The 65,441-nt window shown below is 44.3% G+C and overlaps 4 protein-coding genes across 18 annotated transcripts in view; all 4 read left to right on the forward strand.

Annotated features, from left to right (window-relative positions):
- Positions 1-25,422, forward strand: part of LOC110497102 (alsin) — a 27,514-nt gene extending 2,092 nt beyond the window's left edge. Inside the window, exons 4-36 of one of the 10 annotated variants that reach the window (XM_090208145.1) lie at positions 1-353; positions 599-950; positions 3,274-3,445; positions 3,672-3,768; positions 3,867-3,944; positions 4,910-5,107; positions 5,245-5,416; positions 5,751-5,940; positions 6,086-6,151; positions 7,090-7,252; positions 7,385-7,528; positions 7,794-7,922; positions 8,106-8,129; positions 9,168-9,238; positions 9,525-9,591; positions 9,786-9,976; positions 10,109-10,174; positions 10,274-10,372; positions 10,551-10,715; positions 10,889-11,000; positions 11,123-11,200; positions 11,355-11,488; positions 11,781-11,945; positions 12,057-12,180; positions 12,448-12,605; positions 12,713-12,829; positions 13,211-13,387; positions 13,638-13,683; positions 13,776-13,837; positions 13,951-14,100; positions 15,714-15,810; positions 23,153-23,235; positions 23,785-25,422. The exon at positions 1-353 is cut by the window's left edge and continues 642 nt beyond it. In XM_090208145.1, the coding sequence (XP_090064271.1) occupies positions 1-353; positions 599-950; positions 3,274-3,445; positions 3,672-3,768; positions 3,867-3,944; positions 4,910-5,107; positions 5,245-5,416; positions 5,751-5,940; positions 6,086-6,151; positions 7,090-7,252; positions 7,385-7,528; positions 7,794-7,922; positions 8,106-8,129; positions 9,168-9,238; positions 9,525-9,591; positions 9,786-9,976; positions 10,109-10,174; positions 10,274-10,372; positions 10,551-10,715; positions 10,889-11,000; positions 11,123-11,200; positions 11,355-11,488; positions 11,781-11,945; positions 12,057-12,180; positions 12,448-12,605; positions 12,713-12,829; positions 13,211-13,387; positions 13,638-13,683; positions 13,776-13,837; positions 13,951-14,100; positions 15,714-15,810; positions 23,153-23,233 (4,298 nt within the window). In that variant the 3' untranslated portion in view covers positions 23,234-23,235; positions 23,785-25,422. Of the gene's footprint in view, positions 354-598; positions 951-3,273; positions 3,446-3,671; positions 3,769-3,866; positions 3,945-4,909; positions 5,108-5,244; positions 5,417-5,750; positions 5,941-6,085; positions 6,152-7,089; positions 7,253-7,384; positions 7,529-7,793; positions 7,923-8,105; positions 8,130-9,167; positions 9,239-9,524; positions 9,592-9,785; positions 9,977-10,108; positions 10,175-10,273; positions 10,373-10,550; positions 10,716-10,888; positions 11,001-11,122; positions 11,201-11,354; positions 11,489-11,780; positions 11,946-12,056; positions 12,181-12,447; positions 12,606-12,712; positions 12,830-13,210; positions 13,388-13,637; positions 13,684-13,775; positions 13,838-13,950; positions 14,101-15,713; positions 15,811-16,008; positions 18,078-23,152 lie in introns of those variants that run through there. The other 9 variants (XM_090208146.1, XM_090208147.1, XM_090208149.1 and 6 more) reach the window with 9 other exon arrangements.
- Positions 25,423-29,051: 3,629 nt separating this feature from the next.
- Positions 29,052-40,114, forward strand: LOC110495875 (uncharacterized). Of its 5 annotated transcripts, XR_016488381.1 has the most exons (16): positions 29,052-29,960; positions 30,607-30,686; positions 30,812-30,933; positions 31,127-31,204; positions 31,337-31,420; positions 31,573-31,704; positions 34,829-34,910; positions 34,994-35,079; positions 35,210-35,281; positions 35,499-35,767; positions 37,192-37,233; positions 37,630-37,847; positions 38,084-38,164; positions 38,341-38,434; positions 38,848-39,076; positions 39,179-40,114. XR_016488381.1 is itself a non-coding variant. In XM_090208153.1 (8 exons), the coding sequence occupies exons 2-8, from the start codon at positions 30,629-30,631 to the stop codon at positions 33,724-33,726; spliced, it is 1,764 nt and encodes a 587-aa protein (XP_090064279.1). In that variant the 5' UTR covers positions 29,052-29,960; positions 30,607-30,628; the 3' UTR covers positions 33,727-33,873. The 5 variants fall into 5 exon arrangements, 2 of the variants coding, with proteins under 2 accessions (XP_090064279.1, XP_090064280.1); XR_016488379.1 differs by having other exon boundaries at positions 38,848-40,114; XR_016488380.1 differs by having other exon boundaries at positions 29,800-29,960; positions 30,610-30,686; positions 38,848-40,114.
- Positions 35,180-38,438, forward strand: LOC149975472 (MAGUK p55 subfamily member 4-like). Its single transcript, XM_090206645.1, has 6 exons — positions 35,180-35,318; positions 35,499-35,771; positions 37,192-37,233; positions 37,630-37,851; positions 38,084-38,164; positions 38,341-38,438. Exons 1-6 carry the CDS (start codon positions 35,180-35,182, stop codon positions 38,436-38,438), a joined length of 855 nt encoding a protein of 284 aa, XP_090062771.1.
- Positions 40,115-40,164: 50 nt separating the features above from the next.
- On the forward strand, positions 40,165-54,532 carry LOC110495876 (transmembrane protein 237B). Of its 2 annotated transcripts, none has more exons than XM_021571379.3 (14): positions 40,165-40,383; positions 40,586-40,627; positions 41,945-41,976; positions 42,097-42,110; positions 42,219-42,290; positions 42,538-42,675; positions 51,405-51,504; positions 52,018-52,175; positions 52,442-52,565; positions 52,657-52,848; positions 53,146-53,219; positions 53,373-53,460; positions 53,648-53,769; positions 54,288-54,532. In XM_021571379.3, the coding sequence occupies exons 1-14, from the start codon at positions 40,363-40,365 to the stop codon at positions 54,350-54,352; spliced, it is 1,242 nt and encodes a 413-aa protein (XP_021427054.2). In that variant the 5' UTR covers positions 40,165-40,362; the 3' UTR covers positions 54,353-54,532. The 2 variants fall into 2 exon arrangements, with proteins under 2 accessions (XP_021427054.2, XP_021427055.2); XM_021571380.3 differs by having other exon boundaries at positions 42,541-42,675.
- Positions 54,533-65,441: the final 10,909 nt, after the last annotated feature.

Below are 65,441 nucleotides of genomic sequence, written 5' to 3' on the forward strand. Positions count from 1 at the left end.
TGGGGCCTGGAAGGTCCCCTCCACTAGGGCTTCTGAGCTCCCCTTCAGAGCCCCTCCTCTCCTCTCATGCCTCTGACTCAGCGCCAGGTCCCCATCCCTCCATAACAGAACATACAGACTATGAGAGGGGGAGGACAGTGGCACAGAATGGGGAAGTCTTGACCACCACAGATGCTGACATCTCTGCTTCTGGGACAGACTCTGATCGAGCTGTTGGAGGTGTGGGGGGTGCAAGGTCTCAGAACTCCCCCTACCCTGATGATCAGGCAGTGAAAGAATATCTCAAGAAACTGTCTGACACCTCTTTGGCTGAGGAGACTGCCAAGATGACCATAGCAGGAGCAAGTTTTCAGGTTAGTAATGATGAGTTGATGCTTTAAGCCTAAAGTTACCCATATGTGCGTACTTGGTGGGTGACAAATTGACTTTCTTGTAGTTTGAGGTCTTTGAAAAGTGACAATGAGCTGTCACGCTGTGTTTCCTGGGTTGTGTTCATTAAGGCACGCAAAATACGCTTTTCTTACAGGTCATAGGAACTCTTCCTGTTTCTGTCAGTTTTCTTTTGTGTGTTGCCTAATGCACCTTGTGTTTGTTTCAGCCCCCAGCAGATAGCCTTGACCTCCTGACCTCTGACCTCATCCCCGGGGGCATGCCAGTGACCACCAGCTCTGCCCTCAACAACCTGGTCTCATCCTGTGCCTCCGCCGTGGGCGAGAGAGTGGTCTCCACCTACGAGGCTCTGTCCCTGAAGAAGATGATTAACTACTACTACCCTGGGGTTGGGGGTGTAGCAGGAGTACCCGGTGGGTTTCCAGGGGGACCCGCGGAGGTGCGGGTGCGTCTGGAGGAGTCCATGCAGGGGAAGAAGAGCTGCAGCACGGGGGATATCCGTGAGGAAGAAGCCGAGGGCCTGAGTCGACGTCTCTCTCTGCCTGGACTCCTCTCTCAGGGTAGATACGCTGTTCGTCTCTTATCCTCCTTCTCTGCTCATCGCCTCTTATCCTTATCTTCCTCCTATACTCTGATGTGTAAGTATGCGTGTGTCCCCCCACTCATCCAGTCTGCGAACTATGTGTGTGTGTGTGTACGGTGGTTTTTGTTCTGAGATTAAAGCACTCCGCCATAGAGGAATGTGAGGCCATATTAATGTGAGGACTTAACCAGAAGGGTTACAGTAAGGAATGAGAGAGAGGAGGGGAGGGTGTGAGAATAAGATGGAGAAGGGAGCGAGAGGGAAGGAGAGAGAGAGCTGGGTAAGTCGGTGTGAAAAAATATATATCTGTGTGTGGGGGGGGCAAGATTGCCTAATAATCTCTTGAGAAACACAGTCAGTGGTAGGGCCTGCAGTAACGGAGGAATCCTCTATTGTCACTTTGGTAGGGTGAAAGCTGAAAAGTAGGATTTGTCCCTAGCTCTCTGAGGTTGTCTTAAGTGAATTTTGGATATGCAAGAAACTAATATGACACATGGGTATAATACACGCTTGAACATGTACTGTGAAACAGTACAAATTAAACACCCACCAAATGATTATTATTAGCTCTCTGCTGCAGCCAAGAAGGGGATAGACAGCTCACCGCTCTCTCTCTGGGCTGGCAGACCGCTCTCTCTCTCTCTGGGCTGGCAGACCGCTCTCTCTCTCTCTGGGCTGGCAGACCGCTCTCTCTCTCTCTGGGCTGGCAGACCGCTCTCTCTCTCTCTGGGCTGGCAGACCGCTCTCTCTCTCTCTGGGCTGGCAGACCGCTCTCTCTCTCTCTGGGCTGGCAGACCGCTCTCTCTCTCTCTGGGCTGGCAGACCGCTCTCTCTCTCTCTGGGCTGGCAGACTGCTCTCTCTCTCTGGGCTGGCAGACTGCTCTCTCTCTCTGGGCTGGCAGACCGCTCTCTCTCTCTCTCTGGGCTGGCAGACCGCTCTCTCTCTCTCTGGGCTGGCAGACCGCTCTCTCTCTCTCTCTGGGCTGGCAGACCGCTCTCTCTCTCTCTGGGCTGGCAGACCGCTCTCTCTCTCTCTCTGGGCTGGCAGACCGCTCTCTCTCTCTCTCTGGGCTGGCAGACCGCTCTCTCTCTCTCTCTGGGCTGGCAGACCGCTCTCTCTCTCTCTCTGGGCTGGCAGACCGCTCTCTCTCTCTCTCTGGGCTGGCAGACCGCTCTCTCTCTCTCTCTGGGCTGGCAGACCGCTCTCTCTCTCTCTGGGCTGGCAGACCGCTCTCTCTGGGCTGGCAGACCGCTCTCTCTGGGCTGGCAGACCGCTCTCTCTGGGCTGGCAGACCGCTCTCTCTGGGCTGGCAGACCGCTCTCTCTGGGCTGGCAGACCGCTCTCTCTGGGCTGGCAGACCGCTCTCTCTGGGCTGGCAGACCGCTCTCTCTGGGCTGGCAGACCGCTCTCTCTGGGCTGGCAGACCGCTCTCTCTGGGCTGGCAGACCGCTCTCTCTGGGCTGGCAGACCGCTCTCTCTGGGCTGGCAGACCGCTCTCTCTGGGCTGGCAGACCGCTCTCTCTGGGCTGGCAGACCGCTCTCTCTGGGCTGGCAGACCGCTCTCTCTGGGCTGGCAGACCGCTCTCTCTCTCTCTCTCTGGGCTGGCAGACCGCTCTCTCTCTCTCTCTCTCTCTCTCTGGGCTGGCAGACCGCTCTCTCTCTCTCTCTCTCTCTCTCTGGGCTGGCAGACCGCTCTCTCTCTCTCTCTCTCTGGGCTGGCAGACCGCTCTCTCTCTCTCTCTGGGCTGGCAGACCGCTCTCTCTGGGCTGGCAGACCGCTCTCTCTCTCTCTCTCTGGGCTGGCAGACCTCTCTCTCTCTCTCTCTCTCTCTCTCTCTGGGCTGGCAGACCGCTCTCTCTCTCTCTCTGGGCTGGCAGACCGCTCTCTCTCTCTCTCTGGGCTGGCAGACCGCTCTCTCTCTCTCTGGGCTGGCAGACCTCTCGCTCTCTCGCTCTCTCATCATCATCATTAACAGTCCCTCCCATACTCTTACTGTGGTGCAGGACCTGTCTCCAGCGGGGCTCAATGCCTCGTCGTCTGGAGGATGCTGTGAGGGCTGCGTTTCTGGGTTATTGCAGGGGCTTAGAAATGTTTTGTATTTCCAGAGTAGACGAAGATCACTCCATGACTAAACCAGTCATCCTGAGCATTTCTTTAGTTGTTTACACTCACCTGTGGAACAGAGAGGACTTCATCTGTAACATTAACAGCAGTTGACCGTCGTAACTGAACATGGTTTGAGAGGAAGCGTAGAAAATGTACCATTTTAAGAAACATATTGGTCTGTCTCCGTCTAGTGTCCCCCAGGTTGCTGCGGAGGGCCAGCCGGCCCAGGGTGCGAGCGGTGCCCCTCACCCCTGTGGGAGGGCTCCCAGAGGCGGGGGAGCTGCTCCCCTCCCTGCAGACCGAGGTGTGGAGCTGGGGGCGGGGCGAGGAGGGCCAGCTAGGCCACGGGGACAACCTCCCCAGGTCAGTGTCCACTTCATCAATCGCTGGGGGATGAGAACCATGATGATTGACAGTTGTGTAGGCCATTAAAGCATCATAGTATGAACGCTAAATCTGACCTAGAATCTGTTTGGCTTTTGAGATAAATAAGATTACATGGACAGGTCGGACCTGATCCTAGATCAGCACTCCTACTCTGAAATGCTTTGGCCCTGGTTGTTGACTGAGAGGTGTTTCTGACCTGCAGGCTGCAGCCACTGTGCATCAAGTGCCTGAGCAGTAAGGAGGTGGTGCTTGTGGCTGCTGGGGCACATCACTCCCTGGCCCTGACTGCACAGTCCCAGGTCAGAAACTACATTATCACTCCTCATGGGAGTCTTGAGGGATTCCTCCCAACTGTGTGAACATTTTGTGTGTTTGTGTGCGTGTGTGTGTGTTCAAGGTCTTCTCCTGGGGTAGTAACAGCTCTGGCCAGCTGGGACACATGGCATCTCCTACTACTATCCCTCGCCTTGCCAAGGTAAGTGTGTTTCTATAATTGAGGAAAATGGTGCCCATACAGTAATCTTTACCACACACTAAGCCAGTGTTCCTCCTTTATTCATTCACCAGCGATGCCCCACCGCTGGGCAATGCATGTGAAGGGTGTTCTTTGGCTCCCTGCTACCTTGGCCACGGCTGCTGAAAACAGTCTTAGGAGAAACACTGCTAACCTTATATACCCACATGACTAAACTCTGCAACAGCGATTTAAAGCACTCTCCGTCGTAGAACAATAACGCCACATTTCCACTGGGGATTTAACCCAGTGTTTTACCCCCAAAGGCTGAGACTTTTCTGTTTCCTTCAACGCTCGCCTGCTCCTGCGTCTCACTGGGCCATGGCTCCAGCGGCCCTGCTCTGACTTGGAGCCAAGCCCTGGGTTATTTTCTGATTTTTATTTAACTAACTGTGAACTTGAACACCTCACGAAGCAACGGTCTTGAATGATGCGGAGGTTGTTGTTTCTGATGGAAACACAATAAGACTACCTCAACATAAAACACAGGAGACACCCTGGTGTGGGGCTAAGTCTCAATGGAAAAGCACCCTCCGCTGCTTAGTGATCGCATATCATAGGACAAATATATAACTATTGAATTTGTGCAGGACTGTTTGTATAAGCGTGAGTAGCCTTGGCGTGTATCTCCTTTATTTGTAGCATAAGGCAGCTTGATGTACAAATACACCCCCTTCACAGGACACTAGTCTATCGCAGAGCCTTCCCTCCAATCTATCTCCTTAATGCTGATTGCCAAACAGAGACGCGTCAGGTCCCATTTTTACAGTCTTTGGTATGACTTGGCCGGGGATCGAGCTCCCAACCTTCCATTCTCGGGGTTGACTCTAACCACAAGGCCACCGAGTTGTAGAAGCCTAGCGCAACACAAGACTGTATGTACAGTGATCTGATCTGCTCTGTTTGTCCCTGGTGTGACCCTGTAGCTGTCTGAGGGGATCCGTGTCTGGGACGTGGGTGCGGGGGCGCAGCACACCCTCCTCCTGGCCGATGGGGACTGTTATCAGCCCATCCTTTACTATAGCGGACAGCAGGTCAGAGAGGGGGCGCAGGACGCAACCCAGGACCAGACGGAGGGGTACAGCTACACCCAGCAACCAGTGCTGCTCCCCTTCTGCATGAACGTGAGTAGTGGATAACACACACACAGTACTGAACCCCTGCTGTGTTCCACTTTTATTGTAGTAAGCATCTGCTTTGTGATTTCAACTGCCATTTGGCCTGACGGTGGTGTGTGTGGGTTTGTGTATCCGTGTTTTAGTTGGGCTACGTGAGCGGTGTGTTTGCGGGGGGCCAGAGCTGCGTGGCGCTAGCCGACCGCAACGTCATGGGTTTCATCGCCAGCCTCCACGAGCTGGCTGCTGCTGAGAGGAAGTTCTACTGCAAGCTGAGCTCTGTGAAGAACCACATCCTGCGCCCCTTGTTGGACCTGGGTGAGAACTACTGCTGCCGCTACAGCTCCGCTGGACAGAGGCCATGGGTCAGAGGTTAGGGAGAGAGGGAAGGATTCGTTTTTTTTAATTTTATTATAATGGTAACCATGTCCAATCAAAAGCAACAAAAAAAAGTGAACAGTCCGTGTTCAAAAAGATCTGGCATAAAGCTTACATAATGTTGTTGTTCGTACAGACCTGTAACTTTTGGTTAACTGTGTGCTGAAATAAAGTTAGTAAGTATTAGGTTGATTTCTCTTGGATGTGTGTGTTCTTTCACATGGTGTTTGTTAACAGGAGTGTGTGTGTGGTGTGTTCTCCGTCTACCTCTCAGAGTCGTTGAGTACAGCTCTAGGCCCGGCGTCCACAGTGCTGCTACGGAGCCTGGCGAGGTGTTATAGCCGCCTGTGTCACCTGACTGGCCAGCACTCTGCCTCCCTCACCGCCAACCTTCGCCGCCGCCGGGAGTTTAAAAGCCTGGTTATGCTGGAGCATGCCAGCATCTTCCTGGACACGTACAATGAGTATGTACTGTTGTGTACACAAACGCACAATGTCTGACACTCCCACTGGTTTTTAACAGGTTGTTTACATGCAGTTCTGTGTGGATAATGACCTCTCCTTCTCTCCTCTTTCCATTCCTTCTCCCTCCTCATCGCTCCCTGCCAGGTACTGCTGCTCTGTGGGTAACTTCCTGGTGATGGGGGGCTTCCAGGCTCTGGCCAAGCCCTCGCTGTGAGTGTGTACACACACTAGGACATCTAGCAGCCCTAGCTTATTATCCTTACCATTTGCGTGCCCATTATACTATATGTTCATTATCTTTACCATTGACCTAGGCCTGTGTGCTCATTATCCTTGACATTGACCTAGGCCTGTGTGCTCATTATCCTTGACATTGACCTAGGCCTGTGTGCTCATTATCCTTGACATTGACCTAGGCCTGTGTGCTCATTATCCTTGACATTGACCTAGGCCTGTGTGCTCATTGACCTAGGCCTGTGTGCTCATTGACCTAGGCCCGTGTGCTCATTGACCTAGGCCCGTGTGCTCATTGACCTAGGCCCGTGTGCTCATTATCCTGGACATTGACCTGTGTGCTCATTATCCTTGACATTGACCTAGGCCTGTGTCAGAGGACAGCTGTTTGATGCCTCGTAATTCTGCACACGAGACTCAGGAAGCTCATGCAGCTTTAATTGGAAAGGGAAAAGTCAAAGGATTAATTCTTATGGATTATTTTTAATTATGAAACGGGTGGTAAGAGTCCTTAATGTTGATTGGCTGACAGTACCACGGGTATGACAAAACATTTTTTTTTTTTATATATACTATTCTAATTACGTGGGTAACCAGTTTATAATAGCGATAGGGCACCTTGGGGGTTTGTGGTATATGGCCAATATATCAGGCTAAGGGCTGTATCCAGGGACTCCATGTTGCGTCGTGGTATATTGGCCATATACCACAAACCCCCGAGGTGCCTTATTGCTTAATTATAAACCAATGTGTTTCTTCATCAAGGCTTCAACCAAGAGTGACTAAATTACCCTTCTCATGCTTTTAACTGGAACAGTGAATTAAAACAGGAAATCTCTTATTTCCTTTTCCATCTCTCCTCTCTTCCCCGTCCTCCCTCCATCCCCTCCACCATCTTCTGTTCCTCTGCTCAGAGAATTCTTTGGGAAGTGTCCAGAGCTGTTGCAGCGGCTGGCAGAGTCCAGCGAGGAGAACATTCCTCTGAGTGACCTGTTGGTGACGCTCTTCTACCTGCCCATGAGACACCTTCACGAGTATGGCAGGCTGCTGCTCAAACTGGGAACCTGCTTCGAGGTGGTACGTAGAGGAACTAGGACCGGGGCGTGCACACACACACACACACACGCACACGCTCACACACCTTCATACATACTCTCACTTTCTTGTGTCTCTCTCTCTCTCGGTCTCTCTTTCTCTCGGTCTCTCCAGAGCTCAGTGGACTACCAGAAGCTGCAGGACGGCTGCTCTAAGTTTGAGGCCCTGGCTCTTCATCTGAAGAGGAGGAGGAAAGAGGCAGAGTACACATACCACTTCTGGAAGAGCTTCCCTGGCAAGATGACGGTCAGTGGCCTGGTCAGTTGGTTTGACCACAGTAGTCCGTGCCAGATTCACACTATTGAGCCAATGCCAACCATACTGTGCTCGCTCAGATATTTTCTTTTCACATTGTCCTTTCAATGGTTCCAGCAACTATGGTGGATTTATAGTCAGGCCACCACAGTACAGCTTGGTTTGGGTTTGGCTCCATAGTGTGAAATGGGTATAAGAGCTTTTATTCAGCCCAAAATCTCCAGTTTACCAACCTCTTATCCCATTTAACCTGGCGATCCTGTTCCAGGATTCCCTGCGTAAGCCCCGCCGGAGGCTGATCTGTGAGAGCAGTAACAAGGCCCTGACGCTACAGAACTCTGGAAGGTTCTCTGTCAACTGGTTCATCCTCTTCAACGATGCACTCGTCCACGCTCAGGTAAACACAGCTCCTCACAGCTCTTACAGCTGGTTCTTACAAAGGTGCCAATGTCCTTTTAGTTTGTTCGTTCTTTCTTTCACTTAAAAAAAATGGGTTAACACCCTCAGAGCATTTGATATGAATATATCTGGTGTGTTGACTGACTCCTATCAAGTTGTGTGTTTGTCTTTGTCCTATCAGGGAGTGGTTCCCTATAAAAGCCTTGTAAGTATGCAGCAGCCAGTGTACTGACCCCTAGTCATATGCAGCGCCCCCATGTGGCCAGGGCTTGGCTTAGGATGTAGGTTTGATGTAGCAGCTCTTTAGGCACCTTCTGCCTGTCCTAAACCACAAACACTGGCTTCCCAGCTTGAAGCAACACCCACACAGACAGACAGACAGACACAGTTTTTCTGATCTTCTTCATGCACATATGGTGTACTAACACCTGGCTGGAATAAGCCTTGATTTCTTGAAGCTCGCAGTAAAGCGTAAAAAATGGTGGTTATTTACCTTCTCTGCCTTCTCCCTCAGGCTTTAACTAATACAACTGCTCCTGAACATCAGGAGCCCCAGAGCGGGATCTGTACCCCACTCTACAGTGTGCAGCTTCTCCTCAGCCGAGCCCAGTGCCCCCTTGCCCTCTGATGCTAGCCTCAGGATACTGTGTTTTTAAAGCTGAACTGATACTTTTTAATAACTAAGGCTCTGTAGTATATTGCCTACTTCTATGACCTCGTCATAGCAACATAGACATCAATATAAACACAAATCTAAAAAGTTAAGACTGACGTTATTGGGTCTTCCCAACGTGTGCGTCTTGGTTATTTAACTAAGATGCCATTTGGGCCATTTTTAAAACCTTTTTTTTTGTTTGTTTTTGCTATCTGGAGCCTTAGTTATCATTACTCTGAAACCATGTGACACAACACGTGAGGATCAGCCGTCTCAGGTTCACTTCTCTCAAACAGTTTCTGTTCCTTTTTGATTTATGTTTAATTCCCAGGAGAGCATTTTCTTGTGTTTTGATGACGTAGTGAGCGTTTTTAATCCCCGTCGGTTCCACCGTATGTGTGCTGTCTGTCGGCCTGCCTCGTGCCCTGTCGCCCTCGCCTTTCCGTGTGCCATGCATATTGGCATCTCCTAGGTCATGTGACTGTGTTAGCTCCAGTGCCCTGACTACTTCCCTGACTGTTGAACCAGTGTACTGTAGCTGAGTGTATCGGCATACTGAGGTCTCGCTCTCCCCTCCCTCTCCTGCAGTTCTCCACCCACCACGTCTTCCCATTGGCCACACTGTGGGTCGAGCCCATCCCGGAGGAGAACACTGGCCTGTGAGTCTGTCAATCACCCTATCTGTCCAATCAGTGTTTAACTGGTGTGTTGTTGACCCCTTAGCTCAGCGTTTCCCAAACTCGGTCCTGGGGACCCCAAAGGGTGCACAATTTATTTTATTTTTTTCCCAAGCACTACACAGCTGATTCAACTAATCATCAAGCTTTGATCATTTGAATCAGCTGTGTAGTGCTAGGGCAAAAACCAAAACGTGCACCCCTTGGGGTCCCCAGGACCGAGTTAGGGAAACGCTGCCTCAGCTGAGCTGTGCTATGTTCCATCCAGGCATGGACTGAAGTTGATCTCACCTGAGGAGACCTTCACCCTGTTGGCCTGTTCTTCCATGGAGAAGGTAGGCCACTAGCCAATAGCCAGGCTTCACTACTCACCTGCTCAGGTTACAAGTATGTAGTGGTTGTCTTTGTAGAGCTAAAGCTGCCTAGTTGGGTTCTGTTTGTGGAGCGTGTGGTGACAGATGGTGTAACAACCCATTCAGTTAAATAAAATTCACTTCAATATGACTATTAACCGACCTGTGTTCTCCAGGCCAAGTGGCTTCGCTCAATCAACCAGGCGGTGGACCAGGCCATGACTGGGGCGGGGCAGTCAGGCTCAGGGGCAGGGCAGAGGGCGGAGCCTCCCATCTCCCGGACCGCTTCCTACACCTTCTACAAGGACAGCCGTCTGAAGGAGGCCACCTACGAGGGTCGCTGGCTGGCCGGCAAGCCCAATGGGAGGTGGGTCTAGCTGGGGAAGGAGGGAATCAAGACCTTGTACTTCTGGTTCCACTTCTGTACAGTCACAATGAATTGAAAATTGAGGGGTTGTAGGAAAGCGCTGACTTGTTGTGTATGTGTCCTTGTTTCCAGGGGTATGGTGAAGTGGCTTGATGGGAGAATTTACACGGGGACGTTCAAGAACGGACTGGAGGATGGGTCAGTCAGTGTAAATCGATCAATAAATCAATGTATCAATCACCCTAGTCAGAAATAAAGGCATTTCTCATTGTTCTGCTATTTGTTTATGGGTCGTAGTTTTGGAGATTACGTTATGCCCAGCAAGACGTTGAACCTGAACAACCACTATCAAGGCCACTGGAAAGAAGGGAAGATGCACGGCATCGGAACGTACAAGTGAGTCTGTTTGCCTTTGTGACGAGTTCCAACGTTATTTAACAAAGACCCTTAAGATTAAAAATCACTTAAAAAAAAAAAAAAAAAGCTTGACCTGGAGTTTGCAGGCATGTCTATGTGTACATCGGCTGTAGGGTTTCCGCTGTGTATCCTACCAATGTGACTGTCATCTATGCAGGTATGCTACAGGTGAGTTGTACGAGGGCTCGTTCCAGGACAACATGCGCCACGGTCACGGGATGCTGCGCAGCGGCACGCTGAACTCCTCCTCCCCCAGCGTCTTCATCGGCCAATGGGTGCACGACAAGAAGACGGGCTACGGCGTCTTTGATGACATCATCAGGTAGTGGACCGCTCCAGCCCTCCCTTTTCATCCTACCGCGCTAAACTGTACCGAACTGGCCTGGTTACGCATCCAGCTAGCTCAGTACGGTTGGGGTTGGATTGATAGTGTGAAAGGGGTATTAGTGTATCTGAAGTACTGATGTTACGTGGTGACCTGTGTTGTTCCGTCAGAGGAGAGAAGTACATGGGCATGTGGCAGGATGACCAGCGGCAGGGCACGGGCGTCATAGTAACCCAGTTTGGCCTGTACTACGAGGGAGCCTTCAACAACAACAAGATGCAGGTGAGTTCTGGTCAGTGCGGTTCTTCCTCCTGATGCTAGCTGAACGTTAGCACCAAGGTGTTAGAGGAGAGGAAGAAGATCACCTCTCCATTTTGCTTCTTTTTTTTTTCTCGCTGTCTCAGGGCACAGGGGTCCTGCTGTCTGAGGACAACACCACATATGAAGGAGAGTTCTCGGAGGACTGGACTCTCAACGGAAAGGTCAGTGAAAGAGGAGCGGCACACAAACAAGCCTGAACACTCTGTCTGTCTCTCACACACACACACAGCTTGCACTCATACATATTTTCGCTTAGCCACATACATTTAAGCAGACACGTGTATAATACAGCACATTGCTGTCCCTATCTCTCAGGGTGTGCTGACTATGCCTAATGGGGACTACTTTGAGGGCTCCTTCACCGGGGAGTGGGGCTCCGGCCTGAAGGTCACCGGATCCTTCTTCAAACCCAACCTCTACGACTCAGACGGGGACAAGGGTCGCGCTGTGTACGTCTCTGTGCCATTGGTTTTAGTATGGTGGAGGATTAGCATATTCAAAGATTTTTGGTTTTGATCTTTAGTGTTTTAAAAAAAAGATGTATGTGTGTATATATATGTGTGTATATATATGTGTGTGTATGTATGTGTGTGTGTACAAATAAATTGCAAGGCTGTCTGTCTGCAGGACATCTTTTTGCATCTATGCCTTGAAAAAAGGTTTGATCGTTTTGAAATGAACCCGGTCAAGTGAATGTGTACATAGAAAATGTGTATTAATTCCTTGTATGTGTGTCTCCAGTAAGCTGGGGCGCCTGGCAGTGCCTCCGGAGGAGAAGTGGAGGGTAGTGTTTGAGGAGTGTTGGATGAGGCTGGGCTGTGAGGCCCCTGGCCAGGGAGAGAACCAGCGAGCCTGGGAGAACATCGCTGTAGCCTTGACCACCAGCAGGAGACAGCACAGAGACAGGTTGAGAGAACAGAGACCACACACAGTACTTCCATCTCACATTCACTCGCTATTTCACTCTCACTCACACACAGTGCAGTAGTCTAAGTGATATTGGTGTGTGTGTTGCAGCCCGGAGATGAACCTGAGTCGGACTCAAAACAGAATGCTGGAGAGTCTGGAGTTCATCCCTCAGCATCATGTTGGTCCTGTTACCATGGAGAAGTATGACAGTATCCGGCGTTACCTCATCAAGGTGAGCCAACGACCCCAGGTGACTTACTAACCCGCCTAATCCCCCTCAGCTGATGGACCAACGTGTCTGACAAGCAATATCTTTCAGTATGGGTGAAGTTGTTTTTCTAATAATCATGAAGAGATGTCTGAACCGTCGTCCTGAGGTGTCCTTGTTCATACTGATTTACTCTTTAGTTCTAACCTCTGACTTAACACCACAAAACATGAATATCCTGAAACTCACACATGAACCTTCTGTCCTCCATTCTGTGCCCCTCCCCCCCAGGCGTGTGACATGCCCCTGCACCCCCTGGGCAGGCTGATGGAGACCCTGGTGGCTGTCTACAGGATGACCTACGTGGGGGTGGGGGCCAACCGCCGCCTTCTGCTGCAGGCTGTCAACGAGATCATGTCCTACCTGGCCCGCATCTTCCAGCTCGTCAGGTGTGTGTTGCCTTAAACAGTTGGATACTATTTTTCCATTCAGTTTGGCCCTAGGCTAGCCTGTTTAAGCCATGTGATGTACTGAATGTGTGGTGATTGTCTTTCAGGTTCCTGTTTCCAGATCTGCCTGAGGAGGGTGGAGCGATCCCTGAACCATCCTCTGACCCCCAGGACAAGAAGGACTCCAACTGCGCAGACACCCAGCTAGAATCCCCCAAACCTGGGTACGACAATAGCATATCCACCCTCCCTGGTTGGAGCCTGTGGAGAGTCTTCAGTGGTGTGGCTACGCAGCAGTCATATACTGAAGCCATAGTCTTAGAGATGACTTCTAGATAAATATGTAGGCTATGTATTTGGGTGTTTATTTGATTGAGAACACATCTATATCATGGATCTGTTTTGCAGTGGAGGGTCCAATGGGTGCTACCTATGGAGGATTATGTACAAAACTATAGAAGATTACGTTACAGTATGTCTTATGTAAAAAGAGCACATGTCACTTGTTCTTTAAATACTGTTTCCTTCTAGAAGAAAAATTACGTATTTAAGCCCCTGAATGTGTGTTGAATGATGTCCTGTGTGTGTGTGTGGGGTTTCCCCAGGCGTGTGGTGAGTAGCTCCGCTCTGCTCCTGCCGGTGTTGCTGCCTCGTCTCTACCCCCCTCTCTTCACCCTGTACGCCCTGGAGAAGGAGAAGGAGGACGACGTGTACTGGGAGTGTGTCCTCCGCCTCAACAAACAGCCAGACGTGGCCCTGCTCGCCTTCCTCGGCGTGCAACAGTGAGTCTCTCTCGGACTGACCAATGAGGTTGGGAATGAATAGTAGCCTCTACTGATCTCGCCATCTTACATTCTGTTGAATCCGTGTAGCGAAACAGAATGTAAGCTTGCGAGGTCAGGATAGTTGTACGAGGCTAAATGAAAAGGACACAAGTTTTTATTTTTTTTATCAATCATGTAACCTGACTGTCCTGACCTGGAAAAAAACTGTAATTATAGCATGTTAAAATGCATCTCTTTTTGCTTTCAGTAAGTTTTGGCCGGTTTCGGTTCCAGTGCTGGGGGAGAAGACCGAGGTATGACACTAAGTACATTCTGAATCACACTGCCCTCCTGTGGGTGAATTACAACATTACATCAAGTACATATTAGATTGTCGTCTTTCTAGGTTGTGTCCAGCACAAAAGACGCCTGCTTTGCCTCTGCAACGGAGACCTTACAGCAGATCAGGTACGCTTTATCCAGAGCAGTACTATATCGTCATGAATAAATGGGTCTCATGCACTCTTATGATATTGCAGTTCAATGTGGTTGATGTATATTAAGACTGTTTCTTTTGTCAGCACAACGTTCACCCCATCCGACAAGCTGCAGGTGATCCAGCTGACATTCGAGGAGATCACAAAGGAAGTGATGTCATCTCTGGAGGATAACTTCCTGTGGTCCATGGACGACCTGTTTCCTGTGTTCCTCTACGTGGTGCTGCGCGCCCGGTGAGTCGATGAGAACACACGTCTCTGTTCCTGAGAGATGCACAGAAATCTGATTTTCATCAAATTACAATCAGAACTACAAATATATTTACAGTACCAGTCAAAAGTTAGGACACAACTACTCATTCCAGGGTTTTTCTTTATTTTTACTATTTTCTACATCGTTGAATAATAGTGAAGACATCAAAACTATGAAATAACACACATGGAATCATGTAGTAACCAAAAAATTGTTAAACAAATCAAAATATATTTGAGATTCTTCAAAGTAGCCACCCTTTGCCTTTGACAGCTTTGTACACGCTTGGCATTCTCTCAACCAGCTTCATGAGGTAATCACCTGGAATGCATTTCAGTTAACAGGTGTACCTTGTTAAAAGTTAATTTGTGGAATATCTTTTCTTAATGCGTTTGAGCCAATCCGTTGTGGCAAGGTAGTGTTGGTATACACAAGATAGCCCTATTTGGTACAATAACAAGTCCATATTATGGCAAGAACAATTCAAATAAGCAAAAAAGACAGTCCATTATTTTAGACATGAAGGTCAGTCAATCCCAAAAATTTAAAGCACTATGATCGTTTCTTCAACTGCAGTTGCAAAAACCATCAAGCGCTATGATGAAACTTGCTCATGAGGACCGCCACAGGAAAGGAAGGCCCAGAGTTACCTCTGCCTCAGAGGACAAGTTCATTAGAGTTACCAGCCTCAGAAATTTCAGCCCAAATAAATATTTCAGAGTTCAAGTAACACACATATCAACTGTTCAGAGGAGACTGTGTGAATCAGGCCTTCATGGTCGAATTGCTGAAGAAGAAACCACTAAAGGAAACCAATAAGAAGAGACTTGCTTGTGCCAAGAAACACAAGCAATGGACATTGTGGTGGAAACCTGTCCTTTGGTCTGAGTCCAAATTTGAGACTTTTGGTTCCAACCGTCGTGTCTTTGCGAGATGTTGAGTAGGTGAAGGGATGATCTCCGCATGTGTGGTTCCCACCATGAAGCATGGAGGAGGAGGTGTGTGGGTGCTTTGGTCTGTATAATTTTAGAATTCAAGGCACACTTAACCAGCATGACTACCACAGCATTCTGCAGCGATACACCATCCCATCTGGTTGGGGCTTAGTGGGATTATCATTTGTTTTTCAACAGGACAAACACCCAACACACATCCAGACTGTGTAAGGGGTATTTGACCAAGAAGGATAGTGATGGAATGCTGCTTCAGATGACCTGGCCTCCACAATCACCCAACCTCAACCCAAATGGGATGAATTGGAGGGCAGAGTGAAGGAAAAGCAGCCAACAAGTGCTCCGCTTCAAGACTGTTGGATAAACGTTCCAGGTGAAGCTGGTTGAGAGAATGCCATGTGTGCAAAGCTGTCAAGGCAAAGGGTGGCTACTTTGAAGAATCTCATATAAAATCTGTTTTGATTTGTTTAACACTTTGTTGGTTACTACATGAGTCATGTGTTATTTCATAGTTTTGATGTCTCCACTATTATTCTACAATGTAGAAAATAGTAAAAAAATAAAGAAAAACCCTTGAATGAGTAGGTGTTCAAACTTTTGACTGGTTGCGTTGTGTTAACCAAGGCTATGTTTCTCTTAAGGATCAGGAACCTGGGGTCAGAGGTGAGTCTGATAGAGGACCTGATGGACCCCTGTGTACAGCACGGAGAACACGGCATCATGTTCACCACACTCAAGGTATATATATACACACACACACACACACACAGCATACATTCTATGGCAGATACCATCCAAATGCATGCACTCAAACTCAACTTATTCAGATACTCATAACATATTAATGTGATTGATGCAGACTTTAACACACTGCTTCATAGATTCATTTATTCCCTATCTGTATAATATATTCATTTTTATTTCCCTGTCCGTCAGGCGTGTTACTATCAGATCCAGCATGAGAAGACCACATAAGAACCACAGAGAATCTCTGTACTGTATACTGCAGCAGCTCTATGTAGTGGCAGTCAGCCAATTAGAGGGCAGGGTTGGGAGAGGTTTGGAGTGATGCTGTCTCAGGGTCGTCACAGGAGGGTCACGATGACTGACAGACAGGCTGCTGAGTGTCCATCTGTTCCCCCGTAGCAGGACCACCTCCCCCTTACATACACACATACACTGACGCATGCGCTTACACACACATACGTAAACACCCACACACTACACAGCTCCCCGCTCTAACCACTACCTTTTGGTGACCATGTCATCAGGCTCATACACCTACTTGATTGATCAGGTTGACCTCTGTAAACCCAAGGTGTTGTAAAACTGTATTGGCAGTTTGGCCAGTTCATCTGTCCATAGGCTTTGTGACTCCTTAGCCCCTGAATGAAGGAACCTGCTCCTCGAGCCGTCTAGAATAGGGGCTTACTGTGATGTGCGCCGAGCCAGTGGCGATTTAGCTTGATCGTGGACTGTTGTGAATATGACTGGCTATTTCCTATTCGCGCTACACTAGTGGCAGAGATGATAACCGCCTCGTTTGTCACCCAGCTCTGGTAGTGAAATGGAAGTCTATGAAGAGAAACTGCAACGTTTAAAATCCAAGTGAGACTCACCCTGAACTTGGAGCCTGTCTAATAACAAGACACCATCCTGTATGTACAGTATAAGGTGGCAACTTCCATTGGACCTCAGCCCTCAAAAGCACATGTTATTTAATGGACCAACGCAATATGTCACATTGATGCCACTTAAAACACGGAAAAGGATTTAACCTCCGTGATATCTGAGGCTGTGTACGGATCGCTAGCCTGCGCTAGCCTGCGCTGTTTTGTAGTTGAAATGTCAAATGCACACTCGGTACAGTTTTGGTGTTATTGTTGTGTTCATTGTTCGGGGGGGGAACAGCTCTGTATTCAGGTGATTTTTGAAGATGTGAGGTTGGGTGACGCTCTAATTTTTCTCACGTGATGCAGTTAAATGACAGCCAGCTAATGTGCACCTCAAATGCTAGCCTTTTAAAATATTTCCATTCGTACTGCGTCATATGTATTTATAACCACTCTGTTTGCGCGGTATTTATAATGCTACAAGGTGTTTGTTTTTTCAGGTCACTTTGTTATTGTACACCAGAGCTGTAATTCAAATGAGCACCTATATGAAATGTTGACATTTGATGGGTAACACACAGTAGAAGCCATTTTCTTTTTTTTTGTTATAAATCTCTTCCTGCAATATAGCTCATGTAATGTTCATGTTTGGGGTTTGTCAAATCAGATTGAGGCTATTACCAGGAAGCAATATTGTTAATGTATTTGTTTGGTGTGCTCCTTTCATGCAGACAGACTTATGACAGTATGATGCAGTATTTGTTACTACCTGCAAGGCAATCACTACCCTGAAAAAACTGTCTCTGTTCAACTAGTTGGGGGCTGATCATGCTGTAGTGGCATTGTGATGGTTAGACAGTGGTTATACAGTGACATTGAAGTTGACCAAAAGCAATTTTCTTTTTTTATATCTCAAATCTAGGCAGAATTATTAATCTGGGGAATATAGTTTGTTACAACTATGAATTGAGTGTTTGATGGGACACGCAGTACATAAGAATTGCTATTTTAAACAGAATTTGATTGTAGCCTGGTATTTGGTTTATTCAGCTTGTTTGTAATTTGTATGGTCATTCCAAGATTTACCTCCATTTTCCCCAATAATTCCTTTGGCAAGGACTGGTTATTTATCTGTATATTTGTTTACACCTGAAACACATGACATGCTTCATGATAGGAAATGTATCAAGTGTTTGACCCATAGACTGACTAACACATCTTCCTTCATAGATTATGATGTGACTGCTTGTACTTCCAAGGTGTGTTCAATTGGGTAGCGTTATCTGTATGTTGTCACGGTCTTTTTTAGGGGAATGATGTCACCATTTGTCTAATGTACATCTTAATGTAAAGAAAGGGCAATAAAGCGAGCTGACAAATTTCCCTTTTAAATGACATTTGTGTCTGTATAAGTTTGCCTTTAAAAAGTAAACCGTCTGTTCCCTGTTTGGTTTAATTGTTTAGATACTTTGTTACAACCAGTCAGATTAGAGGCCAAAGGTGACTGTTTTGTAAATATTTGTAGTGCTGCCGACAATCCTCTAAGATTTGTCCCATTTCTAAAAAGCTAGAGGCAGGGGGTGAATTAATGACCATACAAAAATAACTTTTTAAATCCAAAGCCTTTTTAAAGTGCAGCAAGATAATCTTAGATTAATAAATTACTTCATAAATCACCATCAACAACCAGTTTCTGATGTTTGATGAAACGTTGGTAAATAAATCCACAGTAAGGAGTTGACTGTGTGACAGGCTTAGATTCAATCGGATAGAGGATGTTTTGGTGGTGTCGGAAGTGGAACTGCGTTGGAGCCGTCAAATTGGTGAGCAGCTGTTCTGGTGTTCTATTATGCTTGCCCGGGTGGAACTGGGCAAATCAAAATATGTTTTAGATTATTCAATGTAGCCACCCTTTGATGACAGCTTTGGACACTTGGCATTCTCTCAACCAGCTTCACTTGGAATGCTTTTCCAACAGTCTTGAAGGAGTTCCCACATATGCTGAGCACTCGTTGGCTGTGTTTCTTTCACAGCACTCCTGGTCAGTCCTTAAATGGGAAACCAGATGCTGCTGGAAGTGGTTTTGGAGGGCCAGTAGGAGGTACTCTTTCCTCTGGTCAAAATAAAAAAATATCCCAATGCCCCAGGGGACAGTGATTGGGGATATTGCCGTGTGTTGGGTCCTGTCTTTCGGATGGGACACTAAATGGGTGTCCTGACTCTCTGGGCACTAAAGATCCCATGAAACATATTGTAGGAGTATTAACTCCGGTGTCCTGGCTAAATTCCAAATCTGGCCCTCATACCACCACGGTCACCTAATCATCCCCAGCTTACAATTGGCCCATTCATCCCCCTCCTCTCCTCTGTAACTATTCCCCAGGCCGTTGCTGTAAATGAGAATGTGTTCTCAGTCCACTTACCTGGTAAAATAAGGGTTAAATGAAAAAAAACATCCCAAACCACCTCAATTGGGTTGAGGTCGGGTGATGCAGCACTCCATCACTCTCCTTGGTCAAATACCCCTTACACAGCCTGGAGCTGTGTTGGGTCATTGTCCTGTTGAAAAACAAATGATAGTCCGACTAAGTGCAAACCAGATGGGATGGTGTATCGCTGCAGAATGCTGTGGTGGCCATGCTGGTTAAGTGTGCCTTGAATTCAAAATAAATTGCTGACAGTGTCATGAGCACAGCACCCACGCACCACCTCCTCCATGCTTCACGGTGGGAACCACACATGCGGAGATCATCCTACTCTGCGTCTCACAAAACACGGCGGTTGGAACCAATAATCTCATTTGGGCTCATCAGACAAAGTACAGATTTCCACTGGTCTATTGCTTGTGTTTCTTGGCCCAAGTCCCAACTCCCTTCCTCTCATTGGTGTCCTTTAGTAGTGGTTTCTTTGCAGCAATTGTATTTTTATACCCCCTTTTCGTGGTATCCAATTGTTAGTAATTACTATCTTGTCTCATCGCTACAACTCCCTTACAGGCTCGGGAGAGACGAAGGTCGAAAGCCATGTGTCCTCCGAAACACAACCCAACCAAGCCGCACTGCTACACAGCGCGCCTCCAACCCGGAAGCCAGCTGCACCAATGTGTCAGAGGAAACACCGTGCACCTGGCTACCTTGGTTAGCGCGCACTGCATCCGGCCCGCCACAGGAGTCACTGGTGCGCGATGAGACAAGGATATCCTAACCCTCCCTAACCTGGACGACGCTAGGCCAATTGTGCATCGCCCCACGGACCTCCCGGTCGCGGCCGGCTGTGACAGAGCCTGGGCGCGAACCCAGAGTCTCTGGTGCCACAGCTAGCGCTGCGATGCAGTGCCCTAGACCACTGCGCCACTCGGGAGGCCCTCTTTGCAGCAAAATCAAATTTTATTTGTCACATACACATGGTTAGCAGATGTTAATGCGAGTGTAGCGAAATGCTTGTGCTTCTAGTTCCGACAATGCAGTAATAACCAACGAGTAATCTAGCTAACAATTCCAAAACTTCTACCTTATACACACAAGTGTAAAGGGATAAAGAATATGTACATAAATATATATGAATGAGTGATGATACAGAGCGGCATAGGCAAGATGCAGTAGATGGTATCGAGTACAGTATATACATATGAGATGAGTATGTAAACAAAGTGGCATAGTTAAAGTGGCTAGTGATACATGTATTACATAAAGATGCAGTAGATGATATAGAGTACAGTGTATACATATGAGATAAATAATGTAGGGTATGTAAACATTATATTAAGTAGCATTGTTTAAAGTGGCTAGTGATATATTTTACATCAATTCCCATCAATTCCCATTATTAAAGTGGCTGGAGTTGAGTCAGTGTGTTGGCAGCAGCCACTCAATGTTAGAGGTGGCTGTTTAACAGTCTGATGGCCTTGAGATAGAAGCTGTTTTTCAGTCTCTCGGTCCCAGCTTTGATGCACCTGTACTGACCTCGCCTTCTGGATGATAGCGGGGTGAACAGGCAGTGGCTCGGGTGGTTGTTGTCCTTGATGATCTTTATGGCCTTCCTGTGACATCGGGTGGTGTAGGTGTCCTGGAGGGCAGGTAGTTTTCCCCCGGTGATGCGTTGTGCAGACCTCACTACCCTCTGGAGAGCCTTACGGTTGTGGGCTGAGCAGTTGCCGTACCAGGCGGTGATACAGCCCGACAGGATGCTCTCGATTGTGCATCTGTAGAAGTTTGTGAGTGCTTTTGGTGACAAGCTGAATTTCTTCAGCCTCCTGAGGTTGAAGAGGCGCTGCTGTGTGGGTGGACCAATTCAGTTTGTCTGTGATGTGTATGCCGAGGAACTTAAAACTTACTACCCTCTCCACTACTGTTCCATCGACGTGTTCCCTCTGCTGTTTCCTGAAGTCCACAATCATCTTCTTAGTTTTGTTGACGTTGAGTGTGAGGTTATTTTCCTGACACCACACTCCGAGGGCCCTCACCTCCTCCCTGTAGGCCGTCTCGTCGTTGTTGGTAATCAAGCCTACCACTTGTGTTGTCCGCAAACTTGATGATTGAGTTGGAGGCGTGCGTGGCCACGCAGTCGTGGGTGAACAGGGAGTACAGGAGAGGGCTCAGAACGCACCCTTGTGGGGCCCCAGTGTTGAGGATCAGCGGGGTGGAGATGTTACCTACCCTCACCACCTGGGGGCGGCCCGTCAGGAAGTCCAGTACCCAGTTGCACAGGGCGGGGTCGAGACCCAGGGTCTCGAACTTGATGATGAGGTTGGAGGGTACTATGGTGTTAAATGCTGAGCTGTAGTCGATGAACAGCATTCTCACATAGGTATTCCTCTTGTCCAGATGGGTTAGGGCAGTGTGCAGTGTGGTTGAGATTGCATCGTCAGTGGACCTATTTGGGCGGTAAGCAAATTGGAGTGGGTCTAGGGTGTCAGGTAGGGTGGAGGTGATATGGTCCTTGATTAGTCTCTCAAAGCACTTCATGATGACGGAGGTGAGTGCTACGGGGCGGTAGTCGTTTAGCTCAGCTACCTTAGCTTTCTTGGGAACAGGAACAATGGTGGCCCCCTTGAAGCATGTGGGGACAGCAGACTGGGATAGGGATCGATTGAATATGTCCGTAAACACACCAGCCAGCTGGTCTGCGCATGCTCTGAGGGAGCGGCTGGGGATGCCGTCTGGGCCTGCAGCCTTGCGAGGGTTAACACGTTTAAATGTTTTACTCACCTCGGCTGCAGTGAAGGAGAGTCCGCATGTTTTGGTTGCGGGCCGTGTCAGTGGCACTGTTTTGTCCTCAAAGCGGGCAAAAAAGTTTAGTCTGCCTGGGAGCAAGGCATCCTGGTCTGTGACGGGGCTGGTTTTCTTTTTGTAATCCGTGATTGACTGTAGACCCTGCCACATACCTCTTGTGTCTGAGCCGTTGAATTGCGATTCTACTTTGTCTCTATACTGACGCTTAGCTTGTTTGATTGCCTTGCGGAGGGAATAGCTACACTGTTTGTATTCGGTCATGTTTCCGGTCACCTTGCCCTGATTTAAAAGCAGTGGTTCGCGCTTTCAGTTTCACGCGAATGCTGCCATCAATCCACGGTTTCTAGTTTGGGAATGTTTTAATCGTTGCTATGGGAACGACATCTTCAACGCACGTTCTAATGAACTCGCTCACCGAATCAGCGTGTTCGTCAATGTTGTTGTCTGACGCAATACGAAACATATCCCAGTCCACGTAATGGAAGCAGTCTTGGAGCGTGGAATCAGATTGGTTGGACCAGCGTTGAACAGACCTCAGCGTGGGAGCTTCTTGTTTTAGCTTCTGTCTGTAGGCAGGGAGCAACAAAATGGAGTCGTGGTCAGCTTTTCCGAAAGGAGGGTGGGGGAGGGCCTTATATGCATCGCGGAAGTTAGAATAGCAATGATCCAAGGTTTTACCAGCTCTGGTTGCGCAATCGATATGCTGATACAATTTAGGGAGTCTTGTTTTCAGATTAGCCTTGTTAAAATCCCTAGTTACAATGAATGCAGCCTCAGGATATATGGATTCCAGTTTGCAAAGAGTCAAATAAAGTTAGTTCAGAGCCATCGATGTGTCTACTTGGGGGGAATATATACGGCTGTGATTATAATTGAAGAGAATTCCCTTGGTAGACAATGCGGTCGACATTTGATTGTGAGGAATTCTAAATCAGGTGAACAGAAGGACTTGAGTTCCTGTATGTTGTTGTGACCACACCATGTCTCGTTAACCATAAAGCATACACCCCCACCCCTCTTCTTACCAGAAAGATGTTTGTTTCTGTCGGCGCGATGCATTCCTGATGTCCCTCTGGAATGCTACCCTTGCTCGGATTTCATCAACCTTGTTGTCAAGAGACTGGACATTGGCGAGTAGTATGCTAGGGAGTGGCGCGCGATGTGCCCCGTCTCCGGAGCCTGACCAGAAGACCGCTTCGTTTGCCTCTTTAACGACGTTGTTGTTTTGGGTCGCAGGCTGGGATCCATTCCGTTGTCCTGGGTGAAAGGCAGAACACAGGATCCGCTCCGGGAAAGTCATGTTCTTGGTCGTACTGATGGTGAGTTGACGCTGCTCTTATATTCAGTAGTTCTTCTCGACTGTATGTAATGAAACCTAAGATGACCTGGGGTACCAATGTAAGAAATAACACGTAAAAAAAACAAAAAACTGCATAGTTTCCTAGGAACGTGAAGCGAGGCGGCCATCTCTGTCGGCGCCGGACAGTATTTGATACACTGCCGATTTTGCAGGTTTTCCTACTTACAAAGCATGTAGAGGTCTGTAATTGTTATCATAGATACACTTCAACTCTGAGAGATGGAATCTAAAACAAGTCATGCAATGAAATGCTAATTAATTACTTAAAAATCATACAATGTGATTTTCTGCATTTTGTTTTAGATTCCGTCTCTCACAGTTGAAGTGTATCTATGATAAAAATGACAGACCTCTACATGCTTTGTAAGTAGGAAACACTGCCGATTTGGCAGGTTATCAAATACTTGTTCTCCCCACTGTATGTGTCTGTTACTTGAACTCTGTGAAGCATTTATTTGGGCTGCAATTTCTGAGGCTGGTAACTCGAATGAACTCTAATCCTCTGTAGCAGAGGTAACTCTGGGTCTTCCTTCCCTGTGGCGGTCCTCGTGAGAGCCGGTTTCATCATAGCGCTTGATGGTTTTTGCGACTGCGCTTGTAGGAATGTGAAAGTTATTGACCTTTTCTGGATTGATGTACCTTCATGTCTTAAAGTAGTAATGTACTGTTGTTTCTCTTTGCTTATTTGAGCAGTTCTTCCCATGTTATGGACTTGGTATTGTACCAAATAGGGCTATCTTGTGTATACCACCCCTACCTTGTCACAAGACAACTGATTGGCTTGTGGAAACAGCAGAGGGAACACCCCCCTATCCACATCGATGGAACAGTAGTGGAGAGGGTAGCAAGTTTTAAGTTCCTCGGCATACACATCACAGACAAACTGAATTGGTCCACTCACACAGACAGCATTGTGAAGAAGGCGCAGCAGCGCCTCTTCAACCTCAGGAGGCTGAAGAAATTTGGCTTGTCACCAAAAGCACTCACAAACTTCTACAGATGCACAATCGAGAGCATCCTGGCGGGCTGTATCACCGCCTGGTACGGCAACTGCTCCGCCCTCAACCGTAAGGCTCTCCAGAGGGTGGTGAGGTCTGCACAACGCATCACCGGGGGCAAACTACCTGCCCTCCAGGACACCTACACCACCCGATGTCACAGGAAGGCCATAAAGATCATCAAGGACATCAACCACCCGAGCCACTGCCTGTTCACCCCGCTATCATCCAGAAGGCGAGGTCAGTACAGGTGCATCAAAGCTGGGACCGAGAGACTGAAAAACAGCTTCTATCTCAAGGCCATCAGACTGTTAAACAGCCACCACTAACATTGAGTGGCTGCTGCCAACACACTGACACTGACTCAACTCCAGCCACTTTAATAATGGGAATTGATGGGAAATGATGTAAATATATCACTAGCCACTTTAAACAATGCTACCTTATATAATGTTACTTACCCTACATTATTCATCTCATATGCATACGTATATACTGTACTCTATATCATCGACTGTATCCTTATGTAATACATGTATCACTAGCCACTTTAAACTATGCCACTTTGTTTACATACTCATCTCATTTGTACATACTGTACTCGATACCATCTACTGTATCTTGCCTATGCTGCTCTGTACCATCACTCATTCATATATCCTTATGTACATATTCTTTATCCCCTTACACTGTGTACAAGACAGTAGTTTTGGAATTGTTAGTTAGATTACTTGTTGGTTATTACTGCATTGTCGGAACTAGAAGCACAAGCATTTCGCTACACTCGCATTAACATCTGCTAACCATGTGTATGTGACAAATAAAATTTGATTTGATTTGGCTCAAACATATTAAGAAGAAAAGAAATTCCACAAAATAACTTTTAACAAGGCACACCTGTTAATTGAAATTAATTCCAGGTGACTACCAAAATAAGCTGGTTGAGAGAATGCCATGAGTGTGCAAAGCTGTCGTCAAGTCAAAGGGTGGCTACTTTGAAGAATCTCAAATTTAAAATAAATTTTGATTTTTTTAAACAATTTGTTGTAAACTACATGATTGCAAATGTGTTATTTCATATTTTTGATGTCTTCACTATTATTCTACAATGTAGAAAATAGTAAAAATAAAGAAAAACCCTGGAATGAGTAGGTGTGTCCTAACTTTTGACTGGTACTGTATATATATTATTTCTCATTTTTAAAGGGTTTTATATGGTGTCAAAGTTCAGGGACAGCATTACCACCATAATTCGGGAATGATCGACTAACTATTGGGGAATGGAACCAGAGAGGAAGCTTGTGTAACCTTTCTCACACCACTACAGTATTCATTTCAACAGACCCTGTTGAAATGCCCAGTTGATTATGCTAGTAGTCTTGTAGAACTGGTATTGACGGTCAATTTGAGGTTGACTCATTGATATGCATGCTCAGAGTGAAAGAGCTGTGAACTCACCTGTGGTGACTCATGTCTACCACAGCCTTTCCTAGTGTGTTAGTACGCACCACAGCATTTAAGGCAGCCATTGTTCAAAATGTGTTCATACGTACAGTACAAAGCGAGGGGGTGTAACATGCACAGAAGTAGACCAGGAGGTTGATCTCAGAATCTATTAATGACTAGGATCCTTCCACACAGAGTCCAAACCTAAAGTCACTGTGTCCTGATTGTGACAGTGGAGTGCAGTTTGCACCGTAGGAACCAGTGATGGCATCAGTGAAGCTAGAAGAACGCAGTCAAACACTGGAGCTGAATGTCAACATTAAAGATGAAGAAGAGGGGGAGATTGGGAAATCTGTTTATCATGGTAAGAGCAGGTTCTATCTGTCTATAAGTTATCTTCACAAGTTAGACCTCCATAAGTTATGACCCAGTCTATTGCTAGGTTGAAATCTGCAGTTCTGACATTACATGTCCTTGATGAACTCCAGACTGCACAGCAAAGCTTGTTGTTCATTGCAACTTCCCACTGTGCATGAAAAGTTTATTGTTTTATGATGAACTGTTTCAATGACAAGTTAGATGTTATTTCGTTCTACTAAGACTAACTTGGTTTGACACTAGTATTGCCAGCATGTTTTATTCACTGGGCTGTCTGGAGTGATCAGAGAGTAGACTAAAGAAATGAAGTAGACAAACCGCCATTGTTTAGAAGTTCTATGAAATGAGACCTACAAGACATGAGACCTACAACGGCTGTGGGCTACACTAGTTCGTTTAGCAGACAAGATTTGCTTAGAATTCCATGACATTATTTTATATTATTTTACAGTATGAGGAATACAATTGGACAAAGCTGAATAAAATAGAAAGGATATTTTCTCCAAACAAGTTCCAAGGAAGTGTGCACGTGGCTATTTTGTGTTGAGCGGTTAACAAAAAAACAGGTCCTCCTGTATGCTTAATTTAGAGTTAGTTATGCAACTTTAGTCGTGATACAAATGTTGGGCTATATGTTTTGATTTTCAATACATTCCAAGGCTGCATGACGCAACTCTGATGATGATCTTGTGATGGCTGCACCCACTTCATCAGTCTTTCATTCACAAGCACTTGATAATATTCTCCCTTGTGTAGCCATAATGCCCCCCTAAAAAATCCATGCCTTTTGAGGCCAAGGTGGCTCTTGGGTTGAATATAACAATTCTAATTTCCTTCTTCCGGCTGCCACGCTTCCGAAGCACCTCTCACTCCCATGGCTCTATCAGATATCTAAATTCTTATTAGCCAATGCTTGTCACGTGATCGGGTCCTTCTCACAGGAATATCAACTAAGAGGTAGGCTACAAGTGAAGACAGACACATCGGGGACGCAACTGCACCCGTCCCTCTTATCGAATTCCAAGGCCCATATTGGCTTTTCGTCAGCCAACAAGATAAGTAGGCCTAATGAACAGAAAAAGTGCTAGCTTATGTCAATCTACTATCCCCCATAATACAAAAGTTAATACAGTTGAAGTCGGAAGTTTACATACACCTTAGCCAAATATATTTCAACCTCATTTTTCACAATTCCTGACATTTTAAACCTTGAACAAATTCCCTGTCTTAAGTCAGTTAGGATCACCACTTTATTTTAAGAATGTGAAATGTCAGAATAATAGTAGAAATAATTATTTATTTCAGCTTTTATTTCTTTCATCACATTCCCAGTGGGTCAGAAGTTTATATACACTCAATTAGTATTTGGTAGCATTGCCTTCAATTGTTTAACTTGGGTCAAATGTTTGGGTAGCCTTCCACAAGCTTCCCACAATAAGTTGGGTGAATTTTGGCCCATTCCTCCTGATGGAGCTGGTGTAACTGAGTCAGGTTTGTAGGCCTCCTTGCTTATACACGCTTTTTCAGTTCTGCCCACACATTTTCTATGGGATTGAGGTCAGGGCTTTGTGATGGCCACTCCAATACCTTCACTTTGTTGTCCTTAAGCCAACTTTGGAAGTATGCTTGGGGTCATTGTCCATTTGGAAGACCCATTTACGACCAAGCTTTAACTTCCTGACTGATGTCTTGAGAGGTTGCTTCAATATATCCACATACTTTTCTTTCTTCATGATGCCATCTATTTTGTAAAGTGCACCAGTCCCTCTTGCAGCAAAGCACCCCCACAACATGATGTTGCCACCCGCATGCTTCACGGTTGGGATGGTGTTCTTCGGCTTGCAAGCATCCCCCTTTTTCCTCCAAACATAACGATGGTCATTATGGCCAAACAGATCTATTTTGTTTCATCAGACCAGAGGACATTTCTCCAAAAAGTACAATCTTTGTCCCCATGTGCAGTTGCAAACCGTAGTCTGGCTTTTTTATGGCGGTTTTGGAGCAGTGGCTTCTTCCTTGCTGAGTGGCCTTTTAGGTTATGTCGATATAGGACTCGTTTTACTGTGGATATAGATACTTTTGTACCTGTTTCCTCCAGCATCTTCACAAGGACCTTTGCTGTAGTTCTGGGAATGATTTGCACTTTTCGCACCAAAGTACGTTCATCTTTAGGAGACAGAACGCATCTGAGCGGTATGACGGCTGCGTGGTCCCATGGTGTTTAAACTTGCGTACTATTGTTTGTACAGATGAACGTGGTACCTTCAGGTGTTTGGAAATTGCTCCCAAGGATGAACTAGACTTGTGGAGGTCTACAGTTTTTTTTCTGAGGTCTTGGCTGATTTCTTTTGATTTTCCCATGATGTCAAGCAAAGAGGCACTGAGTTTGAAGCTAGGCCTTGAAATACATGCACAGGTACATTTCCAATTGACTCAAATGATGTCAATTAGCCCATCAGAAGCTTCTAAAGCCATGACATCATTTTCTGAAATTTTCCATGTTTCATGAGCTGAAATAAAAGATCCCAGAAATTTTCCATTTGCACTAAAAGCATATTTCTCTCAAATGTTGTGCACAAATTTGTTTGCATCCCTGGTTGTGAGCATTTTTCCTTTGCCAAGATAATCCATCCACCTGACAGGTGTGGCATATCAAGAAGCTTGTGTCCTATATTTATAGTGTGTTATACTGTAGCATTGTATTGATGTATTAATGTTGATTGTTTTCTGCCCAAGGACTACAGATGAAAATTGGCTATCTAGCTAAATCTGGTGCAATGGAATGTTGTACACGATCCCTTACAAATAAACGTGATAATAATAATGCTTTGGTTTTAACAGTCACATTAGAGGTCAAAGATGACTATTTCGTAAATATCTCTAGTGCTGCTGATAATCCTCTAGCTTTGACCTATTTCTCTTCCTAAAAAGCTACCCAGACGGAGGGTAAATTAATGACAATACAAAAATAAGAATTTTAAAGCCAAAGCTTTTTACAGTGCAGCAAGATAATCTTAGGTTAAAGTTCATCTCTAAAATCAATTCTGGATTGTCCTCAACATTAAATCACATTTTTTCCCTGGCAGATTACTTCAAAAATCACCATCGGCCACCAGTTTCTGATCAAATAAGTCTAATAAGTCCACAGCAAGGAGATGAGTGTGCGACAGACTTCCATGATCATTTGTATGGTTAGAGAAGCAAAAGTAGTTGTAGGGTACTAAAGTATATAATGACATCATCATGTTCTGTCCCCATCTCCTCCAGCTGTTGGGAGCTCAGTACAGTGATGTGTTTAATTACACACTGTGGGATATCCCCTCTTTTCCCTCTATTCAACACAGGGTAGCTGTGTGGCCATGGTTACGTCCCAAATGCACCCTATTCCCTATATAGGGCACAACTGTTGACCAGAGCCCTCCAGGGCCCATAGGGCTCTGGTCAAAAGTAGTGCACTGTATAGGGAAAAGGGTGCCATTTAGGACACAAGCTTTATCAGGCCACGGTCTGGCGGGTTTTATAAGCAGAAAGAGTTGAAGCTTTGGGAGCAGAGCTGTAGCATAGCCTTGGACAGGCCAGCAGCAGGTTGGACATGCTTCTGTCAATTCCGGAGAGTGAGAGACAACGGCTCACTTGCCCAGGATTAACTGGGATAGAGAGAGGATTACGCTCTTCTCTCCTTTCTTTCCGGCTCGCTACGTAGTAAAAGCACAGACCTGTTACCAGCAGATCCCCTGGGGATTCTCACTCTGCGGCAAAAATCGGTGAACTGTATTATACAGATGACAAATCCTCCTCTGGAGCTAAATATTAAGGGTTGAGGAAGCGGGTCAAAGGGACTGCAAGAAAGGAGACCACAGAGGTAAGTAGTGCGCACGCAGGAATGTGTGTTAAGTCTTTTATAGTTGGCACGAGCCCAGATACAGTAGACTCTCACTCTGACCGTTTTCAGGATTTTCATTGTTTTCCCATCAAGGGGATCCACTGTTTTTAATCCAAGTATTACTACATATTAGAGTCAATTTGACGCACCCACCCGTCAAGTAACATGATGAAAAATCCTCATACTTCGGTTTAAGATGTAATACTACGAGTATTGTTTTTTTCTTTCTGTTGAATGGGTGACATTGACCCACACAGGGACATGGTAGCACGTAGAATACGGAATTAGAAGAGACTGTGTTTAAGTGTGCCATTGACCTTTGAACCCTGAGTTTATTTCACACTCAGGGCATTTAAATTACCCCTAGGGCTTTTAATGTGTGACAGTTATTAACACCCCGTTGACATCCATCATAGCAGAACTGATGACTATGTACTAGACATGGAGTCTTATTAATCAGGATTAATGTTATGTTATTGTTATCTAAAATGTGTACAAAGATTAGATGTTATCATTCAGCTTTTAGATGAACTATTAAGCAAGATTCTTAAAAAAAAAAAAAATGTATTACATTTTCTTTGTTCATTTCTCTCGTTCCAATGTCTGGGTTGGGGTGAATTTCCAGCAGTCAGTGCTGGGTGATCACCATGAGGCAGGCTGTGGAAGCCGAGAGGGTGATGTTGTCCCCTAGACCGAGTGAACATGGTCAGTAATAGGAAACAGCCTCTCTCTCAACTAGCTGATGGCAATGCACTTCTCTCCTGTATGTTGTGATAATCCTATGGTTGTTCATCTTTACGATTTACGTTTTTGTTGCTGTTGTCCTCCAGGCCTAAGGCAGATCCTGTCTGACGTGGTAGAGGAGGTGAAACATTCCATCAATAAGGAAATCAACGGAGCAAAGCTCCTAAACAGCCTCCTCAACGCCCCCTGGCTTAAGTCTCTGCTCCAAGTTAGTCTGGGAGTCTAGTTTGTGATATACTCTCATCTGGGGTTTAGAAAAGCTGTGTTTCACTATATCTCTATGTTCTCTCAGTCTCTGCTCCACCCAGTGAGTGGAGGGTGTCTTTGACTTGTGTTTGTCCATACTCTTGTCTTGTTCTCGGTGTAGGTTTTAACCTTTTCTCTGTCTCTGCACCACCCAGGTGTATGAGTGTCTGCAGCAACACCAGAGAGAGCCAGCTGCTCCCTTCCTACCGTACACAACACAGCTCATCCAACAGGTAGGACCTTTCCCTCTGCTGCTTTGCCTCCTTCCCTCTTTGGCTTGTCAGAAGTGTCAGTGGTGTCAGTCCTGTCCTGTGTCCACTCTGCTGCTGTCTGTGTTCCAACCCGTCTTTCTGCTTCTCTTCTAGATTCTGGCTGACCTCAGAACAGTTCGGAACACTTCTGCTGAGGCCAGGGAGCTTTACAGTCTCCTCAGAGGACCACATTTCCAGGTGAGAGATCCTGAGGCAACAAGGGCTCCTATGATCCTAACCTTTGTATCTGTTGTTGCAGTAACTAAGGTCTTCTGGGTTGTGTGAGTTATTTATGTGTGTTGAGTCCGCCTGAATGAATGAATGTACTTAATAGCTGTGCTCTGTCCTAGGCTCTGACATCAGCCCATGATACGGTGGCCCAGAAGGACTATAACCCTGTGCTGCCTCCTATCCCTGACAACCTCGCTGACGATGAGGAGGCCATGAGGATAGTCTGTCTGGTGAAGAACAAGCAGCAGCTGGTGAGTCGTGGATTGGATACAACTGAACGTTTTTATTGCAAGGTTACAGAAATGCTGTACTTTATGCACACCGCGTGCAAAGCATCAACTCCTGAGGACCTGACAGAAGCTGTAAGAAAGAGCAGATGATTCTTTCATAACATGTCCTTCTTTTGATTGTTAAATTGTGTGACAGATGACTTCAATCAGAGTAATAGTAGTAGAGATGGTTTTAATACTTCAACATTTCAGGATGGCTTATGATTAGTGTCACGATGGGTCAGTTATGGACACCAAAATATAACATTTCCAGTCACTCAATTTGAACACAAAATGCTTTCCTATAGTTATTAAGCTGTATATACTCGGAAGCTCCTACCCATCCACATCTGACATTGCGACCTCTTTTGGAACCCATTTGGAACAAATCTAAATCCAATCCTGGTGGCAGACAGTTTTAGCAGTACCCTGTGTACCCATATCCCTATTTCAGGGCTATAGAGGTATCTGTGGTCTCAGACAGAGGTAATCTTGTCTAGCCCTGTCTCTCCCCCTGAAAGAGGAGCTCGGGAGAGGGGATCCGCAGTCGCTGGGATACCCTGAGGAAGATGACTCGCCGAAGGCTGATCCACGGTGGGGCCAGGGCTGTGGAGGGCCCCTGGCACGGTGTGGGGGCTCTGGGGGACGTAGTGCCCGGGGAGCGACCAGTCATGCCCAGCACAAGGAGAGTCAGCTACCCACCAGCTGAATTGCTATCTTCTGCGGGTCCACCACCCCTGGGCAAGCCCCGCGCTCTGCCACATTTTAAGCCAATGAGTAACTGCAGAACGTACCAGACTGATGCACTCTGGAAAGAAGGTCTTAATCGCTCTGCCCCCTCGGTCTGTAGCTCTGTCCTGATTGGTAAGAACTACAGTTGAAAAGACCCTGAAAACAATATGATGCAATACTGTATCTACTGCCATGAGTTGTACAGTGCTGTACACTGCAATACATATCAGTTCAGTACATTATAATACAACACAATGGAACTTCTACTCTAATTCAGGCTAATAGATTACCTTTTCCAACCTCTCTCTCCTCCCTGCTTCTGGAGATAATGTGATCGAGGAGCTAGACAGCGACGAAGACAGAGAGTCAGCTAACACCCTGTCCCCTCTCCCACACCACAATCCACCCCTCCAGCCCCGGACTCTCACCCCTCCCTGCATGGCTGCATTCCATCTCTCCATGGGTAACTACCACCATTCCCCTGGAACTCCTCCGCGGTTCCGGAGCTACAGCGTCAGTCCCCGGGTGCGCACGGCTCCCCCCAGCCCCATGCAGCATCGGCGGGTAGATGAGATGCCTCTCAACCCCCCTGTGGAGCTGGCTAAGCAGAAGAGCCTGGATGAGTTGAGGTCCACAGTGCAGCAGGCTGCCAGCTCTATGGAGCGCAGCACCAATGATGTCCGGCTGCTGGGGCAGAAGATGGCCGCCGCCACAGAGCGCATGTCTGAGAGTGTCCAGGAGAATGCCCAGGCCCTGACACTGCTGGCCCAGGTGGTGAGCAGACTGCAGACACTCATCGCTGCCAGCAGGGCGGTAGCAGATACACCGGAACCACACAGAGGAACCAGCAGCAGTAGCCTGCCAGTCAACATATCAGCCAGGGTACAAGAACACACAGCCAGCAGCTTGAAGACTCAGACGTCCCTTTCACACCAGTCCAGAGTATGCTCCCTGAACACCTCTTCCTCCTCCTCCAGCTCCTTCACTGGCTCTATGGATGGCATATCCACATCCCAGGGGAAGATCTCTCAGCCTCGGCCCCCAGCCTGTAATGGGTCACCCAAAGCAGGGTTGAAGACCAGGGTTCCGCCTATGTCTCCCAAAAAGCATGTTGGTGCTTCCCCCACATCTCAAAAGAAGCATGTGGAGCCCCAGCAACCCCACCTCTACAACAGCCTCTCAACACCTCCACCACCTGCCCCACCTGCCCCCAACCACAACAAGACTGGCTGCTGCTCCAGCTCCAGCCAGGGGAAGAAGAAGAGGAAGTGAACCAGCCAGGAGGACAGTGGTGCTCTGGTATCTTCAGGAGATCTTATATTCCTCTGCTTCAGGGAATGGTCCTCTCCTCAAGATTCCCTCAGAGATCTCGGCTTCAAAAGGCATTTAACCTTCTGTTATCTTCGTCACCATCATGTCGCCCCCCCCATTCATCCCACAATTGTTATGTGTTGGCTATGTTCATTGTTGCGTTTCCATCCTCAAGCAATCCGTCTGTGTTTCATGCTACTCTGTTTCCCGAATGTCATCTGTTATTTTCACATTATTTCATTTTGTAATTGTAAATAAAGCATGTCCATTATTCCTTGATGACTCATGATGTTTTCATCTCATATCACATGACACCCTCCATAACCTGTAATTGGCCAAATGTGTCACTGTTGCTGTTCCACCCCAGCGATAATCCTCAGTTTGCATTGAGCTCCAAAAGTATTTGGACAGTGACACAATTGTTGTTGTTTTGACTTTGTACTCCAGCACTTTGGATTTGAAGTGATACAATGAGGTTGAAGTGCAGACTGTCAGCTTTAATTTGAGGGTATTTTCATCCATACCGGGTGAATCGTTTAGAAATGACAGCAGTTTTTGCACATTCACTTTTGTGTATTAAAGTAGTAAAAAGTTAAGTATTTGGTCCCAAATTCATAGCACGCAATGACTACATCAAGCTTGTGAGTCTAAACATATGTTGGATGCATTTCCTGTTTGTAATGTTTGTGTTTCATATTATTTTGTGCCCAATAGAAGAATGGTAAATAATGTATTGTGTCATTTTGGAGTCACTATTATTGTAAATAAGAATATGTTTTTAAACACTTCTACATTAATGTGGATGCTACCATGATTAATGATAATCCTGAATGAATCATGAATAATGATGAGTGAGAAAGTTAGATGCACAACTATGGTATTAAAGTCTGCACTTTAACCCCATAATCATTGCATCATTTAAAAACCAAAGTGCTGGAGTACAGAGCCAAAGCAACTAAACATTTGCCAAAGTTCCAATACTTTTGGAGCTCACTCTATGTGTGAGAGCTACAGGAAAAGGTTTTAACCCTGGATTCATGTCCCCTCTCTGTCTCTCTCTTAGGGAGCCACGATAAAGCGAAATGGGATAACAGGGGAGATCTTTGTGGCACGGATGATCCATGGAGGACTGGCAGATCGTGGCGGTGAGACCACCTCTCTCTCTCTCTCACTCTGCCTTTAATCTGTTTCTTCTTTCTCATTTGTGCCCTCCCCCCTCTCCCTCTAGGTCTGCTGCATGCAGGGGACAGGATCACAGGGGTGAATGGCTACTCTGTAGATGGCCTGGAGCCTGAGTAGGTCATTGAGACACTGGTGAGTAGCAGAACACTGCCTGGCTGCCCAAACATGCACACATTTCACACAGTCAACACAGATAGTGTCTGTAGTACGTCTTTATCCACCAGTGATGTACATGGGTGTTTATCTGTCTTTGGACCCACAGGCCCAGTCGCAAGGCACTCTCATGTCCAAAGTGGTTCCCATCACAGATAGACCAGTCAGCAACCAGACGATAGTGAGTAATGGCATGTTTATCGACTTACCCTTCCCTGGTAACAGTATCAGACAAGTCATGTAAGCTGATTGAACCATAATGGCACCAAAACCAAAGTCTTTCTCTTGACAATAGGAGGTTACTATTACCAAGAAAACCTATGGCTCAGTTCCTGTCTTCAGTGTTGTAGTAAAGATCTTTTCATTGCATTGTCCTTGTGTCTTGTTATCTGTTGTAGTGTGTCTCCTGGTGTCCCAGCTGTATGTGCTTGTCATGGCAGACTACAGTCCCCAGCAGGACCCGGCCATTCCCTGCGCCGAGGCAGGTATGGACTTCAGGAAGGGAGACCTGCTGGAGATCGTGGGCCAGTCAGACACCCTCTGGTGGCAGGCCAAGAAACTACCCAGCACCTCGGCCTGCGCTGGACTTATCCCCTCCACCAACCTGCTCAGGAGGAAACAGAACGAGTTCTGGTGGTCTCAGCACTACCAGCCTACATCAAACCCTGTGAGTAGAGTTCCCTACTCATCTTTACATCTGGCTTTTCAGCTCTTGTAGACCAAATTATAAGCAGCTGGTAACAATTATTACTGTATATCCATAACAGTAATACACATGCCAATGATCTTATTCCTCTTGCTTACCTGAATTGAGCACTGTGAATGAAGGTAAGAACTATGATCCTTTTTTATGGTGCCAGTTCTCAATTTGAGGCAGTTATTGTTACACTACATGACCAAAAGTACAGTATGTGTACACCTGCTTGTCGAACATCTCATTCCAAAATCATGGACGTTATATGGAGTTGGTCTCCCCTTTGCTGCTATAACATCCTCCACTCTTCTGGGAATGCTTTCCACTAGATGTTGGAACATTACTGTGGGGACTTGCTTCCATTCAGCCACAAGAGCATTAGTGAGGTCGGGGACTGATGTTGGGCTCGCAGTCGGCGTTCCAATTCATCCCAAAGGTGTTCAATAGGATTGAGGTCAGGTCTTTGTGCAGGCCAGTCAAGTTCTTCCACACCGATCTTGAACAACCATTTCTGTATGGACCTGACTTTCTGCAAGGGGGTATTGTCATGGTGAAACAGGAAAGGGCCTTCTCCAAACTGTTGTCACAAAGTTGGAAGCACAGAACCATCTAGAATGTCATTGTATGCTGTAGCGTTAAGATTTCCCTTCACTGGAGCTAAGGGGCATAGCCCGAACAATGAAAAGCAGCCCCAGACCAATATTCCTTATCCACCAAACTTTACAGTTGGAACTATGCATTGGAGCAGGTAGCGTTCTCCTGGCATCTGCCAAACCCAGATTTGTCTGTCAGAGTCCAATAGCGGCGAGCTTTACAGCTAACGCGTTGCATTGCGCATGGTGATCTTAGGCTTGTGTGCAGCTGCTCAGCCTTGGAAACTAATTTCCTGAAGCTCCCAACGAACAATTCATCTGCTGACATTTCTTCCAGAGGCAGTTTGGAACTTGGTAGTGTGTGTTACAACAGAAGACAGGCAATTTTTATGAGCTACGCTCTTCAGCACTAGGGGATCCCGTTCTATGAACTTGTGTGGTCTAACACTTTGCGGCACGTTGTTGCTCCTAGACGTTTCCACTTCACAGTAACAGCACTTACAGTTGACTGGGGCAGCTCTAGCAGGGCAGAAATTTGATGAACTGACTTGTTGGAAAGGTGGCATCCTATGAAGGTGCCACGTTGAAAGTAACGGAACTCTTCAGTTACTACTAGGCCATTCTACTGCTAATGTTTGTCTATGGAGATTGCATGGCTGTGTGCTCCATTTTATATATCTGTCAGCAACAGATGTGGCTGAAATAGACAAATCCACTAATTTGAAAGGGTGTCCACGTACTTTTGTATATCTAGTGCATTTCATTATTGACTTTGCACTGACCTGTCATACTTGGCTCTTTCAGATAAAGACCTGATGGCCATTGATGAAAAGTCTGACGAAGCTGGTAAGATTTCCCAAATTTCCTCTACAATGAATCATATTGTTTCACTCATTTGTTTACTTCAAGATTTGGTGGATTTTTTTGTATGTTTTTGTTCTATATTCTAAGAGATGAGGAAGATTTTTAATCTTTTAGGTAAGTCTTTGTTGAAGTAAGTTCTTCATGTAGCCTGTGGTATACAAAATACAGTATCACTCAACTATAACACTGTTTACTTTATTTCAATCATTTCTGAATTACAATTTGGAATGTGAGAGGAGCTAAGAGAAGGTGAACATAACTTGCTCTACTGAGCTCTCCTTTGATCTCAATTAGAATAAATTCCAACACCATGTCTAGTGACATACACATTCATCCCATTATCATGCTCTCCCCCTTCCTTTTTCCCCCCGCTCCTAGAGGAGGGTGAGTTCAGCACTAAAATCGAGGGGATCTATCTAACTGGGTTCAGACGTAGCCTGCGTCTGTGCCGGCGCCAGTCCCTAAGCACAGGTTCCAGTCAGCAGTCCTGCTACACCCGCTGCTCCGGCAGCTGCTACAGTGCCCTCAACAACCCATACGAAGAGGTGGTACGATACCAGTGCAACCCACAGGACAAGCACCGCCTGATCACCCTGGTGGGTAATTCATCAGTCTGGCACTAACCAGCTACACAAATAGATTGGCACAAGATTCAAATATGTATTGACTGTCATGAGTACGTGCTAACGCGTAAATGGTTCTGTGGCCAATAATGCAGTATGATTCATGCTGTCACTGTTTTTGTACATGGGCAGTGTGCCTCTACTTGTATTGGCGCAGAATATGTGTGACGACATGACAGAGACCTCACAAGTGTGTTCTTCTCTCTCAGGTCCCTCTGGCATTGGAGTGAACGAACTTCACAGGCGGTTAATCAAAATCAATCCAGTGACCTTTCAAGGGGCCGTGCCTCGTAAGTAAACCACCTAACCTCTGTGAACCTGCCAGTCTATTTGACTTTCTTCCATTGTTGACATGGATACAATCAATGTCTTGTTTGATGTCGTCCTATGATGTCTTGATATGATGATATGACGTCTTGTCTTCTTCCTATGATGTCATCTGAAATATTTGTCCTTCCTGCTCCAGACACAACACGAGTCGCTAAGAGCCATGAGGAGTCTGATAAAGAGTATCACTTCATCAACAGAGAACTGTTTGAGAACATGGTTTACAACAACAAGTAGGTACTCACTGAATAACAGCTTATCACTTTCCTCTCACAAACACATGAATGGGGACAAAGAGGATTAAGTAAGTTAATAACATTGATGTGGACCACCTGATATTAAGCCAGGGTTTTGTGTTGCGTTTGTTTTAAACCATGTTTCTGGAAAATGGGGAGTACAAAGGTCATTTCTACAGCACAAGCTTTGACGCTGTGAAGGATGTTTTGAACAGTGGAAGGATCTGTGTCATCGAAATCGAGCCTCATGTGGGTCCTGCTGGGGTTCTTCCCCAGTGGGGCTTCATCATTGACTTGGCCCTATTGTGGAGTTAGCTCTGTGTTGACCTCAGTTGCATCTTGGCCAGGTCTTCATTGAAAATGAGAATTAGTTCTCAATTGACCCATGTATGATGACTGTCCCGTTCTAGGCCATCCAGTCAGTGAGGACACATGAGCTCAAGGCCTACATCATCTATGTGAAGCCGCCCACCGCAGAACAAATTAAGGAGACCAGAAAGGACACTCAGATCGCCACAAATGACTACGTCAACATCCCTTTCTAAATAAGCCCTCTTATGGTTTTATTATCATTTCTCATTTTTTTTATTGACCAGGAAGTCGCTCACGGTTTGAACCTCTTTTTTCCAAAGATACCTGGTAATAATATGCCATCCCTATGGTGATCAATTGGTTGAAATACTGACCATCATGCCATAGTTAGGATAGTAACCAACTGTCATGTTATTCTGTTCCCAATAGGAGGAAGACTTCCAGGAGATTGAGGAGACAGCCAGAAAGATGGAGTTTCACAACTGCTAGTTCTTTGAAAATGTGATGGTGAACGACAGGCTGCAAGACTCCTGTGTTCAGCAACTGAGGGCTGTGAGGAGGGCTCAGGACGAGACACAGTGGGTTCCTGCCAACTAGATACGACCCACAGAGGAGTTTTGATGAGAAAAGAGGAGAGGAGAGAACATGAAAGGATCACAAACAGGGCATCGTAAAAGAGGGAATGGAGAACAACATGGATGTGGAGTGTCTGTCACCTTTGGCTGCTACTTCTGAAGATGCCCTCTGCTCTTCAGTGGAATTGGTTTTAGATTGGATTTCTTGTTTTGTTTTGTTTAGTGTGAGTTTGAGAGACTCATACAGATACTGTCCTTGTGTCTGCTTGAATCTGTTGTTGACTAATTTGCCTATTCAAGGCTATGATGGCGCTGGATTAAACCAAAAATCATGTGTCTGTTTTTCTCTGAAATTGTGTGCATAGTTGGAGATAATGTATTGATGTGCTACATAGGTATGCTATGGGAGGTTGTAGGTTAACTTCTCATCTTTCGTTTACAATCAGAGCAAATAATTGTCCGTGCTGAATTTCTGTATTTTCTTAATGTTTTTATTTGATTTAATAAAATGAATGTTAACGCCAAAGAACGTATATTCAAGTGCTCTAGATTGGTACGATGTTTCAGTAGGAAGGTGAGCAAGTTAGTGGAGTTGTGTGCTCACCATTTAACACAATGTTTTCATAGTACTGAAGGATACCTTCAGCACAGGCTGTAATCCCAGGCTATTATTATACATCGTATTTTTTTGTGTAACATAATGGGATATGGAATAATGGTAAAATATGTGATGTAAAATTGTATAAATTGTATAAAAATACAATTTTATGTGTGAACGCGTGTTATTTAATATGTGCTTGTGTGACTTTTTGTGTCAACATGTGTAGAAGATAGGCTTTTATTTTGAAAACCGGAAGTTCCTTTTTGTTTTCTCAGCTAAAAATCACTGTAATGGCAAGGCAACGAGTGTAAACAAAGTGGTCGGGTAAACACCGTGGCTACCAACATGCGGACGTTACAAGCCCAAAACGTTTTAACAGCTAGGTAGCTAACTAGCTATCTCTTATCGGGGTTGTTTTAATAGGGTATCCCGCAGAAATGGACACAGGAGGATTCCAGGTATGTAGTTTACTAATCTTGTAAAGGTTGCTCTAGCCTAAATGTGCTAGCTAGCTAATTTAGCTGACCAGCTAGTTATTATTTTGCTCTGTCTTAGTTAGCTATTACTATTTATCCATAAATTCGTTATAACTAGTGATTTTTGTCCTATTCCAGTTGCCCAGTGTGTGCAGTTTGTTTTTTAATCCAAATATTTATTTAGGAACAAAGTTTGCGACGGAGGGACCTTCCGCCTCTTCCACAGGTACCATTAGCCGCGCATGCGCCAATACACTTACACGACAATCCATATCATAAATCTTAAGAGTATTTCGACTTGTAACTAGCTAGTATGCAGCACATTGGTAGCCTATGAGCACAAGCCGAGTCAAAAGACTGCTCTCAGACAGCCAGTTCCAATAGGTCTCTGGTTTCTGCACCCTGCAGAGGGCCCAACAACAACAAATCAGAGAGGGTGTAACAGGGACCTTGCTGCAGAACCATACAGCATTAGGGGTTAAGGTCAACAACCCCATGAAGAGGTGTAGTTTATGTCACTTCAAAACTGTGGCCCAATATGAGAGGGAAATGAAATACGGCCTTAATAATCAACATTGTTCTTACACCAAATTATTGCATCAATAAAGGTGTTGTAGTTTACTCTAGGCTATTTTTTGAGGGTCTTCTTCACTTTCACCTCAAGGGGTCAAATCCCTCAAGTCTGAATAGTCTGATCTGATCTATGCCTGGATTGGTTGGTATTCCAGTTCCTTGGCAGATGCATACTGCAGATTTAGCCCAGGATTAGGCAGTGCCACCAAGGCTGTGGCACAGGAATATCCTCAGAGCCCTTTCTGATTCTTGGGTGGAATGGTGAGAAAACAAATCACGGTAAGTTCTCTCTCATACACAGTCCTGGGCCTAGTTTTGGGAAACCAGGCCCTGGTGCTGCTGGATCTTCTCTCTGTACGAGAAGGACTCTGTTTTCTGAGACCAGGTTGTTGAGTTTTGGAGGATTTTATTGTTGAGATTAGAGGTCGAACGATTAATCGGAATGGTCAATTAATTTTTCATCTGCGTTGAAAAATCATAATCGATCGACCTAGTTGAGATCAATTGGAGAAATGTACTGTTTGTGACTGGGAGTGTTATCTACTTTAAGTTTTGGAGAGCGCTTTGTACAACCACTTGCTTGGTTCCATTGTTCCTTGGTTCCCCTCTGATCCTATCTCTTGGCATGTATGGATTGAGGGCCTCCCAAGAGCGCAGCAGTCTAAGGCACTGCATTGCAGTGTTAGAGGCGTCACTACAGACCCTGGTTTGTTCTCAGGCTGTGTCATAACCGGCTGTGATTGGGAGTCCCATAGGGCAGCTCACAATTGGCCCAGCGCTGTCTGGTTTAGGGGAGTGTTCAGCCGGGGGGGTTGGCCGTCAATGTAAATAAGAATTTGTTCTTAAACTGACTTGGCTAGTTAAATAAAGGTTAAATAAGTTAATATAATGAAGTATATTAAGTAATCATTAAGGTGTGTTATGTAAGATGTTGGCCAAGCCTCATTCTCTTCTTCCTTGTCCTCTTTAGCGTGGACAGCGTGCCCTGCCCCCCATGTCAAGGTGAGTCTCGCCTCCTTATGCTGTTGTGATACTGTTTCAACTCATTTATCCCAGCAGAACATCTCTCTCACGCTCTCTCTTTCCCTTTTATATGTATGGCATTTGAACAACTGCATGAAGTCAAGATACAGGTGGTGAGTTGCCTTCAGAATGATGTTGTAATAGATAATTTAACTATTGAATATTGGTTGGCGCTGCTGGCTTGGATATAGTTTTCTTTACCTGTTTTGTCTCATATGTAGACGAGATGCCGGTCCCTAAAAGCAAGAGGAAGAAGTCGAAGAGTCAGGTGGATGGTGTTGAAAGCCCAGAGGGTGGGTGGAAAAGGAATATTTCCAAGGAATAGTTATCGGGAGCTCCTTCTGTTGAACTGCTGGTGAACAGCATTGTTCCAGATTTTGGAGGCACTTTGCCTTTAAGTTTCAGGCTATGGGTTAACTATAAAGCTTGCATTCCACTGTCAAATAATCATGTATATACAGTTACTAGTAATGACTTGAACCACATAGTAAGTACACCTCAAGTATATAATAAGAGAGTTGTGTTGTTTTGTATGTGCAGCAGACTCAGGGATGGAGATGGCCCAGGTGGGGGGTCTGAGCAGTCGTAGGTCATCTGAGGTCATCCAGGCCTTGACCCCCGATTCGCCGGAAGCTGCATCACAGAGAAGGAAGAAGAAGAAAAAGGCAGCGACCGTAGGTAAACAACAAATCTCACTATAGCTACACAACATGTCTGGCTATAGGTAAACAGCATGCCTAACTATAGGTAAACAACATGCCTGACTAGGTAAACAGCATGCCTGACTATAGGTAAACAACATGCCTGACTATAGGTAAACAACATGCCTGACTATAGGTAAACAACATGCCTGACTATAGGTAAACAACATGCCTGGCTATAGGTAAACAGCATGCCTGACTATAGGTAAACAGCATGCCTGACTATAGGTAAACAGCATGCCTGACTATAGGTAAACAGCATGCCTGACTATTGGTAAAAAACAGCATGCCTGACTATTGGTAAAAAACAGCATGCCTGACTATTGGTAAAAAACAGCATGCCTGACTATTGGTAAAAAACAGCATGCCTGACTATTGGTAAAAAACAGCATGCCTGACTATTGGTAAAAAACAGCATGCCTGACTATTGGTAAAAAACAGCATGCCTGACTATTGGTAAACAGCATGCCTGACTATAGGTAAACAGCATGCCTGACTATAGGTAAACAGCATGCCTGACTATAGGTAAACAGCATGCCTGACTATAGGTAAACAACAGGCTTGACTATACAGTTGAAGTCGGAAGTTTACATACACCTTAGCCAAATACATTTAAACTCAGTTTTTCACAATTCCTGACATTTAATCCTAGTAAAAAAATTCCCTGTCATAGGTCAGTTAGGGTCACCACTTTATTTTAGTGTGAAATGTCAGAATAATAGTAGAGAAAATTATTTATTTCAGCTTTTTTTCTTTCATCACATTCCCAGTGGGTCAGAAGTTTACGTACACTCAATTAGTATTTGGTAGCATTGCCTTTAAATTGTTTAACTTGGGTCAAATGTTCCGGGTAGCCTTCCACAAGCTTTCCACAATAAGTCCTCCTGACAGAGCTGGTGTAACTGAGTCAGGTTTGTAGGCCTCCTTGCTCGCACACGCATTTTCAGTTCTGCCCACTAATTTTCTATGGGATTGATGTCAGGGCTTTGTGATGGCCACTCCAATACCTTGACTTTGTTGTCCTTAAGCCATTTTGCCACAACTTTATAAGTAGGCTTGGGGTCATTGTTCATTTGGAAGCTTGCGACCAAGCTTTAACTTCCTGACTGATGTCTTGAGATGTTGCTTCCATATATCCACGTAATTTTCCTCCTCATAATGTCATCTATTTTGTGGAGTGCACCAGTCACTCCTGCAACAAAGCACCCCCACAACATGATGTTGCCACCCGCATGCTTCACGGTTGGGATGGTGTTCTTCGGCTTGCAAGCATCCCCCTTTTTCCTCCAAACATAACGATGGTCATTATGGCCAAACAGATCTATTTTGTTTCATCAGACCAGAGGACATTTCTCCAAAAAGTACAATCTTTGTCCCCATGTGCAGTTGCAAACCGTAGTCTGGCTTTTTTATGGCGGTTTTGGAGCAGTGGCTTCTTCCTTGCTGAGTGGCCTTTTAGGTTCTGTCGATATAGGACTCGTTTTACTGTGGATATAGATACTTTTGTACCTGTTTCCTCCAGCATCTTCACATGCTCCTTTGCTGTAGTTCTGGGAATGATTTGCATTTTTCGCACCAAAGTACGTTCATCTCTAGGAGACAGAACGCATCTCCTTCCTGAGCGGTATGACGGCTGCATGGTCCCATGGTTTTTATATTTGCGTACTATTGTTTGTACAGATGAACGTGGTACCTTCAGGCGTTTGGCGTTTGGCTCCCAAGGATGAACTACGCTTGTGGAGGTCTACAGTTTTATTCTCTGAGGTCTTGGCTGATTTCTTTAGATTTTCCCATGATGTTAAGCAAAGAGGCACTGAGTTTGAAGGTAGGCCTTGAAATACATGCACAGGTACATCTCCAATTGACTCAAATGATGTCAATTAGCCCATCAGAAGCTTCTAAAGCCATGACATTTTCTTAAATTTTCCAAGCTGTTTACAGGCACAGTCAATTTAGTGTATGTAAACTTCTGACCCACTGGAATTGTGATACAGTGAATTATAAGTGAAATAATCTGTCTGCAAACAATTGTTGGCAAAATTACTTGTCATTCACAAAGTAGATAGCCTAACTGACTTGCCAAAATTATAGTTTGTTATCAAGACATTTGTGGAGTGGTTGAAAAATGTGTTTTACTGACTCCAACCTAAGTGTATGTAAACTTCCGACTTCAACTGTGGGTAAACAACACGCTTGACTATAAGTAAACAACACGCTTGACTATAGGTAAACAACACGCTTGACTATAGGTAAACAACACGCTTGACTATAAGTAAACAACACGCTTGACTATAGGTAAACAGCAGGCTTGACTATAGGTAAACAACAGGCTTGACTAGGTAAACAACACGCTTGACTATAAGTAAACAACACGCTTGACTATAGAAAAACAACACGCTTGACTATAGGTAAACAACACGCTTGACTATAGGTAAACAACACGCTTGACTATAGAAAAACAACAAGCTTGACTATAGAAAAACAACAGGCCTGACTATAGGTAAACAACACATTTGGCTATAGGTAAACAACACATTTGACTTTAGGTAAACAACACGCTTGACTATAGGTAAACAACACATTTGACCATAGAAAAACAACACGCTTGACTATAGGTAAACAACACGCTTGACTATAGGTAAACAACACGCTTGACTATAGGTAAACAACACGCTTGACTATAGAAAAAACAACAGGCCTGACTATAGGTAAACAACACATTTGACTATAGGTAAACAACACGCTTGACTATAGGTAAACAACACGCTTGACTATAGGTAAACAACACATTTGACTGTAGGTAAACAACACGCTTGACTATAGGTAAACAACACGCTTGACTATAGGTAAACAACACGCTTGACTATAGGTAAACAACACGCTTGACTATAGGTAAACAGCAGGCTTGACTATAGGTAAACAACACGCTTGACTATAGAAAAAAAACAGGCCTGACTATAGGTAAGCAACACGCTTGACTATAGGTAAACAACACATTTGACCATAGAAAAACAACACGCTTGACTATAGGTAAACAACACATTTGACTGTAGGTAAACAACACGCTTGACTATAGGTAAACAACACGCTTGACTATAGGTAAACAACACGCTTGACTATAGGTAAACAACACGCTTGACTATAGGTAAACAACACGCTTGACTATAGAAAAACAACACACTTGACTATAGGTAAACAACACGCTTGACTATAGGTAAACAACACGCTTGACTATAGGTAAACAACACACTTGACTATAGGTAAACAACACGCTTGACTATAGAAAAACAACAGGCCTGACTATAGGTAAACAACACATTTGACTATAGGTAAACAACACGCTTGACTATAGGTAAACAACACGCTTGACTATAGGTAAACAACACATTTGACTATAGGTAAGCAACACGCTTGACTATAGGTAAACAACAGGCCTGACTATAGGTAAACAACACACTTGACTATAGGTAAGCAACACGCTTGACTATAGGTAAACAGCACGCTTGACTATAGGTAAACAACACGCTTGACTATAGGTAAACAACACGCTTGACTATAGGTAAACAGCAGGCTTGACTATAGGTAAACAACACGCTTGACTATAGAAAAAAAACAGGCCTGACTATAGGTAAGCAACACGCTTGACTATAGGTAAACAACACATTTGACCATAGAAAAACAACACGCTTGACTATAGGTAAACAACACATTTGACTGTAGGTAAACAACACGCTTGACTATAGGTAAACAACACGCTTGACTATAGGTAAACAACACGCTTGACTATAGGTAAACAACACGCTTGACTATAGAAAAACAACACACTTGACTATAGGTAAACAACACGCTTGACTATAGAAAAACAACACACTTGACTATAGGTAAACAACACGCTTGACTATAGAAAAACAACAGGCCTGACTATAGGTAAACAACACATTTGACTATAGGTAAACAACACGCTTGACTATAGAAAAACAACAGGCCTGACTATAGGTAAACAACACGCTTGACTATAGGTAAACAACACGCTTGACTATAGGTAAACAACACATTTGACTATAGGTAAACAACACGCTTGACTATAGGTAAACAACACGCTTGACTATAGGTAAACAACACATTTGACTATAGGTAAGCAACACGCTTGACTATAGGTAAACAACAGGCCTGACTATAGGTAAACAACACGCTTGACTATAGGTAAGCAACACGCTTGACTATAGGTAAACAGCACGCTTGACTATAGGTAAACAACACATTTGACTATAGGTAAGCAACACGCTTGACTATAGGTAAACAACAGGCTTGACTACAGGTAAACAACACGCTTGACTATAGAAAAAAAACAGGCCTGACTATAGGTAAGCAACACGCTTGACTATAGGTAAACAACACATTTGACCATAGAAAAACAACACGCTTGACTATAGGTAAACAACACATTTGACTATAGGTAAGCAACACGCTTGACTATAGGTAAACAACAGGCTTGACTACAGGTAAACAACACGCTTGACTATAGAAAAAAAACAGGCCTGACTATAGGTAAGCAACACGCTTGACTATAGGTAAACAACACATTTGACCATAGAAAAACAACACGCTTGACTATAGGTAAACAACACATTTGACTGTAGGTAAACAACACGCTTGACTATAGGTAAACAACACGCTTGACTATAGGTAAACAACACGCTTGACTATAGGTAAACAACACGCTTGACTATAGAAAAACAACACACTTGACTATAGGTAAACAACACGCTTGACTATAGAAAAACAACACACTTGACTATAGGTAAACAACACGCTTGACTATAGAAAAACAACAGGCCTGACTATAGGTAAACAACACATTTGACTATAGGTAAACAACACGCTTGACTATAGAAAAACAACAGGCCTGACTATAGGTAAACAACACGCTTGACTATAGGTAAACAACACGCTTGACTATAGGTAAACAACACATTTGACTATAGGTAAACAACACGCTTGACTATAGGTAAACAACACGCTTGACTATAGGTAAACAACACATTTGACTATAGGTAAGCAACACGCTTGACTATAGGTAAACAACAGGCCTGACTATAGGTAAACAACACGCTTGACTATAGGTAAGCAACACGCTTGACTATAGGTAAACAGCACGCTTGACTATAGGTAAACAACACATTTGACTATAGGTAAGCAACACGCTTGACTATAGGTAAACAACAGGCTTGACTATAGGTAAACAACACGCTTGACTATAGAAAAAAAACAGGCCTGACTATAGGTAAGCAACACGCTTGACTATAGGTAAACAACACATTTGACCATAGAAAAACAACACGCTTGACTATAGGTAAACAACACATTTGACTGTAGGTAAACAACACGCTTGACTATAGGTAAACAACACGCTTGACTATAGAAAAACAACACACTTGACTATAGGTAAACAACACGCTTGACTATAGAAAAACAACACACTTGACTATAGGTAAACAACACGCTTGACTATAGAAAAACAACAGGCCTGACTATAGGTAAGCAACACGCTTGACTATAGGTAAACAACACATTTGACCATAGAAAAACAACACGCTTGACTATAGGTAAACAACACATTTGACTATAGGTAAACAACACGCTTGACTATAGAAAAACAACAGGCCTGACTATAGGTAAACAACACGCTTGACTATAGGTAAACAACACGCTTGACTATAGGTAAACAACACACTTGACTATAGGTAAACAACACGCTTGACTATAGAAAAACAACAGGCCTGACTATAGGTAAACAACACATTTGACTATAGGTAAACAACACGCTTGACTATAGGTAAACAACACGCTTGACTATAGGTAAACAACACATTTGACTATAGGTAAGCAACACGCTTGACTATAGGTAAACAACAGGCCTGACTATAGGTAAACAACACACTTGACTATAGGTAAGCAACACGCTTGACTATAGGTAAACAGCACGCTTGACTATAGGTAAACAACACGCTTGACTATAGGTAAACAACACGCTTGACTATAGGTAAACAGCAGGCTTGACTATAGGTAAACAACACGCTTGACTATAGAAAAAAAACAGGCCTGACTATAGGTAAGCAACACGCTTGACTATAGGTAAACAACACATTTGACCATAGAAAAACAACACGCTTGACTATAGGTAAACAACACATTTGACTGTAGGTAAACAACACGCTTGACTATAGGTAAACAACACGCTTGACTATAGGTAAACAACACGCTTGACTATAGGTAAACAACACGCTTGACTATAGAAAAACAACACACTTGACTATAGGTAAACAACACGCTTGACTATAGAAAAACAACACACTTGACTATAGGTAAACAACACGCTTGACTATAGAAAAACAACAGGCCTGACTATAGGTAAACAACACATTTGACTATAGGTAAACAACACGCTTGACTATAGAAAAACAACAGGCCTGACTATAGGTAAACAACACGCTTGACTATAGGTAAACAACACGCTTGACTATAGGTAAACAACACATTTGACTATAGGTAAACAACACGCTTGACTATAGGTAAACAACACGCTTGACTATAGGTAAACAACACATTTGACTATAGGTAAGCAACACGCTTGACTATAGGTAAACAACAGGCCTGACTATAGGTAAACAACACGCTTGACTATAGGTAAGCAACACGCTTGACTATAGGTAAACAGCACGCTTGACTATAGGTAAACAACACATTTGACTATAGGTAAGCAACACGCTTGACTATAGGTAAACAACAGGCTTGACTATAGGTAAACAACACGCTTGACTATAGAAAAAAAACAGGCCTGACTATAGGTAAGCAACACGCTTGACTATAGGTAAACAACACATTTGACCATAGAAAAACAACACGCTTGACTATAGGTAAACAACACATTTGACTGTAGGTAAACAACACGCTTGACTATAGGTAAACAACACGCTTGACTATAGGTAAACAACACGCTTGACTATAGGTAAACAACACGCTTGACTATAGAAAAACAACACACTTGACTATAGGTAAACAACACGCTTGACTATAGAAAAACAACACACTTGACTATAGGTAAACAACACGCTTGACTATAGAAAAACAACAGGCCTGACTATAGGTAAACAACACATTTGACTATAGGTAAACAACACGCTTGACTATAGAAAAACAACAGGCCTGACTATAGGTAAACAACACGCTTGACTATAGGTAAACAACACGCTTGACTATAGGTAAACAACACATTTGACTATAGGTAAACAACACGCTTGACTATAGGTAAACAACACGCTTGACTATAGGTAAACAACACATTTGACTATAGGTAAGCAACACGCTTGACTATAGGTAAACAACAGGCCTGACTATAGGTAAACAACACGCTTGACTATAGGTAAGCAACACGCTTGACTATAGGTAAACAGCACGCTTGACTATAGGTAAACAACACATTTGACTATAGGTAAGCAACACGCTTGACTATAGGTAAACAACAGGCCTGACTATAGGTAAACAACACATTTGACTATAGGTAAGCAACACGCTTGACTATAGGTAAACAACACGCTTGACTATAGGTAAACAACACGCTTGACTATAGGTAAGCAACACGCTTGACTATAGGTAAACAACACGCTTGACTATAGGTAAACAGCACGCTTGACTATAGGTAAACAACACATTTGACTATAGGTAAACAACACGCTTGACTATAGGTAAACAACACATTTGACTATAAGTAAACAACACGCTTGACTATAGGTAAACAGCACGCTTGACTATAGGTAAACAGCACATTTGACTATAGGTAAACAACACGCTTGACTATAGGTAAACAGCACGCTTGACTATAGGTAAACAGCACGCTTGACTATAGGTAAACAGCATGCTTGACTATAGGTAAACAGCACGCTTGACTATAGGTAAACAACACGCTTGACTATAGGTAAACAACACGCTTGACTATAGGTAAACAGCAGGCTTGACTATAGGTAAACAACACGCTTGACTATAGGTAAACAGCATGCTTGACTATAGGTAAACAGCACGCTTGACTATAGGTAAACAACACGCTTGACTATAGGTAAACAACACGCTTGACTATAGGTAAACAGCAGGCTTGACTATAGGTAAACAACACGCTTGACTATAGGTAAACAACAGGCCTGACTATAGGTAAACAACACATTTGACTATAGGTAAACAACACGCTTGACTATAGGTAAACAACACGCTTGACTATAGGTAAACAACAAGCCTGACTATAGGTAAACAACACATTTGACTATAGGTAAACAACACATTTGACTATAGGTAAACAGCACGCTTGACTATAGGTAAACAGCACATTTGACTATAGGTAAACAACAGGCTTGACTATAGGTAAACAACAGGCTTGACTATAGGTAAACAACACGCTTGACTATAGGTAAACAGCATGCCTCAGGGGAACCATATACCTACTCTTCCTACTTTTAACTCAAACACATCTTGATTGTGTATTATTTATTCTATTACTTCTGCATGGTTAAGATTATATTACACTTATATTCAATACATTCCGTTCTGTTTTACCAAAACCATTTATAGGCTATATGTCATAGTTGTACTTACTGTATTTGTGAAATGTATTAAGTTACATGTGGAGCGTTGTTCGTTCGCTTGTTTGTGTCTCAGACATGGAGGATGACCAGGCTGACCTGGTGAATGGTGATGGACTGGTCCAGAACACAGCAGAGGCAGGGGAAGAAGTGACCAAAAAACCCAAGAGGAAGAAGTAAGAGACACTGTAATATGGCCTATCTATTCTACGGTATCTTAGTCACTTAATGTTTACATATCTGGTATTACTCATCTCATGTGTATATACTGTTTTCTATACTATTCTACGGTATCTCATTCACTTAATGTTTTCAAATCTTGTATTACTCATTTCGTATGTATATACTGTTTTCTATATTATTCTACGGTATCTTAGTCCGTTGTACTGTGACATTGCTCGTCCATATGATGTATATAGTCTTAATTCATTCCAACTTAGATTTGTGTCTATTGGGTATATGTTGTGTAATTTGTTAGATATTACTGCATATTACTGTATTTCGCTACACCCACAATAACATCTACTAATCTCATGTATGTGACAAATCTAATTTTATTGATTTATGGTGTAGAGTAAAATGTGTGTGGTATGTTTTCACTTGTATGGTTCTATTATGATGTGCTTTATTAATGAGCTCAGTTTCCCTCTCTTTTGTTCTTTCTTTCTTTTTTCGTGATAACTCCCTAGGAAGTCGAAAGTGTCAGAGACACAGTACGTCAACGAGCTTCATGTAGAGGACGATGACATCATCACAGACGCTCAGCCACCCGTCCCCCGGCATTCCCTGTTCTCTGCTCCCCTGGGACAGAGCCAGCCTGTGGGGAAGGTGTTTGTAGAGAGGAGCAGTAAGTGTCCCCCTTCCTTCTGTTATTTTATGTTAGCTGTACATGGTAGAGTTTTAAGAGTATAGGTTGGTTTCCAGGACACAGAATAATTAACCTAGTCCTGGACTATGAAGCAATTTCAATGGAAAACCTCCATTGGAAGCTTTACTTGGTCGAGGACTTGTCTTGTTTCTGTGTCTGGAAAAATTGGCCTTATATGAATTATTTGGACATCCTTGTGTGTCCTGTCTTCTATGTTGGGTAATGATGTGTTGTTTTACTTTCAGAGAGATTTCAAGCGGCCGATCGGTCAGACAGACTGAAGTCCAGCGATCAGGTGGACAACTTCGTGGACATCCAGCAGATGTGGACCACCAAGGATGTGTCTGTTAGGGTACATGGTGGCTTCAGGTGTGTGCGTGCAGGTGTCTGTTTGAAAGACTGTGTGTGTGTGTGTGTGTGCTCCCTCTATCTCACGTCTCTCTATCTCTCTAATGTACAGGGGGGTTGGGCTGTTCTGCCACGGCTTCCTAGCGGGCTATGCAGTGTGGAACATCATAGTGATCTATGCCCTGGCAGGAAAACATCTCACTACTCTGCCTAACCTACTGCAGCAGTACCACAGCCTGGCCTACCCTGCACAGTCTCTCTTCTACCTGCTACTGGCTATAAGCACCGTGTCAGCCTTTGACAGGTAAGGAGGGGAGAGAGAGTGGGAGTCTGCGTGTGGCACACTGGGGTCAGGCCCAAAATAAATGTGGCCATTGTTGTGAAAATATGGGAAGTCTGTGGCTAGAGCTAGGAGGTGTTTGTGTGTGTATGTATACAACGCACTGCCGTTCTGTTCCATCAATGGACACACACACACACACACACACACACACATCTACTTTCTCTAGCTACAGGCTTGCACATTTTACAACAAACCCCAGTGTGCCCCTTCCCTCCCCAGTGTGTGTGTGGAGAGAGACTCATTCTCTTTCCATTTCAGGGTGAATCTGGCCAAAGGCGCCATGGCTATGAGAGAGTTTGTCACCCTGGACCCAGTTGCTCTAGCCTCTTTTTGTGAGTGAAACCATCTTTACAGTATGTTACTCAATTCATTCATTCAGGACAGACGGAGCCAACCTGTATATGATGCAGCCCAGCAAGCACTTTGTCTCTCTGGCCTTGGCAAATGGTCATTTCACTGAAGTAACTTTCCCTCTCCTCCTGCAGTGTACTTCTCAGCTCTGGTCCTCTCTCTCAGCCAGCAGATGACCAGTGACCGCATCAACCTGTACCCCAGTGCTAACGAGACCTTATGGTGTGCTAACTTACTGTTCTTATTGTCTTGATATTAACATGTTAAGTTAGTTCTTGTATATTGATTATCTTACTCAGCAATATCACTGTTGGGAGTCAGAGAGAAGAGAACCCTCTTTTCTTCTGTTCCTCTGACTCCAGCCAAACAAACAAAGCATTGTGACTTTTACAACCCCTCTCCTCCCCAGGCCTCCTGGGTCAGAGCAACAGATCCTGAACCCGTGGATCATAGTGAACCTGGTGGTGGCTGTGCTGGTAGGAATTGCCTGGATCTTTATCTCCACTAGGCCTGAGATGGACTACACCGAAGGTGAGGCTGAAGTAGTTTTTTTTATTTTGTTTTTGTAGATTTAATTGAACAAACAGCAACTTAACATTTCCACAGACATAGTTCCACATGACATTGACCAAGACTTACTGCACAACAGTCACAATAAACAGAGACGAAAGAAAAAGGTCTACTGAAAACAACACCACCTACTCAGGCGTAGATAAATTGCGACAGACATTGTTGACGTGCTCGGTCCTATATGTTACCGCGGTCTCAATACGTATCTATATAAATTGTTTAATATGTTTTGGATACACCATACTGAAATTGTATACACCATAGAAATATAATTACTAGAAGGGACAAAGCACCTCAGACAGACCACAGCAATTGGACTGGATTGTACACACACTCAGCAACCTTCCCGAATGACGCACATGTTAAAGTCCCTTCAGAGATGTGTTTTCATTTTTCATGTGTGTAAAAGCTTTGTATGTCAGTTGCCTTTAGAAGTGACATGGGCTGCCAATCTCTCTGTCCACTTATCTCCAAACCAGGATTCCTAATGGCTATGGAGATCGAGTCCTTGAGACCAGAGGAGAAATCAGAAATGTCTACTTGAGGAATTGTATTTCCATTTTTTTCTTGCACATCTTTTTTTGTGCTGTATTTTATCAGCCAACACAAAATGTACACCTTGTTTGTGGTAATAAGCAGTTTATTTTTGTATGACCCAAATGTGTGCTTGTTTTGTCAAGTGTATTGGTTACCATTGTAAATAATAAAAATGTTATCCCACTGAGAGGCTTCTATATGTCATTTTGGGGACTTTAAACCAAACATACCATTTGCAGTGTTTTGACCTGAAACAGCATGTGTCTAGTTATATACCACACCATTAAATACAGTGCCTTCAGAAAGTATTCATGAGTCAAAACTGTAACTCAGCCACTCAGGAACATTCACAGTCTTCTTGGTAAGCAACTCCAGTGTAGATTTGGCCTTGTGTTTTAGGTTATTGTCCCGCTGAAAGGTGAATTAATCTCCCAGTGTGGAAGAAAACAGACTGAAATCAGGTTTTTCTCTAGAATTTTGCCTGTGCCCATTCCGTATTTTTTTTAACCTGGAAAAACTCCCCAGTCTTTAATGATTACATGCATACCCATAACATGCTGCAGCCACCACTATGTTTGACAATATGGAGAATGGTACTCAGTAATATGTTATTGGATTTTCCCCAAACATAACACTTTGTATTCAGGACAAAAAGTTAATGGCTTTGACACATTTTTTTGCAGTATTACTTTAGTGCCTTGTTGCATGTTTTGAAATATTTGTATTCTGTACAGGTTTCCTTTTCACTGTCAATTAGGTTAGTGTTGTGGAGTGACTACAATGTTGTTAATCCATCCTCAGTTTTCTGTCACAGCCGTTAAACTAACTGTTTTAAACTCACTATTGGCCTCATGGTGAAATCCCTGAGAGGTTTTCTTCCTCTCTGGCAACTGAGTTAGTAAGGTCGCCTGTATCTTTGTAGAGACTGGGTGTATTGACACACCATCCAAAGTATAATTAATAACTTCACCATGTGCAAAGGGATATTCAATATCTGCTTTTTATTTATACCTATCATCTACCAATAGGTGTCCTTCTTTGCGAGGCATTGGAAAACCTCCCTGGTCATTGTGGTTGAATCTGTTTTTGAAATTCACTGCTCGACTGAGGGACCTTACAATTATCTGTATGTGTGGGATACAGAGACAAGGTAGCCATTCAAAAATCATGTTAACTTATTGCATACTGAGTCCATGCAACTTATGTGACTTAAGCACATTTTTACTCCTGAACTTTAGGCTTGCCATAACAAAGGGGTTGAACACTTATTGACTCAAGACATTTCAGCTTTTCATTTTTTATTAATTAGTAATCATTTCAAAAAACATAATTCCACTTTGACATTAAAGGCTATTGTGTGTAGCCCAGGGACACAAAAACATCTACATTTAATCAATTTAAATTCAGGCTGTAACACAATTTATTTGGGGAAAAAGTCAAGGGGAGTGAATTCATTCGGAAGGCTCTGTATAAAACACCATTAAAAACCATATCATTACCACACCACTAAATCGAATCCTATAAAAGGTGTTGCACTAGAACTAAGGTTGGAACGATGGGCAATAACTGATATTTGAAAAAAATATCAGTTATAGCACCCGCTGCTTGTTGAGAAGAGTTAGAACTATATGTGCTTTCATGTCAAGAGTTTCCAAAAGTCCAATAACACCAGAAGAAGTCGCTAGTCACTTTTTTAAAAATGTGTCGCTAGAGGGGTTTGAATACTGGATAAATATAGAGACAAAGTCGCTAAGTTGGCAACACTGTGTCTGGCAGCGAAACAGTTCATTCAGCCACATTTACTGCCTTTAAAAAAACAGCTGATATAGCTGACTTAGCTGTGGTTTCTACTGACAATTGAGATGTACAAATTATGGCAGAAGGGACAACAAGCAGATAAGATGCAATCCGTAATTTCGATTAATACATTAATGAGTGAGCCAGGACTGATTTAGACAATATAACTATTTATTAAGCACTTTTGAAATGTACAGCGACAAAATTCAGAACATGGGCCATTCTTACAGTGTTTCCCCTGTACACCAAGTCAGAATCTTAGGATAAATAAAGGGGGCATATTAGCAGACAATGGAAGCGCTTACAATATTCAATGATTACATTTCTCAAAAACAGGTTATAGGCTACATGTGCACCACCGAGTCAGAACAGTAATTTTAGGCGAAATTAAAAGGTGAAAAAATACCAAATTATTAGGGTGAGGCACATGGGCTACTAAAAGCTTACTTCACAACATACCCTTAGTATTACTTTCTTAGCTACAGTATACATATCTTCCTGGCATATTACATCATTTATGCAGCAGCATATAAGACATTTTTGGGCTCCCCTTGTTGTGATGTGCTCACTTGAACAGGGAGGTGGCGCGACGGTCCTTCGTGGGCAAATTTTGTCATCAAAGGAAGACAAAGAGGCCGGATTTACAATTCCGAGTTGGATTTGGATGACCATTCAAAATGTATTTTCCCAGTCTGAGCTCGTTTATTCCCAACTTCCCAGTTGCAATGCTTGCAGTTAGCCACTGTCACCGATTCCTTCCAAACCACTTATTGTTTCATTTGCGATTTCCAACTTGTTGTATAATGTTTATGTCCAATGGCCGATGAGCACCGATACGTTTTATCTATAATTTCTCTTCATTATTTCTCTTCATATGACAAGGATTAATTCAAAAGAATTTGCCAGTAGATTGTCAACTTCATTCATGATGATTACTGCTAGCTAAGATTTTGAAAGTAAGATGTTGACATGATCAGTCCAATCAAAGCTACTGTACATATAACGTGATTTGACGTCTTTTTATCTGTGGCCAATGACCTTGAGCCTTCTTGGAAGGGCACTACTAATGTAATTCTATGGCAGGAGCCAAAGGGGCTTGAATTCGATGTCTACCGGCGGCAGGTAGCCTAATGTTTAGAGTGTTGGGCCAGTAACCGAAAGGATGTCTATTAAGGCAGCCCTCTGCACCTCTCTGATTCAGAGGGGTTGGGTTAAATGCAGAAGACATGTTTCAGTTGAAGGCATTCAGTTGTACAACTGACTAGGTATTCCCCTTTCCCCTTACTACTTGGTCGTGATGTAGTGTCCCCATGAGTGACAAAACACGGAGCCAATCACGGTGCAATGCTCCTATTTTCTGCTGCCTTGCCCCACCACCACAGAAAGCACTGAGCTAGGCTGAAACACCTGCATTTTGGAGCTGCCTTACTCAAGAAAACAAGAAAGAGATGTTTGTATGCGGCTTTATTAACTCAATAATATGTATATTTTTTTTACATTGTGTGCAAACTGATTTGTGATTCGTACTAATGGCCAAAATAACATGCAAAACAGATTACCAACAACAACGAGACAGCCTACAGGGAGGAGGTGAGGGCACTCAGAGTGTGGTGTCAGGAAAACAACCTCTCACTCAACGTCAACAAAACAAAGAAGATGATCGTCAACTTCAGGAAAGAGGGAGCACCCCCCTATCCACATCGAACACAGCGGTGTGGTGAAGAAGGCGCAACAGCGCCTCTTCAACCTCAGGAGGATGAAGAAATTTGTCTTGGTACCTAAAACCCTGACAAACTTTTACAGATGCACAATTGAGAGCATCCTGTCGGGCTGTATCACCACCTGGTACGGCAACTGCACCGCCCTCAACCGCAAGGCTCTCCAGAGGGTGCTGAGGTCTGCACAACGCATCACCAGGGTCAAACTACCTGCCCTCCAAGGCACCTACAGCACCTTATGTCACAGGAAGGCCAAAAATATCAAGGACAACAACCACCTGTGCCACTGGCTGTTCACCCCGCTACCATCCAGAAGGCGAGGTCAGTACAGGTGCATCAAAGCTGGGGACCGAGAGACTGAAAAACAGCTGTCAAGGCCATCAGACTGTTAAACAGCAATCACTAACTCGGAGAGGCTGCTGCCTACATAGAGACTCATATCACTGGCCACTTTAATAAATGGATCACTAGTCACTTTAAACAACATATCTTACATTACTCATCTCATATGTATATACTGTACCTTCTACCATCTATTGCACCTTGCCTATTCCGCTCGGCCATCGCTCATCCATATATTTTTATGTACATATTCTTATTCCATCCCTTTAGATTTGTATGTATTAGGTAGTTGTTGGGGAATTGTTAGATTACTTGTTAGATATTACTGCACTGTCGGAACTAGAAGCACCAGCATTTCACTACACTGGCATTAACATCTGCTAACCATGTGTATGTGACCAATACAATTTGATTTGATTTACAGTTTCAGAAACCACCCAGATTAGTGCTAAGGCCAGACGCAGGCGCCTGGAAGTCATGATGACCAGGTAGCAGAGGCCGTGGCCGTGGCATATGAAGTTGAAAATCTCCATAGCCATGAGGGCCAGAGTGAACAGAAAGCTCAGGACACCCATATTACTGACTCTGAACTGGACCAAGTGCCAGCCACCAAACACCAGGGTGTGCCTGATCAGCAGGCGGCGCAGCACAGTGGATGACAGAGCGATAGACACCAACAGGTCACTAACAATCAGATTCTTCAGCAGAGTACAGCGAGGCAGCCAGGAGAGGCTATCCGAGCTCTTCAGTCCTAACAGCAGGTAGCTGTTGAACTTCACAGAGGGGAAGAGCTATGAACAACAAGACCAGGAGGATCAGTGATGTCTCAGTTTGTACAATCTGCCCAAAGAGACACGTCATGGCGAGATGGAGTTGCCTTGGTGAAATTGATGTGCTCTGGTTGTGAGGAGAGAGGACCATGTGAGAGCAGTATTAAGGTTTACAACTGAGCTGTAGAACTGACAGACTAATTTGGACAGAATCAGTCACTTTGACCAGACCCTCTCATAGATAAAGGAGAGTTTACAGGAGGAGTTTTAAGATTAATAATGTAAGTGTAACGTAGACGCAGGAAGCAGGTGAAGTTAGGGAGTTTAATAACAACAACCGCTACAGAACAAGAGGAGTATCTGACATAGAAACAAGACTACCTGATGAATGATAACAAAAAAGTACTGTATAAGGGTAAGTAATCAAGGGAGTAATGAAGTCCATGTGTGACTGATGATGAGACGCAGGTGTGCAGTAATGATGGTTGGCTGGTCTGCATAAAGATGGGTTGCCCTTGCCAGGACCGGTGGGGTCGAGCACCAAAGTGGGGGAGCAGGAGTGGACGTGCCTTGAGCCACAGGATTTGGGAGACTCCTTAAAACAAATGTATTTTCACCCCGTAGCAGTGCAGTTTAATATTCATAATTACAACCTATCCTGTCAGTTCAATAACTTATTTGAAACGCCTGCTCAAATTCAAAAGGAATTATGTGGCTCAGAATCGCAGATCGCTGTTCAGCTTCACTGAGGAGAAGAGCTGTGGTGAAATTGATGTACTCTGGTTGAGAGGAGAAAATAACTGTCACTCTGGGTAAGAGCGTCTACAAAATCGGTGTTCTGCTAAATCTGGTCCTCCAGAACCCCCAACAGAACACATTTTTATTGTAGCGCTGGACAAACACACCTCATTCAACTCATTGAGGGCTTGATGATTAGTTGACAAGTTGAATCCGGTGTGCTTGTCCAGGGCGACACTGAACATTTTTACTTTTGGGGACCAGGGTTGGGAAACACTGTGCTAAATGACTAAAATGTCATGTATCACTTTTGCAACATGGTAAATAGCCTATTAACAAATGATCTGTTGGATTCACGTCTCCATCTCAACAAAAATAAAAGTGAAAGAATAGGGTTAATCCAGTGCCTCAGATGGAACTATCCAAGGAGTAGATGCATCTCCTTTAAGTGTTAATATTTGGTTGCGTTTTCTACCAAACAATTCAATATTACTGAAAAAAAAAAACAATTTAAATAGCTTATCTTACAAACTAATGTAAGAGTATTTATTCAACCTTAAAATGAGTCACACAGCGATGGCCGCATTGAGGTTACTGTAACATCAAATGTCTTCTGTAATCATAGAAAGCATGCAGGTTCAGGGTCACAGGACTGTGTAAATCTTCACAATTGCTATAATCTGCACAGAATATCAAACAGTGTTGATCACTTGCACCATGTACTTTAATGTAATCTCAACTGCAAAGCAGGTCATTTTTTAGTTATGGTATTGGATGAAGCACAGTAACACACTAAGGGCTCTATTCAAACAGATGGGCTTTAGCTGACATTCTTACAGTGCCTTGCAAAAGTATTCGGCCCCCTTGAACTTTGCGACCTTTTGCCACATTTCAGGCTTCAAACATAAAGATATAAAACTGTATTTTTTTGTGAAGAATCAACAACAAGTGGGACACAATCATGAAGTGGAACGACATTTATTGGATATTTCAAACTTTTTTAACAAATCAAAAACTGAAAAATTGGGCGTGCAAAATTATTCAGCCCCTTTACTTTCAGTGCAGCAAACTCTCTCCAGAAGTTCAGTGAGGATCTCTGAATGATCCAATGTTGACCTAAATGACTAATGATGATAAATACAATCCACCTGTGTGTAATCAAGTCTCCGTATAAATGCACCTGCACTGTGATAGTCTCAGAGGTCCGTTAAAAGCGCAGAGAGCATCATGAAGAACAAGGAACACACCAGGCAGGTCCGAGATACTGTTGTGAAGAAGTTTAAAGCCGGATTTGGATACAAAAAGATTTCCCAAGCTTTAAACATCCCAAGGAGCACTGTGCAAGCGATAATATTGAAATGGAAGGAGTATCAGACCACTGCAAATCTACCAAGACCTGGCCGTCCCTCTAAACTTTCAGCTCATACAAGGAGAAGACTGATCAGAGATGCAGCCAAGAGGCCCATGATCACTCTGGATGAACTGCAGAGATCTACAGCTGAGGTGGGAGACTCTGTCCATAGGACAACAATCAGTCGTATATTGCACAAATCTGGCCTTTATGGAAGAGTGGCAAGAAGAAAGCCATTTCTTAAAGATATCCATAAAAAGTGTCGTTTAAAGTTTGCCACAAGCCACCTGGGAGACACACCAAACATGTGGAAGAAGGTGCTCTGGTCAGATGAAACCAAAATTGAACTTTTTGGCAACAATGCAAAACGTTATGTTTGGCGTAAAAGCAACACAGCACATCACCCTGAACACACCATCCCCACTGTCAAACATGGTGGTGGCAGCATCATGGTTTGGGCCTACTTTTCTTCAGCAGGGGCAGGGAAGATGGTTAAAATTGATGGGAAGATGGATGGAGCCAAATACAGGACCATTCTGGAAGAAAACCTGATGGAGTCTGCAAAAGACCTGAGACTGAGACGGAGATTTGTCTTCCAACAAGACAATGATCCAAAACATAAAGCAAAATCTACAATGGAATGGTTCAAAAATAAACATATCCAGGTGTTAGAATGGCCAAGTCAAAGTCCAGACCTGAATCCAATCGAGAATCTGTGGAAAGAACTGAAAACTGCTGTTCACAAATGCTCTCCATCCAACCTCACTGAGCTCGAGCTGTTTTGCAAGGAGGAATGGGAAAAAATGTCAGTCTCTCGATGTGCAAAACTGATAGAGACATACCCCAAGCGACTTACAGCTGTAATCGCAGCAAAAGGTGGCGCTACAAAGTATTAACTTAAGGGGGCTGAATAATTTTGCACGCCCAATTTTTCAGTTTTTGATTTGTTAAAAAAGTTTGAAATATCCAATAAATGTCGTTCCACTTCATGATTGTGTTCCACTTGTTGTTGATTCTTCACAAAAAAATACAGTTTTATATCTTTATGTTTGAAGCCTGAAATGTGGCAAAAGGTCGCAAAGTTCAAGGGGGCCGAATACTTTCGCAAGGCACTGTATAGCAGTTGTTTTGGCAATGTCAGAGGTGGAACTGTGTTAGTGCTGTCAAATCCACAAGTGGCTCCTGGTATTATACCTAAAGCAGACTTTGCCATTGGCTGCTCAGAGTCTCATTAAGAGAAATCCCATGCAACTTTGTTCACAAGTTTGAACACTTGAATGGGAGGAAACAATGGTGCATTTCAAAAGAATTTGAACAACACCATTTTTGGGGGGCAATGACAGAAGTGGAAATCAAAAACTTGTAGTGTATTTAAGGTTTAAAAAGGCTTCTGAAGTTTGTCATTTCCACTTTGACATATCAGACAAGCTTTTCCCTTATGAAAATCATGTCAACCCCTACAAAAATATTCATTATAATCCACATAATTCACATTTCCTGTTGCTGCATGATTATTTTCCTTCTGTGACAAACTGTAAAAATGGGTTTCCATGGCTGAGCAGCTGCACACAAGCCTAAGATCACCATGTGCAATGCCAAACGTCGGCTGGAGTGGTGAAAAGCTCGCCACCATTGGACTCTAGAGCAGTGGAAACGCATTCTCTGGTGTGATGAATCACGTTTCACCATCTGGCAGTCCAACGAATCTGGGTTTGGTGAATGCCAGGAGAATGCCACTTGCCCCAATGCATAGTGCCAACTGAACAGTTTGGTGGAGGAGGGATAATGGTCTGGGACTGTTTTTCATGGTTTGTGCTTGGCCCCTTTCTTCCAGTGAAGGGAAATATTAACCCTACAGCATACAATGACATTCTAGATGACATTTTTAGCTTCCATTATGTACAGATCCTTGCGACATGGGGCCGTACATTATCATGCTGAAACATGAGGTGATGGCGTAAGATGAACGGCAAGACAATGGGCCTCAGGATCTTGTCACATCTCTGTGCATTCAAATTGCCATCGATAAAATGTAACGGTGTTCGTTGTCCATAGCTTATGCATGTCCATACCATAACCCCAGCGCCATAATGGGGCACAGTAAACACTGTTTACAACTTTGACATCAGCTAACCGCCCCCCAACCTGACACCATACACAAGGTCTGTGGTTGGACATACTGCCAAATTCTCTAAAACATTAAATTCTCTGGCAACAACTCTGGTGGATATTATTGCAGTTAGCATGCCAATTGCACACTCCCTCAAAACTTCAAACATCTGTGGCATTGTGTTGTGTGACAAAACTGCTCATTTTAGAGTGGCTTTTTATTTTTCCCCAGCACAAGTTTTTTAAAATATATTTTTTTTATTTCACCTTTATTTAACCAGGTAGGCTAGTTGAGAACAAGTTGTCATTTACAACTGCGACCTGGCCAAGATTAAGCAAAGCAGTTTGACACATACAACAACACAGAGTTACACATGGAATAAACAAATATACAGTCAATAATACAGTAGAAAAAAAGTATATATACAGTGTGTGCAAATGAGGTAAGATAAGGGAGGTAAGGCAATACATAGGCCATGGTGTCGAAGTAATTACAATATACCAATAACACACTGGAATGATAGACGTGCAGATGATGAATGTGCAAGTAGAGATACTGGGGTGCAAAGGAGCAAGATAAAGAAATAAATATAGTATGGTTGATGAGGTAGTTGGACGGGCTATTTACAGATGGGCTGTGTACAGGTGCAGTGATCTGTGAGCTGCTCAGACAGCTGGTGCTTAAAGCTAGTGAGGTAGATATGAGTCTCCAGCTTCAGTTAGGGTGAGCTGAGATAAGGCGGGGCTTTACCGAGCAAAGACTTGTAGATGACCTTGAGCCAGTGGGTTTGGCGACGAGTATGAAGCGAAGGCCAGCCAACGAGAGCGTACAGGTCGCAGTGGTGGGTAGTATATAGGGCTTTGGTGACAAAACGGATGGCACTGTGATAGACTGCATCCAATTTGTTGAGTAGAGTGTTGGAGGCTATTTTGTAGATGACTTCGCCGAAGTTGAGGATCGGTAGGATGGTCAGTTTTACGAGGGTATATTTGGCAGCATGAGTGAAGGATGCTTTGTTGCGAAATAGATGCTTAATGTGAGTCTGGTAGGAGAGTTTACACTCTAGCCAGACACCTAGGTATTTGTAGTTGTCCACATATTCTAAGTCAGAACCGTCCAGAGTAGTGATGCTGGACGGACAGGCAGGTGTGGGCAGCGATCGGTTGAAGAGCATGCATTTAGTTTTACTTGCATTTAAGAGCAGTTGGAGGCCACGGAAGGAGAGTTGAAAGGCATTGAAGGTCGTCTGGAGGTTACTTAACACAGTGTCCAAAGAAGGGCCAGAAGTATACAGAATGGTGTCGTCTGCGTAGAGGTGGATCAGAGAATCACCAGCAGCAAGAGCGACATTATTGATGTATACAGAGAAGAGAGTCTGCCCGAGAATTGAACCCTGTGGCACCCCCATAGAGACTGCCAGAGGACCGGACATCCAGGTCCATCCAACCTCACTGAGCTCGAGCTGTTTTGCAAGGAGGAATGGGAAAAAAATTCAGTCTCTCGATGTGCAAAACTGATAGAGACATACCCCAAGCGACTTATAGCTGTAATCGCAGCAAAAGGTGGCGCTACAAAGTATTAACTTAAGGGGGTTGAATAATTTTGCACGCCCAATTTTTCAGTTTTTGATTTGTTAAAAAAGTTTGAAATATCCAATAAATGTCGTCCCACTTGTTGTTGATTATTCACAAAAAATACAGTTTTATATCTTTATGTTTGAAGCCTGAAATGTGGCAAAAGGTCGCAAAGTTCAAGGGGGCCGAATACTTTCGCAAGGCACTGTATAGTGGATTTATCGGTGGTGACAGTTTCCTAGCCTCAGTGCAGTGGGCAGCTGCGAGGAGGTGCTCTTATTCTCCAGGGACTTTACAGTGTCCTATAACTTTTTTGAGTTTGTGCTACAGAATGCAAATGTATGTTTGAAAAAGCTAGCCTTAGCTTTCCTAACTGCCTGTGTATATTGGTTCCTAACTTCCCTGAAAAGTTGCATATCACGGGGGCTATTCGATGCTAATGCAGTACGCCACAGGATGTTTTTGTGCTGGTCAAGGGCAGTCAGGTCTGGAGTGAACCAAGGGCTATATCTGTTCCTGGTTCAATTTGATTTGAATAGGGCATGCTTATTTAAGATGGTGAGGAAGGCACTTTTAAAGAATAACCAGGCATCCTCTACTGACGGGATGAGGTCAATATCCTTTCAGGATACCCTGTCCAGGTCGATTGCACCTGTGTAATGATCATGCTGTTTAATCAGTTTCTTGATATGCCAC

This window comes from Oncorhynchus mykiss, chromosome 18 (assembly GCF_057628025.1).
Source record: "Oncorhynchus mykiss isolate SJ-2025 chromosome 18, ASM5762802v1, whole genome shotgun sequence".
In the NCBI taxonomy this organism is placed as follows: domain Eukaryota; kingdom Metazoa; phylum Chordata; class Actinopteri; order Salmoniformes; family Salmonidae; genus Oncorhynchus; species Oncorhynchus mykiss.

Bases quoted from the DNA above. Each gene is read 5' to 3' on its own strand.
- LOC110495875 (XM_090208153.1), top strand. From the start codon at position 30,629: ATGAGGCAGGCTGTGGAAGCCGAGAGGGTGATGTTGTCCCCTAGACCG. The intron at 30,687-30,811 runs GTCAGTAATAGG...GTTGTCCTCCAG, and splicing joins CCCTAGACCGAGTGAACATG to GCCTAAGGCAGATCCTGTCT. The intron at 31,705-32,243 runs GTGAGTCGTGGA...TCCCCCTGAAAG, and splicing joins TGAAGAACAAGCAGCAGCTG to AGGAGCTCGGGAGAGGGGAT.
- LOC149975472 (XM_090206645.1), top strand. From the start codon at position 35,180: ATGGGTGTTTATCTGTCTTTGGACCCACAGGCCCAGTCGCAAGGCACT. The intron at 37,234-37,629 runs GTAAGATTTCCC...CCCCGCTCCTAG, and splicing joins TGAAAAGTCTGACGAAGCTG to AGGAGGGTGAGTTCAGCACT. The intron at 37,852-38,083 runs GTAATTCATCAG...CTTCTCTCTCAG, and splicing joins CCGCCTGATCACCCTGGTGG to GTCCCTCTGGCATTGGAGTG.
- LOC110495876 (XM_021571379.3), top strand. From the start codon at position 40,363: ATGGACACAGGAGGATTCCAG. The intron at 51,505-52,017 runs GTAAGAGACACT...ATAACTCCCTAG, and splicing joins AAAAAACCCAAGAGGAAGAA to GAAGTCGAAAGTGTCAGAGA. The intron at 52,176-52,441 runs GTAAGTGTCCCC...TTTTACTTTCAG, and splicing joins GGTGTTTGTAGAGAGGAGCA to AGAGATTTCAAGCGGCCGAT.